This window comes from Pongo abelii, chromosome 16 (assembly GCF_028885655.2).
Source record: "Pongo abelii isolate AG06213 chromosome 16, NHGRI_mPonAbe1-v2.0_pri, whole genome shotgun sequence".
Taxonomy (NCBI): Eukaryota; Metazoa; Chordata; class Mammalia; order Primates; family Hominidae; genus Pongo; species Pongo abelii.
In genome coordinates, this window is record NC_072001.2 from 13,145,940 (window position 1) to 13,216,823 (window position 70,884).

At 40.6% G+C, this 70,884-nt stretch overlaps 2 long non-coding RNA genes across 2 annotated transcripts; one reads left to right on the top strand and one right to left on the bottom strand.

Moving 5' to 3' along the window:
• Positions 1 to 31,102: 31,102 nt before the first annotated feature.
• LOC129050065 (uncharacterized) lies at positions 31,103 to 56,463 on the top strand. The gene is made up of 11 exons (XR_008513495.2): positions 31,103 to 31,753; positions 37,343 to 37,471; positions 37,710 to 37,873; positions 38,612 to 38,769; positions 40,044 to 40,135; positions 42,327 to 42,443; positions 42,527 to 42,592; positions 49,861 to 50,013; positions 52,964 to 53,104; positions 54,005 to 54,092; positions 54,545 to 56,463. It is a non-coding gene; the product is annotated as an uncharacterized LOC129050065 (long non-coding RNA).
• Positions 56,464 to 64,218: 7,755 nt separating this feature from the next.
• LOC129050066 (uncharacterized) lies at positions 64,219 to 68,240 on the bottom strand. Its single transcript, XR_008513497.1, has 3 exons — positions 67,540 to 68,240; positions 66,279 to 66,488; positions 64,219 to 65,848 (listed from the first exon to the last, which is right to left on the bottom strand). It is a non-coding gene; the product is annotated as an uncharacterized LOC129050066 (long non-coding RNA).
• Between the last annotated feature and the right edge of the window lie 2,644 nt (positions 68,241 to 70,884).

A 70,884-nucleotide genomic window follows, 5' to 3' on the forward strand; every position in this document is an offset into this window, starting at 1 on the left:
TCCTCTGCCTCAGGTGCCTCACCTTCCCCTCATGAACCTTTTGTTCGCTTTGTGGTACCCCAAGCGGTCCCGAGGCGCACCCTGGGCTCGAACCAGGGTCGCCAGGTTCCACCGGGCCCAGCGTAGGGCCTGATGGGAAGGCACTTTCATCCGTGGGGGACCCAGGCCCCGCTTCTCTGAGGCGCGGTTCTGTATTTTTTTTTTTTTTTCCTGCCCCTGGTGTCTCACCTCTCCTCCCACAAACTTCAACTTCCCCTCATGGGCCTTCTGTCCGAGTTGGGGTACCCCTAGTGGCCCGAGGCGCACCCTGGGCGCGAACCAGGGATGCCAGGGTGCCTGGGGCCCAGCGCAAGGGCTGATGGGAAGACATTTTCGTCCCTGGATGACCCAGACACCGCTTAGCGGCGCTTTTCTTTTTTTTTTTTCTCTGCCCCAGGTGCCTCACCTTCCCCCTCATGGGCCTTCTGCCAGCTGTGGGGTCCCCCTTGCGGCACAAGGCTCACCCTGGTCTCAAACCAGGGATGCCAGGGTCCACAGGGCCAAGCGCAGGGCATGATGCGAAGCAATTTCGTCCGTGGGGGACCCAGGCCCCGCTTCTCCACGGCGCGTTTTTTTTTCTCTGCCCCAGGTGCCTCACCTTCCCCTCATGGGCTTTCTGCCCTCCTTGGGGGTACCCCCTATCAGGCCAGAGGCACACCCTGTGCTCGAACCAGTGTTGCCAGGGTCCACGGGGCCCAGCGCAAGGGCTGATGGGAAGGCATTTTCGTGCGTGGTGGACCCAGGGCCCCCTTCTCCGTGGCGCTTTTTTTTTTTTTTTTTTCCTGCCACAGGTGCCTCACCTATCCTCCCTCAAAACTCACCTTCCCTTCATGGGCCTTTTGTCCGCCTTGAGGTACCCCTAGCGGCCTGATGCGCACCCTGGGGTGGAACCAGGGATGCCAGGGTCCACTGGGCCCAGCGAAGGGGCTCATGGGAAGGCACTTTCGTCTGTGAGGGACCCAGGCCCCACTTCTCTGCACGCGCGTTTTGTTTTTTTTTTTCTCTGCCCCAGGTGCCTCACAAGCTACTTGGGAGGCTGAGTCAGGAGAATTGCTTGAGTCTGGGAAACCGAGGTTGCAGTAAGTCAAGCGATCACAGAACTGCACTCCAGCCTGGACAACAGAGTAAGAGTCCATCTTAAATAAAGAAAGAAACTAAAGACATAATAGGCATCACTGAAAAAGTTGGCATTAGTTAATACAGGGAAACATTAGGATGAATGATATAAAAGAACTAAAAATGAAAATAAGTATGCTGACTCCTCACACTTTCTTTGATCTCCATGATGAAATAAATACAATTTAAATACCAAGATATAATATACATATTAAATGAGTTTTGAGGAAGGTCAGTAAAAAGTAACCATGCATCTTGTATTAATGAACCAGATAACCTATTACATATGGTTTTAGCAGTAAGATTTGATAATATATGTATTTCATATTATTTCATAAGAAATATTTATACATGGATTTTTCTAATAAGATTTGATTATATGTATTTCATATTTCATAAGAAATATTTAAATTATACATGGATTTTTCTAGTGGCTACTTCATCTCCCACTTCTTTTCATAGTACTGACTAGATTTTAAATTACTGATCATAATGTGTCTTAGTTGACTGAGATGATAAATGGCAAAACATTTTGAATTTAAATAAAGGACAGAAATTTTAAGTTTGATTTTTCCACTAAGCTGAGCTACCTTCCAATTAGATTATTTAAGATCTCACAAACAAAATAGTATCACAGCAGGACATAACCTCAGGATTCCTTTTCACTTCAAAGTTTTTTACTTTCAAAACTCCAACCTTTACACTATATTGATATAAAAGGTGGCAAGACCCATAGACGGGAGGTAATGTTATAAATGTACGAATCTCTTATCTATATTTAGATTTATACTTTACATAAAGATGTTCCCAAAACAGAAATATTATTAGAAATGCTAAAATTGAATTTCATTAATAGCTAATTTAGATGATAATTATGAGAAAAAGCATGTATTACACTTCGTTGTACCTTAAATTTTTCCCATACCTTCATTCACTAGATTCACCATCAATTCAAAATTAGATAACCCATGAAGGAGCTCATGTATATGTATATATACTGATGAAGCACTACTATGTTACTTCTGGAATAAAAATTAATGCTTATCTATATAACTTTCCCATTAAAATCCCCAAGCATGGCAATGTGTATAGTCAAAATAGCTACTAGAATTTATTTTTAAATTCTTGTAGATATAATTCTAAGATATAACAGTAAATTAGAGTCTGGCACATAAGTTTTTTTTTAAATAAAAGAGAAACTATAAAAATGCACATGAAATTACACTCATTAGAAGAGATTTAATTTTTACATAAACTTGGATTTGCCACTAGTTAGAGTCCTCAAACATAAACTATATATAAATAAGGGTTAATGTCAATTAATATTATGCTAGACTTACGCCACGACAAAAGCATCATAAAATACCACTCTTTAAGATATAAATTATGTAATTGCTAATAAATATTATTCTTCTGAATAATTTTACCCTAGTAATTTTCTTCAACCTGACAGGGTTTCATGGACAATTTGAACCATGAGTATATGCAAATGTAAGGTCAGGATTCATATTTTCCCTCAACTACATATTATAATCACTATGCTATCTTTGTTAAGAATTTTCTATTTATTGTCACAAAAGGCATTCCTTTATGATATAACAACCTAAGTGTCAGGGTTTTTATTTATTGTATAAATATCTATCTGCATTAGTTCTAAAAATTTATTAGCACTTTAAGGGCAGAACCCAAATACTGTAATACATTTACACAGCATGAGTACATCACGCATAGTCTAAGTGTGTATAAAATACCAGCAATTGCACATGTAAAGAGAACTTACCAGACAGTTGTTTCCACTTGACTGTCATTGAGCTGCCGATTATCCAATTGGGGAAACAGTGGAAAAAGCACTTGAATCTGTCCAATTGAATGAATTGCACTATGAATTGAATGTGTTACTATCCCTTTCACATCCTATGTCTAAAACCAAAAATGTTTATTAAACTTCTATAGAATGATTTTCATCACTATTTCCTTGGTCCAAATACCTTTATAAGGGAATTAAATAACATAGTTGGACATTTTTTAAGCTTTCAATTATAATTTTTATACACATATAAGACAGAAAAGTGAATACCTTTGCTAATCACTTTTAAATTTCAAATATTAGGTTGAGACATTTTTACACTAAAAATATAAAGTTAAAATCAAATGTTATTTTAAAATCAGAAATACTGTTGATGGATTTAAAGACAAGTAATTTTAATGTTACAGAATATTAGTAATAGAATCTTAAAGCAAAGTATGTTTTTATATCTAACAACTAACTTATTCAGTTAATTGATTTAATTTGAAAGGCTGTATAATATATAAGATAATAGATATGACAGATTTCCTACTAAGGAAACAAGGCCAGGGTAGAGCATATTGCTACAGAAAAGATAGACATTCTTTAAAGTTTCACTTAAAAGATCTGCAAAAGCCAAAAAGAAACAAAAAGTCACAGATGTGTAGATGAGCAATGTTTGATATATAAAATAAAGATACTGTTAAATTCTAACAACATGAAAACAAAGCCACGATTCACCCACCTGAAGCATTAGAGCATGTGGGGAATGCACAAAAATCGATGCATCCCCTTTTGGTGATGATTCCAGGCAGAGTTGAGCATCAGTGGCCTTAGCATTATATGTAAAGGCAATGCTACTTGGAAGTTTCCCATCATATAAAACCTGTTTATGATGTTCTGCCAATTGAATATCACTCTCAGATTTAAACTTGAAGGTACTCTGAAAAAATAAAACTAAGGTAAACACTCTTTTTAAAAGCAACAATTAAAACGCAAAAGTTTTAAAGCAGAGAAACATTTGCAATAAGAAAGTACTTGTGTACCTTTCATGTGTCAGGGACTATTCAGTGGTGTTACTTACTTTGTTATTGTCACTTCAGTTCAATGAGAGTTAAGTTTTATTATGCCAATAAAGATACTCAGATCTTCATTTTCTAATTTAAAATTTTTGATTACTGGCAAAATCATTTCATAAAAAAAATCAAACCTGATATTATATATAATAGGATTTTACTTGACTACATCATAGCATAAGTTTAATTTTTCTTGTTAACACTTTAAAAAGTATTTATGTAAATAAACAGTGCCTGACACATGAATTACTTATAAAAATGACTATCGTTTGAGGCTACAAAAAGTTAATATACAAAAATATTCATATCTTTACTAAAAAGCAAATCAACCTATGAAATACCAATGCTACTCAACAATAATATCACAATATACATACTAAACTCAGAAGAGAAGTTTGTTAAAACATGTTATTACTTTTTATGAAAGACAACTAAACATATGCCATCTATAACAAGAAAGGTATTGTTAGATGTGGTTAAAATTGCTCTGAAGATATGAGTCTAATAATGATAAATGATATTTAACCTTTGCAATAATCACATATCAGTATTACTATTACTTTCAACTTACAACTATGATAGCTTAATGTTAAGAAATTAAGATGTAGAAGGGAAGGGGCCAGCATGTAATTCTAAGTCTTCTGATTTATAGTCCATATTCAATGTATCATTAGTGAAATCATCTTAAAATCCTGACTCTGCCACTAATTATCTTTTTCAAGCTTAGGAAGTCATTTAGCTGATGTGGCTCCAATTTTCTCACTCAGTGTTATAATAAGATTAAATCAAATGTCCCAAACTCAAGTTTTCACAGGAGGCACACAGATACACATGTAAGTGAATTGGGCCAGGTGGGGACTTCCTCAAACTAGAGAATGTTTGTCCTTTCTAAAAGTGGCCCCTACTGCTCAGCTCAAGTCAATTGTTCAATGTTGCTAATTCTTCCATATTTTTCAAGAGAAACATGAAATCCAAATTTTTATCTAAAAGCTCTATATTTTAAAATTTAATTCAAACATTTTAACACTGTGAAGACCAATCATGTCAGTTTTTACTTCTGGACTAGTGTGTAGAGACTAATACGAAACTGGATGCAAACTATTAATTATTAGGCATGTGTCAAGACAAGAGCAACAAGAATAATTAAAAATTTGTGTATGCTGTAGCCTGAAGTATTTCATTGATAATACTTTTTTTTTTGAATGAGGAGGGTAGTGTTATCACTAGAATGCTTAAGAACTCAGCATATCTGCATTCAAAAAAACAATGACTGAATTAAAACACACACAATATGTAGTTAAACACTGAAATCAGCTTTCCGTGACTGCATTTTACCACTGCTAAAACATTTGTACATTCCATTGTCTAGAACAAAACTCTTGCTTTCATTTTGTTCATACTGCTTACACTGGAATTAACAAGTTTTAATTAATATATTATCTTAAAAGATTTAAACTCATTTTGTGGAAATGTAAGATGTCTAATAAAACCTATTCTTATTTGGAAATACATTGGTCTTAGTTTTTCTGAGTCCATGATACATACCATACCTTATTTTGGTTTGTAGGAGGAAAACAAGTTTATGTAGTTAAATCTAACACTTTTAGGTTAAAAAAGTGTATAATGTAATTTAAATATAAACATAGAATCCATTAAATACAGATAATTTTCTTATCTTCCCTTATTCGTAGTATTAGGTTATTTCTATGTCTCTAAATTTATATATAAAGGTGGACATGTGCAATGGCTCACACCTGTGATCTTAGCACTTTGAGAGGCCAAGGTGGGAGGATCACTTGAGGCCAGGAGTTTGAGATCAACCTGAGCAACACAGAGAGAGACCCCATCTCTACCAAAAAATTAAAAATTAGCCGAGTGTGGTGTCACATGCCTGTAGTCCCAGCTCTTTAGGAGGCTGAGGTGGAAGGATCACTGGGCCCAGGATTTTGAGGCCACAGTGAGCCATGATCATACCACTGCACTCCACCCTGGGTGACAGAGTGAGACCCTGAATCTAAAAAAATTTAAAAAGAAAAAATTTTACATAAAAGTATAAGCCTTTATATAAATATCAATATTTATTGTATTATTTCTTTCAGAAGGATTTTCAGAGGAAGAATTCGTATATAAAACTGTATGAATAAGACACGGATGAAAATGAGGAGTGATTGCAAATAGGTAGGTAGGATCCTTCTGGGGTGATAAAAATGTTCTAAAATTAATTTGTAGTGATGTCTGCACAACTTTGTAAGTTTATAAAAAATAATTGACTTGTACACTTAACATTAATGAGTTGTATGGCATCTAAATTACACTTCAATAAAACTGTTATTATAAAAGAAGAAAAGAAGGTATGAATATATTTTGTACTAATTATACTCAAATAAGTAGAGTATGATGCATGCTTTTCAATATGGATCACTTCAGCATAACAAAGAAGGTGGGTAGAGCAAAGTTATACTGAGCTAAGGAAATGACTCCAAGTGGTAACTGAATCCACAGAAACAAATGAAGAGATTCAAAATGATAAATGAGAAGATCAATATAACAAAATCTACAAACATACACTGTATCTCCTTTCTTCTCTTAGCTTCTTTAAAAGACACAATTATGTGAAGTAATAATTATGTCATGTTGGGTTTGTAACATATACAGATATTACATGTATAACAATAATGTCACAAAAAAACAGAAAATGAATAGAGCTATATAGAAGTAACATTTATATAACTCACTAGGACAAAATTAGTATAAATCTGAGGCTGATTCCAGTGAGTTAAGATGTATATGGTAAGGCCTAGTGCAATCACTAAGGAAATGTTTTTGTAAATGAAAAAAATTATTTAAAAATTGAAAATGCTATATAAGAAAATAAGCACACAATCCAAAGAAAGCAGTAAAGAATAAATAAAGAAATAAAAAGAACATGAGACACATAGCTAACAAAAAGTAAAATGACAGGCGGAAACCTAACTATCAATAATCACATCAAAGATGAATGAAATAACCAATCAAAACAACAGGCAGAGATTGTCAGACTGGATAATAAAGTAAGATTCAATAGCATACTGTTTATAGAATAGTCAAAGATAAAAACATATTTAAAGTAAATAAAATGGGAAAAAATATCAATAAATCACAAGAAAGCTGGAATGGCTGTGCTAATATCAGACAAAATAGACTTTAAAACAAAATATATTACTAGATATTAAAAAGACATTGGATAATGATAAAAGGGCCAATCATGAGGAGGATATAGCAATTGTAAACATATGTGCACCTAACAGCAGAGTGTCAAAATACATGAAGAAACATCTGAAGAAATGAAGGGAGAAATACACAAGTTAACAGTAATAGTTGGGCACTTCAATACTCAACTTTCCATTCATAAGATCAAGAAAGAAACTGAAGATTTGAACAAAAACCAAACAGAACTAACAGACGACTCTAGAACACACCATCCCAAAACAGCAGAATACACATTCTTCTGAAGTACACATAGCTGGGCTCAGTGGCTTATGCCTGTAATCCCAACATTTTGGGAGGCTGAGGTAGGAGGATCACTTGAGGCCAGGAGTTCAAAACTAGCCTGAGCTGGCAAGACCCTGTCTGTATAAAAAACTGAAAAATTGGTCAGGCACAGTGGCTTGTGCCTATAGACCCAGCTACTCAGGAGGCTGAGGCAGGAGGATCGCTTGAGCCCAGAAGTCTAAGACCACTGTGCTAGGACTGCACCACTGCACTCCAGCTTAGGTGACAGAAGGAGAGACCCTGTTTCCCAAAAAAATGTACACACAAAACATTCTCCTGGATAGACCAAACTCAGGTCATGAAACAAACCTCAATAAATTCATGAAGACATACAAAGTATATTATCTGTCCAAACTGGAATGTTAGAAATCAATAAGCTGGAAACCATCATTCTCAGCAAACTATCGCAAGGACAAAAAACCAAACACTGCATGTTCTCACTCATAGGTGGGAACTGAACAATGAGAATACGTGGACACAGGAAGGGGAACATCACACACCGGGGCCTGTTGTGGGGTGGGGGAAGTGGGGAGGGATAGCATTAGGAGATATACCTAATGTAAATGACGAGTTAATAGGTGTAGCACACCAACATGGCACATGTGTACATATGTAACTAACCTGCATGTTGTGCACATGTACCCTAAAACTTAAAGTATAATAATAATAAAATTTAAAAAAGAAATCAATAATATAAGGGAATTTGAGGAATTCACAAATATGTGGAAATAAACACATTTGTAAATAACCGATGTGTCAAAGAAGAAATAATCAAAAGGGAAATTACAAAATATTTTGAGATGAATAAAGGCACAAATACCAAAATATAAGCAATTAAGGCACTTAGAAACTTGTATCTGTAAATGTTTGTATTTAAAAACAGGACTTCAAATCAACAACTAAACCTCCCACCTTACGACCCTGGAAGCAAAAAACCAAACTAAACATAAAACAAGCAGAAAGAAAAAAATAAAAAGAATTATAGAAGAACTTAATGAAATAGAGAATAAGAAAACAACTGTGAAAACAAAATAAAATCAAAAGCCAGTTCTTTGAAAAGATCAACACTACTAACAAGCCTGTACCTAGATTAACATATTAATATTATTATCTCAACAGATACACAAAACATATTTGACAGAATCTAACACTTTTTATAAGAAGCATTGAACAAACTAGCAGTAGAATGGAACTTTTAACTACCAAAAAAAGCATCTATAAAAAACCTACAGCCAACATAGTGCAATTTGTTGCAGGATGTCAGAGCATAAGAAGGGTAGCAAGCATAGGTAGGAGAGCTGCCCAGTTCATGATGTCAGAATTCTAAGAAAGTGATAAGGCATCTACCTGAAACAACAAGGAAGAAGCAAGTGGGTTGTGCCTTGACATAAAGTTTCTGAGTATGTGCAAGGTAAGGAAGCTTAGGTACACTAAGGGCTTCTCTGTGTAGAGAGTCAGAGCCTGAAAAGGATGAGAAGGCATCTGCCTGAGAGGAGACGGCAAACCACGGGAGGCAGCTGGGTCTAGAGTGGGGGTTGAAAATCATTCATTCAGTGTGTGGCTTGGCATGTTGGAGCTTGGGCAGGCAGAGGAGGGCATCCTCACAGGGGGGTGCCTGGCTCAGGTTGTTGTAGCCTGAGGAAGATGAGAAAATATGCACAAAGGGAAGCAACCAGGCAAGGGAAGGCACACCACCAGCAGGGCAGGGAGCACATTGCCTAAAGAAGTAAGCCAGAATGGGGTGTCAAGAATTCGAGAGAGAGGGTAGCATCTGAATAAGAGGGCTGCCCAGCAGGAGGTAAAGAAACCTGGGGCTCCAGAAGGATATAGGGAAGGCATCAGCTCAACAGCCGAGCTCAGTGTATTGTGCTAGAACTAAGGAAGGGTTAAGAGGGCATTCATGATGGAAGGTAATCAGAAAAGAAGCCAACCCCTGCCTCAGGTGAAGAGGGCATCCATATGGAAAATGAAGGAAAGACTGAGAAGCTGTTTGATGCATTATAATGTAAATGCAGTAAACTGGATCTTTATACTATAAAAGATATTATACAACAATTAGCAAAATTTTAATAGGGTCTGAGAATTAAATGGTAGTAACAAATCAATGCTAATCTCTCGATTTTATGTTACAGAATAATTATATGAAAGAATGTTCTTGTTTGTAGGAACATAACGTTCAGGAATGATGGAGCATCATGTCAGTAGTTACTCTCATGGTTCAGGAAGAAAACTGACTGGCATAGTGCTTGTAGCTTTTCTGTAATTTTTATTTTACTTTTAAATTTTAAAATGAGAGAGAAAGAAGGATATAAAGATTTCAGAGAAAGTGAAATAAAATAAGTGATTTAAGAGAAATGTTAAAGATAAGCAAAGTAAATAAACACACATAGTCAAGTCTCTGGAGAAGAAAACCACAGCAAGGAAATAGAAAAAATTCTAGAAGTATAGTGTAAGAACAATTTCTTAAAATATGAAAAGATGCAAACTACATATGAAAGTGCACACCACATACCTGAGAAATTAACTCAGAATGACCAACATCAAGACATATCTACCAAAATTACTAGATTTAAGGAAAAAGAAAAAAATCCTTTGAACATCTAACGAGACTAAGTGCCTTGTAATGGGGAAGATATTACATTGTCAACAGACTTTCAATACTAACACCTCATGCCAGAGAAAAATTAGTAGCAATTTAAGACATCCAAAGAAAGAAAAGTCAAGGATTTTATAGCCAGGCAAAATGACTTTCAAGTAAAAAGTATAAAACCCCTTACAAACTAGTATCAAAATGCATTTCTCAAGAAATACTGTTTCCATGAACTCTTCCTGAGGAATCTACTACAGAAAGAGCTAAAACACAGCCAAAACACATCAATATAAGGAAATAATATAAGCCTTAAACATACATGTACTTATAGGACTATGATTAAATAAGAGTTAAGAGAGAATGGTATGTAGTAACTGTGCGTGCTCACAATGTAGATAAGACCTTGTATTAGCTTGCTGGGTCTGCTATGACAAAGTGCCAGAGTCTAGATGGCTTAAATAAAAGAAGTTTATTTTCTCATAGTTCTGGAGGCTGTAAGTCTGACATATGGGTGTAAGCAGGGTATTCTTCTGAAGACTCTCTCCCTTGCTTTGAAGACAGCCTGACTATCTTTTCTTCCCTGTGTCTTCACATGGTCTTTCTTTTGCATGTGTCTGAGTCCTAATTTCCTCCTCTTTATATGGATAGCAGTTATATTGGATTAGGACCCAATAACCAAAATGACCTCACTTAATTACCTCTTTAAGACCCTGTCTCCAAAAACAGTCACATTTCAGGCTACTGAGGGTGAGAATTTTAATCAGTTTTAGGGGAACATAATTCACCTTGTAACATATGCCTCAACTATTCTAAAAATGGCAAGAGACAGAATGAAGAGAACACATGCAAAAACAAATTAACTGTACTTTCAGTAATTATAACAATTGGGCATTATCGGTATTATTATTCTGAGACTGTTCTTTATGTATAATTATGGGATTTTCTAATCTATTATCCTGTGTAATTGACAATCAGTATCCTCAATGAAGAAAGGAGATTTAACTTCAAGTAGGTCAAGCTGAAACGCCACTCTCTCCTGCTTTTTCTCCTTATTCCCTTGCTCTCCTCTTTCTCCTTTGCTGGTTCCTCTGCATCTCCTCAACCTACAAACACTGGCTTTCCCAAGGACTCATTTCTCAGGTATCTTTTTCTCTGAACTCACTTCATTGGTACCTAAATCCAGTCCTTTACCTTTAAATCCTGTCCATATCCTGCCAATGCCAAATTTCTGTCTCCAACCTAGATGTCACCTCTAAACTCCAGACTTACTTCATTTTTCCATTTAGATGTTTATCGGGCATCTCAAACAACTATGCCCATAACCTATGTCCATAACCTAATATTTGATCTTCTCTGCCAAAACTTATTTCTTCATAGTCCTCACATCTCAGTAAATGACAACTCCATCAGCTCAGTTCTTCGGGCTAAAATTCATGGGGTTACTTGCTCCTCTCAATCCTCACTTGCTCCCTTACCCCATGCTCACAGTGACAGAAAATCCTACTGGCACTACCTCCAAAGTACATCCAAAAGCTACCTTTTAGAGTCTTAGATATTTTAGATATGCTTTATCAAAAATCTCATCAAGTCTCAATACTTTCCAGAGCTCTTTCACTAAATAACTGCAACAGCCCCCTAACTAGTCTCCCTGTTTCCACATTTTCTCCCTATTTACCATAGTAACCAGAGTGATCCTTTTCAAATTGGTACAGGCCAGGACACTCAAAACTTTTCAATGGCTGTTCCTCTCATTCAAGAGCAAAAACAAAATCATAACAATCCTCTGAAAGCATATAGTTGTTCTCTGAATTAATCTTCTTTGACTCTCTCCCTTGTTCCTTCTGTGACAGTCACAGGAAAACATAGTCACAGTGTTCTTCAATCTGTGAAGTGAGCTTCGGCTAATGGCCTTCATTCTTGCTCTGGCATTTACCCTTAAAGCTCTTCCCCGGATATCCACTTGGCTAGCATCAACTTCCATCTTTTTTACCTGCTTTGTGTGTCTCATAGCTCTTATCACCATATAGACACTATATATTTTTATTTTGTTTTGTTATCTGTCTTCTCCCATGATACTGCACACCCTGCTCCTCCAAAATACAGGCATGGGGTTTTTGTTGGTTTTGTGTAATTTTTATATCCCTAGCATCTAGAACAGTGCTCAACTGTTTAATAAAAGAATGAATGGATGAATTAGTGAAGGCTAATTATTTGTATTTAGTTAGCATTGATTTATTTTGTTTTTCCTTTCAATTGGGCTTTTGTTATCTTTAATTTGAAAGAGGGGTCTACAGCATATGCTGTGGGTAAATGAAATACTGGATACATACTTACCTATCATTCAAGAAAAGACATGCAATTTTGACTTTGTTAACTTTGTTTTAGCCATTGAATTGTAGTCAACATCATTCTATCAAGACACGTTGCAAAATACAGTAATTTTTCAACGACATAGTTGCATTTATAGCCTCTCCCCCAATCTTTCTGTTAGTTATCATATGTATTACATGTATATACTCCTAATCATTTAGGTTTTCTTCTTCAGTCAGTAATGAGAGTCAAATAACAATGAATTTTTAAAATTTTCTTTCAAAAGACTTAAAGAATATTTTCACTGGATAAAAAATAACAGGTTGACAGATTTTTTTCTTCCTTTCAGAACTTTAAAGATTTTGTTCCACCTCTATGGCTTCCCTGCTTTCTGATGAGATGTGTACAGAAATTCAAATTATTGTTCCCTTATCAATGTCTAGTTTTCCTCTGTCTGCTTTCAAGATTTTCTCTTTATCTTTGGTTTTCCACACTTTGACTGTAATGTGCCTACTTTTGTTCTCTTTGCATTTTTGTTTGGAGTTTTCAGACTTTCTTCAATCTATAAATGTAAGTCTTTCACCAAATCTGAGAAGTTTTCTATCATCATTTATTCAAATATCTTTTCTGGCTCTTTCTCTTACACTGTGCCTATTAGACCTTTCAAAATTGTCCCATACATCTCGAGGGTTCTATTTTTTCACCCCAATCTTTTGCAACTCTCTTCAAAGTTTCTATCAACCTATATTCAAGTTCATTTACTTCTCTATAATATTAATTCTGCTAATAAGACCATACAGCTTATTTTTAATTCTGATATATTTTTCAGTTCTAGAATTGCCATCTGATTTTGTTTTCTTTCATGGCTGATACTCCCTATCTCTTAATTCATTGTAAGTAAATTTTTCTCTACCTCACTAGTTACAATAGACCTCATGTGATATTTCCAACATGTGGGTTATCTTAGAGTTGGTATATGATGATTTTCTCCTCCCTTGAGAACAAGTCACATTTTCCTGACCATTTTTAGAATAAGTACTTTTGGATTATATGCTAAATAGTGTGACTATTACTCTGTACAATATTGTAGAGAAGCTTTCTGGCCAGAAAGTTTCCTATAAAAGCAAAAAATAGGGATATCAGACCATGCAGACTGACTGTTCCATATTTTGACTACCCTCCAAAGCTCGCGTGCTTTTATTCAATCTCCACAACCCTCAGATAGATGTTATCTATATTATGTGCAGAGTTTACAAATGGTTATTTGTGAGAAGATCAGTTTGTTAGGAGCTCACCCCTCCATACAACTACTGGAAATCCTCTGAAGTGATTTTTAATTTTGGAGGTTGTGTTATACTTTTTTTCTTATCAGTTAGAACTTTTTTATGATATAGCAAATTATAAAAACCATTATACTATCATATTCATAAATAAGGGAGAGAACTCAACCTAAATTTTCAAATATCTGGCCATGAAGACTAACTGCCTGCCACACGGGATTAACAGAACAATGAGAAAATGTCTAGTAATAATTATAAAATATAAAAACTTTGTTGAAATCTGATTGGCAAGCTTATGTCAAAGGGCCACCTCGTACACAATCTTGAAGACATTGAATAACCCCAAATAGAGATCCACAGTAAACTTATCTGGTAGTTAAGTTTTACTATACTAGACAAATCTACAGTGAGATTTTCTGTATTTTAAATATTTTCTGTATTTCTGTATTTTCCAAAGTGAATAATTTATGTAGTTAATAACTGATACCCTAACTTATTTACTGTTTCCAGAAAATATCCAAGTACAGAATATTTACTGATAAGCTGCCATGCTCAAAACCAAATATCGACAGAAAAAGATTTACATAGCACTGCAGTGACCAAAAAGTCAAAATCATTTGTGACAGGCTCCATTGAATATATAGTTTGATGGCATTATTTGAAGGTAGAATTAACTTATTTTATTAATTTTGAAGCCCATATGTTGACATGCTATCTACACTAAGCTCAGAAATCATAAATATTGTCTGACCATTACAATGAAAGAAAGTTCCATGTAACTGAAGGCAATAAATATAAATACTATGTTATTATGCAACACTAAGTAATTTAAACTCCATTTGTGATTTATCCAAATGTCCATTAGTTATTATATTCTCTACACCTTAAAAATTCCACCGTAGCCCTCTACCCCTTTGCTCACAGTGACTTTAGCAAGATAATTGTGACTATAATGTGTGAACTACTCAGCTTTTCTTCTGTCAAAACACAATCAGATTGTGTTTTGCATTCCTCATTCGCATTCCTCCTTCTGAATTTCTAAAAAAAAAAAAGCTTTTTAATATAAAAAATTTTTGCTGATGCCTGTTATGATGCAATTGTACTTATAGTATTTACAAATTAAGAAAATGCATGTACCTGTGGATTTATCATCAACCCCCACTAACAACAAGGGGTGCAGTAAGCTGAGAACTTTCAAAACTTAGTAAAATACTATCTGATGTAATGCCCAAATTTACAGGTATATCTCTTAAAAGTTCTGACTTTAGGTACTCTACTGTTTGTTAGGATACTAAGGATACACTATGTCACATGAGCTGTGCACACATGATGACCGGGTTACTGCTCATTATCACTGTTGTTAAAAAGAATGACAAGAAAGACGTGTGAAAAGAATACTACAAACTACAGAGTTTGCAAAGCTGTTCAGGACAGTTTGCTTCTCTGTGAATAGAAGAATCACAAAATTGCTTATATTCAGCCCTTTTCCTTGATGTTTCCAGGAAGCTCCCATCAATTCTGAAATTTCACATTAGCAATCGTATTGGATTTGTACTTTCTTGATATTCTACCTTTTTATATTTCATTTGTTTGCTTGTCACTCTATTTAATATCATTCTATTACAGCTTAAAAAGACACTGCAAGTATTTTATGAAAAAACTCAAAGAAGTAGGAAAGAAAAGCAGGCAGCATATTAATAAAAAATGTGAACTACAAAAATATTTCTATACAAGAACAACAATGGCAGAACCATGATGCAAACCCAACAAAAAGACCCATGAAAGAAAAAGTAGCTGGACAAGCACAAATTCATTTCTAGAGATAGTAAGACAAAAACAAAAATGATATGGAAAATATATGATAGCAAGTATTGTTACCTTGACATAAAAATAATAGCATTATTATCCTTCAATATTATTATGGTTATTAAAGTCACTGAGAAAAAAATCTTTTAATATGAGTAAATTCAAACTTTCCTCTCTCTATATATATATGTATATATATGCATACATACATGTATATAACATATATACGTGTATATGTATATACACGTATATACGTATATACATATATACACACACATATGTACGTATATATGTGTATATATATGTATATATATACACATATATATATAGTGTGTGTGTATATGTGTATATATATATATGACAAAAATAAAAAGAGAAATACTAATGCAAAAGTACAAAGGCCAAAGAGGGAAATTTTTAATGTTTTTCCTTTCCATAGCACAATCTTCACATTAATTATTTAAATTGAGTTCAATAAAAAAACCACACTTCCATACAAGACTTCCATACTCCTTCAGAATTATAAACACTTTGACTATAATGTGAAATTCTCTTTCAGCTCCAAGTAGTTTGAGACTTCACAATTCCCAACATGATTTAAACACAACCCTTATATATTCCCCTAGCCACATTTAAAACTAACTCATATATGTGCATGCTGTGTCTTGCCTAGAGTATTTTTTCTTAAAGTTTAAAAAACAAAAAGAATATGATAAATTACATTACATAATTAGTTTTGCTAAATTAGTTTACTCACTACTGTACCTACTTCCTCGCTGCAATTAAAGCAAAAATATAAACTAAAATTAAATAATTTCAGGCCCATGAAATATATTATCTTAAATTCCTTCTAAATCTTTAACTTTTCTTTCCAAGTTACCAGTAATATTAAAAGTTCTTTACTATGTTCATTATGTAATATATATATTTCAGATTTTTGTATTTTAAATACTACATTAAGCAAAATAGTTTTATATGATTTATTATTTCAGAATTGTTAACAAAAGGCATGCTATCAATATTAGAAAATATTCTGAAGGATAAAAAAGTTTATAAAGAGAAAACAGTTGAGAAAAAAGCATCTTTGAACCGAAAAGAAACATATAATGAAAACTGACTACATTCCAAAAATAGAAATGACTCTTAAAACTATATTAAAGATTTTCACTAAAAATTATATTACATCACGTTACATCTAAAACGCTTCATAGAATTTACAAAATTACAGTTATTAGTACCTTCTATCTAGGTCCTAACTGATGAATTGCAAATATCTGTGCTGGGTCGAGTGCTTCACTGAACACATACACGGCACCAGGTTGAGCACAGAATACCCTATTTACATCAGCAGTTTCTGATGATCCAAGAAAGCACTTGTCATAGCTCTATTTTTAGAAGTCATTAAAAAATGCATTATTTTTAATGATGAAAAGGTTTAAATCCTTAAATCAGCCTTTATGAATATTTTAAAATATAACAATTATAACAGAAGAAAACATCAATTAAGACTTTATTATTTAAATAATAAATGCCAGTCAAGTTTTTTTGGGAAAAGTGACCAATTATATGTTTTACACTTAGGTTTAAGCAAACAAACAATAGCCACCTACTTAATCTTCTGACTTACCACTTTTCAAATACTATAGTTAAAGGCAAAAGAGCTTATAATTATTTATTTACAAACGTTAAAATAATTTAAAACTGTAACGATGTATAATGATCCATATAGAGATTGATCTGAATCAAGGGAATGACTATTCCAAAATGTAATCATGAACACATAGGGTCTAATTTTTTTATTCAACTTTATTTTTGAAATTATGAATCTATTCCTCTATTCCTCCATATTTAGTAAAAGACACAAGGAAAATAAATCCCCTCTCATGTATGAGTAGGAACTACACAGAATCAAATACACAGTAAAACTAAAATCTGCTGCTTAAAACAGATGGTACAGTGCTCTCCACATTGAGGAATTCAGCACTGAAGAAGCCAAAAGCTTAACAAGATCTTTCCAGCCTCTACATCTTACACCCCACCCACCCAAACCAGGGAAACCAGTCATGGCTCAGTTCCCTTCCCCTATCCCCAAAGGCTATTTCACACCTTAGAATGAATAAGCAAGAATTATATATGTAAGAAGTACTTTTGGTCCTTCAATAAAGTAACAAAAAAAATTGTGAATGCGTACAAAGGCAAAAAGTACTGTAGTAATTAAATACTGAATCTTTAATTAGAGGTATAGGAACTTAAACTTTAACTGCATAAAGTATGCATATACGTGTCATTATCTAGAATTCTCCACTTCTTAGGGCACTATTACAAATAACCAAAAAACTAAGTCCTTTCTTTCCAAGATACTCTCTTATCATTGAATGAGTCAAGAAGACCACTGGGATTTCTTCCACTCTATAATAAAAAGACTCTGGAGAGAAGATAAAAAGCAGAATTTCATCTGTGTATTCTAATTCTGAGAACAACATTCTATTAAATATTTATTGGTTGTGGCACAACCATGAGTTTCTACGGCAGGGAAAAGCAACTTTTTCTATAAAAGGACAGACAGAAAATATTTTAAACTTTGCTTGCCACACCTGGTTTCTGTCCCATTCTTCTTTGATTTTGTTTGTGTCTCAAGAAACAAACAAACAAACAAAAAACCTTTAAAAATTAAAAGCCAAGATTCTTAGGCCCCAGCTTACACAAAACCAGAGAAAGGAGGAGGGTCAGATTTGGCTTACAGGGTGTAGTCTGCCAAGACCCGATCTAGGGGACAAACTATGGACCATACACACAGTGCTAGTTAAAAGAATACAAGACAGGATAAGCAAATCCCTGCCCTTTGGGAAATTAATGCCTAGAGAGATGCAAACAAAACTGAGAAATGAATTGTGTTTAAGAGCTAAGTTCTTATAAAACCAGGTATGCTTGAAGGGTTGTGTATTATTGAGCTTGGAGGTACTTTCACCATTAAAACAAACCTTTTACTTTGGCTCGGAGAGGCTGGAATGTAGACAATGGAAAGCTGCAAGTAGAGAAACCGTAAGTACCCTTGAGGTTTTAATTCGAGTTGTTCTCTACCTAGAATCCAACTGTGTCATTTCTTCCACTGCTAACATACTGGTAGAAACTCATATAATCTGTTTGTTTTATTGCAATAAGCCATTTAAGTCATCTTCCTGCTTCTGTAATTTCCCTTCAAAATATTCTCAATACTGCAGGCAGACTGATGTGTTTAAAATATAAGCACACATCCCTTGTCTGCTGAAAACCTTCCAAGGATTTTTAAGCTGAGTAAGATGTGAAAGCCCAGGCCTTATGTTTGCTTATGAAGGCCAAAATGATTTCTGCCTAACCTCATCTCTTAATATTATTCTGCCTCTACCTCCCTCTGCTCCAGACAAACTGCCTTTTCCTTGAACTTTCCTATTCTGCCTCAAAGCCTTTGCACTCACTGTTCCCACTGAATAGAAGAAGTTCCCCACATACCTTGCTTGCTCAACTCTTCCTACTAAAATCATCTCTGGACCATCCGGCTCCTCCCTTCCCTACAACTACAACTTTCTGTATCCTCAATTTATTTTCTCCATAGCATTTATCACTATGTAATTAATAATAGTGACTATATGTTATACTTCCGTTTAGGGTCTTCTTTCTATATATAAATAAGGGTTAAACCACATTTTTTAGTGCTTGATGCTGGAATAAATGGAAAAATAGAATACAGGATTCATGTTTTTTATCTAAAAAACTTCAAACTTTGGCCAAATGTTCCTGTTTTTGTATCACTAATCATGTCTTTTAACAATTTTCTTATACTAAATTTAACAATGAAAGATTCGTTTAATAAAAAAATAAACTTTCAAAGTTTTAAGTTTCTACCAAACTATTTTATTATTCAATTCATATTGTAATGATAGATCATACTCTCAAATTAAAACACAGACAGAAAAATACTTACATCATTTGTGTTAACATGCCAAGCCATATCACCATAAGATACCAGTTGTCCATTAATGTAACACTGAATTTCATTGTTCCTCCATCGATTGTAAATGTGGACAATGCTGATCATGTACCACTTAAATAAAAAAATTAAATATATCAATATATAATGTTTGGTTATTACGGTCTAAAATGCAATTATAACATTCATAAAACCCTACAAGACTATGCTGACGGGACCATTAATGATCATCTAATACCACTTCCTCAAGCTCCCCCTCCCATCCCTCATTTCACAGATGGTAGAAGTGGCACATAAAGAATATTCATGGAGAAGACAAGAACTACAGCCCTTTGACCTCCAGAGTGATATTCTTTCCACTATACCAAGATTCAAAATTGTGGAAATACAATTTATTTGTGTTCATTCATTTAAAATTTACATTGTGCCAGGCACTGCAGATACCCAAGGCTGACCAGTTCTCCTAGAATTTATGAGCTATAAAAGAAATATGTATGACACAATTAAACAAATGTAGAATTATAAATCATGATGATTACAGTGGGGAGAAAAAGAACAGTATAAACTGAAAAAGAATAAACTAGGATTCTACTTTGGATTGCATGGTCAGGAAAGATCTGTCAAAGAAACAACATTTTAGCATTTATAATATGATTTAGATAGTTTCAATTTCACAATTAAGATTTAGTAAATCAGTGGTAATTATATATTTAATAACTTAATAATGTGTGTTTATTAAGAATCAATGAATGAGTTCATATTAAGTGCCCATTTTATAGTTACTGCTGTCAAATAGCATTTTAGGTATCTATTTTAATATGGATGGTTTGATTTCTGAAACAACCCTTAGTCTCTTGAGAGTTAATATCCTAAAATAGAGAATATAGAAATTTTTTTCTAAAGTATAGAAAAATACAAATGATTTATAAACATTTGAACAAGTATGCTTTCTGAAGTTAAGGGGAGAAAATTAGCTGGTTTCTCCCCTTAATGTGGATATTAAACCACAAGCAAGCTCCTTTCCCCCAGTCAGGTGGTCATGACTAGTGGGACAGAATTAGGCAGGCGCTGCAGGGAGGAGAAAAGTGACCCCTATGTCCCGATGGCAAGGACACAGATTTAAAAATTCAGCAGACCAGGCGCAGTAGTTCACGCCTATAATCCCAGCACTTTGGGAAGCCAAGGCAGGAGAACTACCTTGAGCTCAGGAGTTCGAGAAGAGCCTGGGCAACATGGCAAAACCCCATCTCTACCAAAAATATTTTTTAAAAAAGTAGCTGGGCATGGTGACAGATGCCCAGCTACTGCAGAAGCTATGGCTGGAGAATCCTTTGAGCCCAGAAAATGGAGGTTGCAGTGAGGCAAGATCTGCACTGCACTCCAGCATGGGCAATAGGCCCAGACCGTATCTCCAAAAAAATAAAAACAATTAAAAAATCAGCAAACCCTGGAGGTTGTTGGATCCTTCCCTTCCACCAGAAGCTTGGATGCAAAGCAGTCAAACTGGGGCCTGGTCCCAACACCCCACCTGCACTGGGGTTCCCCTTCCTCCCACAGCCAGAGCCTTCCTCTCTCTCCAACTACATGGGGAGTCTCCTTCAGAAAAAGTCCTAAAGCCTCCTACACTTTCCAACCTCAAAAGCCCTTGAGAAATGAGTACTACTATAAAATTAATGGTAAGATAGCAAGAAAAAAAAAAAAGAAAAGGAGTGAGAACCTAGCAGGAATACACAGAACATGCCAGAAAATGAAAGCTTCCATACTCACCATGAAGGAAAAATGCCCCAAAGAAGCCGGGCCACAGAGAGGCCACACTGCAGCTCTGTCCTCAGAGTCAGCCAGGACAGGAGGTGTTTCTTCCCCAGGATGCAGCCTCAAGTTATCCCGAAGCTGCCACAGCGCCCTGTAGCTCCTGAGAACACACGAGCTCTTCTGATTTAACATAGGCAAGTCAATATATATGTGATACACCACATAAACAAAATTAAAAGCAAAGTCACATTGTTGTCTCAATAGACACAGAAAAGGCATTTGACAAAATCTAGCCCCTTCATGATTAACACCCTCAACAAAATATGCATAGAAGGGACATGCCTTAATGTAATAAAAGCCATCTATGACAAACCCACAGCCAACATAATACTAAACGGGAAAGTTGAAAGCATTTCCTCTGAGAACTGAAACAAGACAAGGATGCCCACTCTCACCACTTCTATTCAACATAGCACTGACAGTCATAACCAGAGCAGTCAAAGAAGAGAAATAAATAAAGGGCATCCAGATCAGTAAACAGGAAGTCAAACCGTCACTGTTTGCTGATGAAATGATTGTATACCTAGAAAATCCTAAAGACTCCTCCAAAAAGCTCCTAAAACTGATAATTTCAGCAAATATTCAGGATACAAAATTAACATACCCAAATCAGTAGCTCTGCTATACCCCAACAACGTGCAAGCTGAGAATCAGATCAAGAATTCAACCCCTTTTACAATAGCTGCAAATAAAAAAATAAGTAAAATACTTAGGAATATACCTAACCAGGAGGTAAAAGAGCTCTACAAGGAAAACTACAAAACACTGCTGAAAGAAATCATAGATGACACAAACAAATGGAAACACATCTCATGCTCATGGATGGGTAAAATCAATATTGGAAAAATGATCATAATGCCAATAGCAATTTACAAATTCAGAGCAAATCCCATCAGTATATCACCATCATTCTTCACAGAACTAGAAAAGATAATTCAAAAATCCATATGGAACCAAAAAAGAGCCCGCATAGCCAAAGCAAGACTAAGCAGAAAGAACAAATCTGGAGGCATTATATTACCTGACTTCAATCTACACTACAAGTCAGCAAAACAGCATAGTACTGGTATAAAAGTAAGCACATAGACCAATGGAACAGAATAGAAAACCCAGAAATAAACCCAAATACTTACAGCCAACTTGCCTTTGACAAAGCAAACAAAAACATAAAGTGGGGAAAGGACACCCTATTCAACATATGGTGCTAGGATAATTGGCAAGCCACATGTAGAAAAATAAAACTTGATCCTCATCTTTTACCTTAAGCAAAATCAACTTAAACCTGAGACCTGAAACCATAAAAATTATAGAAGACAATGTTGGAAAAACCCTTCTAGACATTGGCTTAGGCAAGGACTTCATGACCAAGAACCCTAAAGCAAGTGCAACAACAAAATGAAGATCAACAGGTGATACTTAATTAAACCAAAAAGTTTCTGCACAGCAAAAGAAACAATTAGCAGAGTAAACAGACAACCCACAGAATGGGAGCATATCTTCACAATCTATACATCAGACAGAGGACTAATATCCAGAATCTACAAGGAACTCAGACAAATTAGCAGGAAAAAAAAAACCCAATCCATTCAAATAATGGTCTAAGGACTTGAATAGACAATTCTCAAAAGTAGATATAAAAAATGGCCAACAAACATATGAAAAAATGCTCAGCATCACTAATGATCAGAGATATGTTAATCGAAACCACAATGCTGGGCCAGGTGCAGTGGCTCACAACTCACGCCTAAAACCCCAACACTTTGGGAGGCCGAGATGGGTGGATCCCGAGGTCAAGAGATCGAGACCATCTTGGCCAACATGGTGAAAACACATCTCTACTAAAAATACAAAAATTATTCGAGTGTGGTGGTGGGCACCTCTAGTCCTAGCTACTTGAGAGGCTGAGGCAGGAGAATCACTTGAACTCAGGGGGTGGAGGTTGCACTCCAGCCTGGCAACAGACTGTCAAAAAAAAAAAAAAAAAAAAAGCCATGCCACCTTACTCCTGCAAAAATGGTCATAATCAAAACATCAAAAAATAATAAATATTGGTGGGCATGTGGTAAAAAGGGAACACTTTTACACTGCTGGTGGGAATGTAAACTAGTACAGCCACTATGGCAAACTGTGTGAAGATTTCTTAAAAAACAAAAGTAGAACTACCATTTAATCCAGCAATTCCATTACTGGGTATCTACCCAGAGGAAAAGAAGTCATTATATAAAAAAGGTACTTGCACAAGCATGTTTATAGCAGCACAATTCACAATTGCAAAAATATGTAACCAGCCCAAATGCCCATCAATAAGTAGATTAAGAAATTGTGATATAAATAAATATATAGAGATATATATATGTAGGAATACTATTCAGCCATAAAAGGAAAAAAAATCATGGGATTCACAGCAACCTGGATGGAATCAGAGACTAGTATTCTAAATGAAGTAACGTCAGAATGGAAAACTAAACATTGCATGCTCTCGCTCGTAAGTGGGAACTAAGCTATGAGGATGCAAAGGCACTAGAATACTACAATGGACTTTGGGGACTTAGGAGAAAGGGTGTGGGTTGTGAGGAATAAAAGACTACAAATTGGATAGTGTATACTGCACAGGTGTTGGGTGCACCAAAATCTCACTAATCACCTCTAAAGAACTTAATCATATAATCAAACACCACCTGTTCCCCAAAAACCTATGGAAATAAAATAAAATAAAATGAAGAAATTTTGTGTATGCATACCACATATTTTTAAACTTTTTTCACAGGTTCATTGAGATATAATTTATATATTAATTTGCTCATGGAAAGTATAAAATTCAATTTTTTTAGTGCATTAACTGGGTGGATAAGCAATCACCACAATATAATTTTAGAACATTTTTATGCTCCTTAAAAGAAACATTGCACCCATTAGCAGTCTTTCCCCATTTTTCCCACTCTTTCTTTAAACCCCTCCCAGCCCTAGGCAACCATCCTTCTACTTCCTAACTAAGGATTTGCCTATTCTGGAAGGATTTGCCTATCCTGGACATTTCATGTAAGCAGAATTATAATAATATATAGTTACGTGTGACTCACTACTTTCACTTATCATGTTTTCAATGTTCATCCTTTTTGTAGTATCTATTAATACCTTTTTCTTTTTCATGGCCAAGTAATACTATATTTTACGGACAGGCCACATTTCATTAATCTACTCACCAATTGATGGACATTTCTGTTGTTTCCTACTTTTTGTTGCTATAAATACTTGTATGCTACTTTTTGGGTAGGCATTTGTTTTAATTTCTTTTTGGTGTATACATAGGAGTGAATTTACTGAATCACGTGGTATTTCTATATTTAACCTTTTGAAGAACTGTTTCATTCTTCTGCATGTGGCTTGCCAATTATCCCAGCACCATATATTGAATAGGGTGTCCTTTCCCCACTTTATGTCTTGTTTGCTTTATCAAAGATCAGGTAGTCTGATGCCTCCAGGTTTGTTCTTTTTGCTCAAGATTGTTTTGTTTTTTTAGCATCTTCTGTGGTTCCGTACAGATTTTAGGACTAATTTTTCTGTTTCTGTGGGCATTGGATTTGATAGTGGTTCCATTTAATCTGTAGATTGTTCTGGATAGCATTGAAATTTTGACAATATTATTTTTTGAATTCATAAATATATTTTTCTATTTATGTCACTTTCAACTTCTTTCATCAATGTGCTATAATTTTCAGTATACACATCTTTCACACCCTTCATTAAAATTACTTAGTATTTTATTTACTTATATATTTGTTTTGATGCTATTATAAATGGAATTACTTTATTAATTTATTTTTCACATAGCTTGTCATGAGTATATAGAAACAAGAATACTATTTGTATGTTAATTTTGTAACTCTCAACTTTATGTGTTTATCAGCTTTAACAGGTTTTTTTTGGTGGAGTCTAAGATTTTATGTTAAGATTACATTTTCAGAAAACAGAGACAATCTCACCTCTTCCTTTCCTATTTGGATGCCTTTCATTTCTTTGCCTTGTATAATTACTCTGGCTAGCATATTACATATAATGTTTTCAGCATTTGTAATTTGACATCAAATCCATCTGTTGTAAATACACTGATGTTCACTTTTCAACTTGAAAACCTGGACATTTATCACTACTCTCCCTTTCTCTTGGTCTAGCCCTTATCAAAAAAAAAAAAACTATCAATGTAAACCAGTATAATTATTTTTCTATAAAACGATTTCAAAGGCATTTTAAAAATTTAACAATTTTTAAACTGTCTATGTCAATGATTTTAAACTGTGGTCTCTCAAAACAAATCCAATACCTTCAGTAGGAAAAATTATGTTAATCCCTATATTATCATTGGGTCTAGCCAAGAGTTGACCAAACGTGATATTAATAGATATGCTTATTTATTACCTTGTTCTAACAGTTGTAGTATAAGTCTCGAAAATCAAGTAAAAATGTGTAAAGATTATAATTGCACAAACTATCTCATGAATCACACTGTTAATCCAAAGTATTTTTTCTAACTTATCATAAAGCCAAAAAATAAATACAATGTAGTGTTTAAAAATAATCCTAATAAGTATATTATATAAATGAAACACTAATTGATACTATTTATTGAATATCTCATATTTATTTACATAGAAACAAAGGAATCAAAAGCATATTATGTAACATTTAAATGACTAAAAATACTTGAGATAGCATTGCTACATAAATGCTATGTAGATGCTGACAAAAGTAAAAATGCCATTCCCTACATTTGCTAAATATATTGTGAAACATTATAAGTATTTTAAAGATATATCACTAATGCTTGGGTCAAGTGGGCAAAAACGATTCTAAGTATTTAATTGTGAAAAAAATTAGTACGGGGATATTCATGTGATGGAAAAATTTTAAGTGGAACTCAGATTAGCAGCAGCAGGAAGTTTTAATAACATAGCAGGTGTAGTGTCTAGGATACAAGACAGAACTGTAGGTAAAGTCTGACTCTTTCCAGCATAGCTAGGTCCATGGCTAACTCTACCTGTCCCCAGGCCTTACCTAGAAATTGAACAGCTCCAAACCAGATAAACAAAACAATTTTCCAAAGCCAAAGAATCAATTTATGACATTAAAGCACTTATAAAATTTAGCCTCTGACTTAAATTAGACAAAATGAATAAATTTTGATGATTTTTTTACCAATGATTTTAACACTGTCTTTATTTCCCAAAGATTACTGAAGTCATGTGAAATAAAAGGCATTAGAGATTCTATTTTTCTGACAAAATATTTAAGAGCTTTCCTTTTCTTTTAAGCCAAGTAATTAGGCTCCTTTATATATACATCACATACACAACACTTCTAGACAGGAAAAGATCTAGCAGTTGTAAGTTTTTCTTTCTCATTTTATGAACCCTAACACAACTTCCACAGACACTCTATGACACAATTGAACTTTCTGACTTTTCCTGTATTTTCGTCTTTCATAGTTAGTCATTCTACTTTAGGACAAGAATTTGCCATACAAGATCCTCTCTCATATAACATTTCTTTCCTTCATAACTTTTCTTACCATAAATACATCTTCATATTCACAACTTTCTTTAGATCTCTCTCCCTAATTTCTGATGCTCACCCAAACCTAAAAGGTCAGATAACGCAAAGCAAAACAGAGGCGAGCCTTAGATTTTGAGAGAGACCTGTCTGCCTGAAGTTCTTGGGGTTCCATGAAGACAACAGAGGTTTCTCCTAAAATGGGGTTTGTAGCACCTTCTGTTTTTCCTTAAGGAGTCCCAGGCTGTCAGAAATTACCTTAGATCCTCTCATGTGGGCACTGAGTGGCAACAAGACAGACTAAGGAACAGTTGGCAACAAGACAGACAACTGAGCAGAAAAAGAAAAACTTACTACAGTCCCCACTGTAAAGATGGATAAACTGAGGCAACATGCAGTTTAAAAATTCATGTTTACATAGAGTTGGGCTCCACAGCTCACTCTCTTAACCATCCTGTAATTTTGCCAAACCTATGCCCAGTCACTGATGCACCTGTATGGTACCTCATGGCCCCCTTAGAGCTTAGAATCTGGGTTTCATTCCTGCTCTACAGCTATATAATTTAAAAATTTTCTTCTGAATTTGCTGGATTCTAACCCTATATTTCTAAAGTTTTATTAATATTACTGAATCTTAAAGGGAGCTGTGATGTCTTTAGTCTTAAGAAATATTAAACCTATAAACAAAGGACTATGTGAAGTTAAACTGTGTTCAAATTTCTACATGCTTTAAAACATTGAGGCAATGTATTAAGAAACACACCTAAGAAACTGCAACCAATCTACTCTGGACAAAAATTTAGATCCTATCTCTTCAAAATAAGCTATCTGGTCGTATTTATACATATTCTTCCATATATCAAGAGTGTCTTACATGCTCATATCCTTAAAAATAACTAAAAAGTGTCAGAATTATAGACCTTATACATTTCTGTTGGCTTGAAAAATGATACAAAATGCATAAACTTCTAATCAGTTTAAAAAAGAGTTCATACCAAAGGTAGTAATACTAGGAATCAAAGAGAGCTAAATACTGCAGGTTCTTAAAGGTGAAAGTTAATAAAACCTCATTTTTGGTTGTGAATCGTTGCCTTACAACATTATACACATAATTATCCCCCCTTCTTTTTCCTCTTGCAAAGATGTGGTGATGAACCAGGTTTGCTCATGCAGATGACAGTACTCTTGAAAATGGTGGCAGAGAAATAAAATAAAGGAAATATGGTTCACTTAATAATCTCATAAATTAAACTTATTACCCTCATGACTCTTGCATAGCTCCAGAAAACTATGTGAGAGAGACGAAATGGCTGTTTGCTACCAATATTTTATGTGATGCTTCATTTTTTGAAGCATCAAAAGTGTTATTCCTTGAATAACACTTACAACACATTAGCCCATTTATGCCAGACTGCAATTTGTTCAATTTTTGCATTAGTGAAAAATCAGACCTTGTCGATGTCATTTGGCAGTAGGATGTAAGTAACTCCCGCATGCTTAGCGTTCCAATAATGGAACACTAGGCATAAGTGGGTTAACATGATTATGAAAGCATAGCTATTCAAGTAACTAATTATACAACTGACATTTTTCCTCATCTCTAAAACATAGTAAGGGATCAGTTATTTTAAAAATACAACAGAGTGACAAGTATTTTATTTTTAACTCGGTTTTGGTTTGTTAAGGCCATTGTTCGGCATAAAAAAAAAAAAACAGAAGGTGAAACAAGAACACAAACATGAAATAGAAGCAGTAGCAAAAGAAAATGAAGAGGAACAAGAAAATGAGAAGAATAAAATACAGAATGGAAGAAAGGAAAAAGAACAGGTATGGGAATTAGAAGGCCTATTATGATACCTTTTCTCTCTTCCTCAATTCATAAAATTTAAGTAAGTCGAAGAGTATCTCAACAAAAAAGCAAAAGGATACACAAATAGTCACCCACTACATTTTGTTAAGAATGAGACAATGCCGCCACTCATGCTTGGCTCAGGCATCAGCAGAAGGAGGGCACTCTCCAGAGACTGCAGAAGAAGAGGGAGAACTCCTTGCCCTAGGTGTGCCTCCACCACTGCTACCAACGCCTGCGTTACAGCATCCACAGGTTCCTCCGCAGCCCAGAACGACATGGGCCCCCTGCAGTGCTCCTATTCCCCCTTCCCAGCCCCTAGACTTCCTACTGCTACCACCACTAGTGCCGATGCCAGTACAACCACTGTCACCCTCAATGTACCAGCCCACCCTACCAGGCTCCTATCACCTGGCCCCCGTGGGTGCCCTCCTACCGCTCCGGTTGAGCTGCGGTCTCCATCACCACCACCACCACCAACCGCATCAAGCAAGCTGCAGAGCCACGTCATCTGCAGACTGGACCGTACCACAGGTGACTCCTCCTTCTCCTCCTTCAGCCTGGCTTGGAGCAGCTGGACAGGCAAAGCCAGAAAAGCCCAAAACAGGATTCAGGGAGTGGAACCGTTAGAGCCTCACCTTCTCACACTGGTGATTTGGAGGCAGGGATCAGTTTAATTGAAGGCACTCACACCCACCTTCCAAATTCCAGCCTCTACTTCTGGCAAAAGCTGGCCAGGAACTGGGGTCTGGGGTGGGAGTGAGTGCCTTCACTGAAACTGGCCCCTGGCCAAGTCCAGCTGGCCAGGAATTGCTGGGCCCACCAGGGCTGCCCTCCTCGGGGAGCCCGAGTAGGAGAAATTCAGACCCAGCCAGCCCTCCCCACCCAAGGGCTGGTTCCCATTCCTGACGCCTCCTCCCAGTGCCCTGTCTCCCACTTCCCCCATGGTGCCTACGACTCCCTGCCCAGTAGTCCCAGGTGGTCTCCGCAACACAGCATGACAGCAGGCCGGGAAACCAAGGTGGGTGTTGGGGCCCTGCCGTACAATCTAGCATAAGCAGGGAAAGATCACCTTCTACAGTCTGGAGTCCGGGAAGAGCAGAACGATCCCTTACTTGGAGACCACCAGAAGGAGGAAGGAGGCCACTGCTGTCGCTGTCGCTGCCACCTCCTCAGCTCGCCAATGCTGCTGACAGTGTAGCCCCCCTAGCACCCCTAATCTGCCCCCTGCCACTAGCAGTGTAGCCCCCGGATAGCACATCCAACACACCCTACAGTTTAAGGCAATGTAACCCCAATACCCCCCCTCAAGCACTCTCCCCACACCGCAGGCAGTGTATCACCCAATAGTGCCCACAATCTGACCCAGCCACATGTGTTCCTGCACTAGACAGGGTCCCAAACCTGCCTCCCCCCACCCCACCACGGGCAGTTCAGCTCCTGATGGTGCACCCCCCAGTCAGCACCCAACAATGCCCCTAAACCGCCCCCCACTTCTAGTATTGTAGCTCCGGATAACTCCACCCAACCCACCCTCTGCCGCTGGCAGTGCAGCAGAAAATAGTGCCCCTAACCCTTTCCCAACCACCGGCAGTACACATTAGTGTACACAACCTGCCTCCCCCCACCACCCCTGCCACCGTGGGCACACTAGTGTAGCCCCAGATGGCCAGCCAACCTGCCCCACCACCAGCAATGCCACCCCGGAAAATGCCCCAAACCAGACCACTGCCACAGGCAGGGTAGCCTCTAGCAGTGAGCCCCAATAGGACACCCAACCCTTGCTCCCAGAAGCGTACAGGGCAGCCCCGGGAAACTCACCTACCCCATCACATTTCCACCACTGTGGCCGAGCTGCAGTCTCTGATGTCACCACCAACCACAGCGAGGTGAGCCACGGTTGCTCAGGCTCCAGCCTCCAGCATGTGGCAGTGCCTCTTCCTTCTCCTAGTTCTCTAGCCTGGCAGGATAAGCTCCCACTGCCGGCCGCCCTCCTAGTACTCTGTCGCCACCACCAACCGCAGCGAGATAGTGTCCCAGGCTCCAGGGCTCCAGGCTCCATCCATTCTCCAGCCAGCGGAACGTGGCGGTCCCTTCCAGTTCTCTAAGCCGGGCACAGAGTAGCTCCTCCGCCTGACACAGAAGAGCCCAAAATGATCTGACGCAACTTCTGCATATTTTATATACCGAGGTTATACAAGTACAGTTCCTGGACTACATGTTCTGATTGGAGGAGAGAAAAACCTCTAGGCCTACTCTGATTGGACTTTATTTTCATGCTGTGATTGGTTAAGACTTGCTATCATCCAATCAGAACATGATAATAAAGTCCAATCAGAGTAAGCCTGGAGGTTTTTTTCTCATCCAATCACAACATGCAGTCCAGGAACCGCCATGGGCATAACCGCAGTATATAAATGATGCTGACAACGGATCAGGATTTTTCAGGTTTCTGTGTCTCGCTGGTTTGCTCAGTGCCCGGGCTAGAGGATTAGGACTCGGGAGTCACTGGCCGTATGCTGGAGGCTGGAGCCAACGGGAGCGCGGCTCGCCTCGCTGCGGTTGTTGGCAGCGACTGAGATAGCAGCCGCCTGAAGCGGTAGGAGAAGGAAAACAGTTTTGGGGTAGATGGAGGGGGGTAAAGTGGATAGTTAGTGCCAAAGGGAAAAAAGGATAGCTAGCAGGAGAAAGCGTTGCAAAAAGATGGTGGGGAAAAAAGGTTTTGGGTAGATGGAGGTGGAAAAACGGTGGGGAGCGGGAGGGAGGGAAGGTTTTGCAGAAAGACGGCGGGTAAAAAGTTTATGGGTAGTTGGAGGGGGAAAGAGAGGGTAGGGATGCGGGAAAACGGGGGCGAGCAGTAGGGAGAGAAGGTTTTGTGAAAAGACGGTGGGGCGAAAATACAGTGGGGGGGGGAAGGTTTTGGGTAGAGGAGCAAAAGAGGGTACCAAGTGGGAGAAGGAAAAAGAGGGTAGCCAGCAGGAGGAAGACAAGGTTTTGCGAAAAGACAGTGGCAGAAGAGAAAGACGGTGGAGAAAGAAAACACGGTGGGTAAAAAGTGTTTCGATAGATGGAGAGGGGAAAGAGGGTGACGAGGGAGAGGAAAGAGGGTGGCGAGAGGGAGCAGGGATACACGGTTGGGAAAAAGACGGAAAAATAGTTTGGGGTAGATGGAGGGCAAAACAGGGTGGCAAGCAGGATAGGGGAAAGAAGAGTACGAGTGGTAAAGCGGGGAGACTGAAAAGATGGTGGGGAAAGTTTTGGGGGATACATGGAGGGGGGGAAAGAGGGTGGGGAGAAGGCTTTGTAAAAAAACGGGGGGAAATGTTTTTGAGTAGATGGAGAAGGGAAAGAGGGTGGCAAGGAGGAGTGGGGGAAAGACGATGAGGAAAACAGTTTTTGGGTAGATGAAGGTGGAAAAGAGGGTGGTGAGCAGCAGGAGTGGGGAGAAGTCTTTGGGAAAAGACGGGGGAAAATGTTTTTGCTTAGATGAAGGAGCAAAATAGCGTGATGAGAGCGGGAGGGGGAAAAGGTGGCGAGGGAGTAAGGGAAAAGATGGTGGGAGAAAACAGTGGGGAAAGGGTTTGGGTAGATGGATGGGGAAAGGGTGGTGAGCGGGAGAGCAGAGAAGGCTTTGCGAAATGACGGTGGAGAAAGAAAAATGGTGGTGAAAAAGTTTGGGAGTAGGTGGAGGAAGAAAAAGGGTAGCGAGAGGGAGTTGGGGCCAAGGCGGTCGGGAAAAGAAAGTGGGGAAATAATGGTGGGGGACAAAGGTTTTGGGTAAATGTTTTTTAAATAAGAGTATTTGTAATTTTGCTTTTGAGTAGTTTCAGTTCTTTATGTTCTGTGTATTAACCCGTTGCCTGATGCATAGTTTGCAAATACTTTCTTCCATTCTCTGGGTTTCTTCATTCTGATTGCTTCCTCTGCTGTGCAGAAGGGTTTAAGTTTAATTATATCGTTGCTTTTGTTGCTTGCTTTTGATGTCTATTTGAAAATTCCTTGTCTTAACCAATTTCATGAAGCGTTTATCTTATGTTTTCTTTAGTAGTTTCATAGTTTCATGTCCTACATTTAAATCTTTGAGTAGAGTTTTGTATATGGTAAGATAACAGCCTAGATATGTTCCTGTGCATGTGGGTGTTGGGTTTTCCTAGCACAGTTTATTGAAGAGTTTGTCCTTCCCAAATGTGTGTTCTTGGTGCCTTTGTTAAAAATGAGTTGACCATAAATGCGTGAATTTATTTCTGATTTCTCTGTTCTGTTTCACTTGTCTATGTCTGTCATTCATTCCTCTCTGTCTCTCCCTCACCCCTTTTGTTGATAGTACTATGCTGTTTTGATGGTACCATACTTACTATAGATTTGTAGTATATTTTGAAATCAGGTAGTGTGGTGTCTCCAGCTTTTCTTTTTATACCAGATTGTTTTGTTTATCTGAGGTATTTTGCATTTCCATGTGAATTTTAGGTTGGTTTTTACTATTTCTATGAACAATGTCTCTTGCATTGATTCTGTAGATCCCATTGGGTGATATAGATATTTTAACAATATTCATCTAGTGCGTGGACATGGGATATCTTTCCATTTACTTGAGTCTGCTTTAATATCTTTCATCTATGATTTATAGTTTTCATTGTGGGATCTTTTGCCTTTTGGGTTAAGATTATCTCTAGATATGATTTTTTTGGTAATGAAATATGATTTCTTTCTTAGATATTTCACTATTGGTGCATGGGCATGCTACTCATTTTTATATATTGATACTGTGTCTTGCAACTTGACTGAATTTATTATTTCTACTAGGTTTTTTATGGAATCTTTGGGGTTCTCTCTGTATAGATGTATGTTTATGTCACCTGCAAACAGACAATTTGACTTCCTTTCTTCCAATTTGGATGCCTTTTATTGCGTTCTCCTGTCCAGTTGCTCTAGCTAGGACTTCAGTACTATGATGATTAAAAGTGGTGTAAAAGTAGCCACACTTGTTCTAGATGTTAGAGGAAGCGCTTTTAACTTTTTCCCGTTGATAATGATGTTAGCTGGGGGTTTGTCATATATGGCCTTTATTGCACTGAGATAAGTACCTTCTGTGCTCATGTTGTTGAGTTTTTATCATGAAGGAATGTTGATTTTTTCAGCATCTACTTAAATGATTATATGGCTTTTGTTCTTGATTTGCTGAATGTGGTATCACACTTATTTGTGTTTATTGAATCATTTTAATATTCCTGGGATGAATCCCACTGGATCATGGCAGATGATCTTTTTATTGTGTTGTCAAATGCGATTTTCAAGTATTTTGTTGAGGATTTTTTGCATCTTTGTTCATCAGGGATATTTGGCTATGGTTTTCTTTTTGTGTTGTGTCCTGGTCTGGGTTTTGTACCAGGGTCATGCTGTCCTCATAGAACAAGTTTCAAAGCCTGCCTTCCTCTTCATTTTATGGGGAATATTTTGAGTAAAATTGGTATTAGCTCTTTTAAAAATGTTAGGTAGAATTTGACAGTAAAACCATGATTCTTCTGTTTTTCTTTGCCGGGAGACTATTACTGCTTTAATTGCATTACTCATTATTGGTTTGTTCAGGTTTGTTTTTTTTAAATCATTCTTTCTTGGGAATTCATTATGTGTCTAGAAATTTATTCACCTCTAGATTTTTCAGTTTGTTTGTATATAGATGTTTTTAATAATCTCTTCAAGCCTTCATATTTCTGTTATCAACTGTAATGTCTCCTTTCTCACTATGATTTTTTTTCTTATCCTTAGTCTAGTTAAAGCTTGTCAATTTTCATTTCTCTAAAACACCCCAGCACTTTGTTCCATTGACTTTTTGTATTTTTCGTTTCTATTTTTAAAATTTCTTCTCTTATCTTTATGATATTTTTTCTACTAATTCTAGCATTTGATTTTTCTTGTTCTCAGGACTGGAGCTGTGCTGTCAGGTTGGCTATTTGATATCTTTCTACGTTTCTGATTTGTAGGCAGTTATAGGTATGCACTTTTCAAACTTACAGCTGCCTTTGCTGAATCCCACAGGATTTGTTATGTTGTGTTTCTATTCTTATTTGTTTCAATAACTGTTTAATTTCCTTTTTATTTTTTCATTTATCGGTTGTTCATGAGCAGGTATTTTAATTTCCATATATTTGTTCAGTTTTTAAAGTTCCTCATTATTGATTTCTAATACTATTCCACTGGGGTCAGAAAAGATACTTGATATGAATTCAGTTTTTAAAAATGTGTTGTGACTTGTTTTTTGGCCTAACACATAGTCTGTCCTGGAGAATAATCCATGTGCTATTCAGTAGAATATCCATTGTGCAGTTGTGGAGTGGAAAGCTGTGTAAATGTTTGTTTGGTCCATTCGTATAGAGTAAAGTTTAACTGATATTTTGTTGTCTGTATGATCTGTTCATTGACGGTAGTGGGGTGTTGGTTATAGTGAAGTGTTGAGGTTCTCTACTGTTATATTGCAGTCCATCTGTCCTTTAAGGTCTGTTAATATTTGCTTCTGTATTTAGGTGCCTGAGTGTTGGTTGAATATGCACTTACAATTGTTAGGCTGCTGTTTACTTCTTTCTCATTACATAATTATCTTTATTTTTTGTTTTTTTTTTTGACTTAAAGTCTATTTTATCTAAGTATAGCTACTTCTGCTTTTTTGTTTCCATTTGTGTGGGATATCTTTCATCATCCCTTCACTTTCAGTCTATGTGTGTCTTTATAGGTGAACTGAGTTTCTTGTAGGCAGTATATAATTGGGTCTTCTCTTTTAATCCATTCAGCCAGTCTTTCTTAATTTAATTTAATTCACATATTCAGGGTTATTACTAACAGGTAAAAACATACTACTGCCGTTTTTTACTTGTTTTCTTGTTTTGCTACTCTTTTTTGTTCTTTCTCCCTTCCTCTTTCTCTTCTCTCTGATCTCTTTTTCTTTCTTCCTTTCTTTTCTTTCCTCCTCGCCTTCCTTCCTGTCTTTATTTGTAGTGAAGTAATATTTTCTGGTAGTGTGTTTTAATTCCTTGCTTTTTATGTTTAGGATGTCTGTTATTGATTTTTGTTTTCTGGTTACCATGAGGCTAAAAAACATATAATTATAATAAGTTACTTCAAACTGAAGAAAACTTAACTTCGGTTGGTCTTAGCTACTCAGGAGGCTCAGGTGGGGAGGATTGCTTGAGCCTGCCAGGCCGAGGTTGCAGCCAGCTGAGATCGCGCCACTGCACTCTCCAGCCTGGGTGACAGAGTAAGACTACGTCTCACTAAATAAATAAATAAATACATAAATAAAAATACAGTAGCTTATAATGAATTCTGATTATAAATTTTGAGATGATGATATTTTAAGGTATAAAGAAGAAAGTGAAAATCATTCATTATCTCATTACCCAAAGATAACTATTTCTAATGTTTTGGTACATATGCTTCCTAATTCATAACCCCTTCTCTCTCTCTGTCACACACACACACACACACACACACACACACACACACACACAAATGTACACATAAGATAGATATATTTTACACACAGATATAATTTTATTGTAACTTTTCAGAAACAGTTTTGTAATTTTTAAAAAAAAAATTGAGAATAAGTTTTGTGAATAATATTCATAGAAAATATTATACAGCTTAATTTTAAGATTTTGTTTTATGCTCTTTGGGGTGGCAGGTTCACTTCTTGCTAAAATGAATCATCTCAGTGTCTTTGATTTTCCTTCTCTCCGCTACACTGTTGCTTTTGGAAGGGGGGGGGCCTGTATCTCCCTCCTGTTTGCTTGGGGGCAAACACATAGTATCATGGGGTTATGAAGACATGTTGCCTGTGCCAGATAGCAATACTGGCTGTAGTTCTGAAAATAAAGGTAACGTAAGAGTTTTTGTCCTGTGATTAATATAAGATGTAAATAAAGTGGTTTTAATCATAGCAAATGATTTAGATAAAACTACATTTTAGATCATTGTAGCCAATGATTTAGATATAATTCTGTGTGTACCTTTTAATTAAGAGTTCAAGATTTCTATACAGTATGTTCATTGTCCGCTTTATCTGTAAAGCATAAAAGCTGATACTGGGTGAGGTAAGAAAATGGATACGTTTTACTATCACAAGGAAAAGGTGGTATCCATAGTCTTGCCAAGGAGGCATGGACTACTTAAGTTGGCTTCTGGATATTTCAGTTTGGGTATGATAGCCTTAATATGAATTTTTTGGTTACTGCTTGATAATACTTAGTAACTGATTGTGTGTGTTTAGTAATGATTGAGTATTGTAATTGATTGATTAGTAATTGATTGAGTTAATGAACCTTCCCGTCCTAAAGGCAAAAATGAAGAGGTTCAAGGGAGCATGAATTGTTAACATCCCCTTTAAACAAATAGGCTAGGTTAGAAATTTTTTTACAGAGCTTTACAGTATTACATGTCAGTTTATTACAGTATAACATGTCAAGAAAAATGGCAGAAGCTCTCTTAACTGACTTGCCAGATGGATTAGATCTCTCCATTCACTCAGTAAAATGTCCAGGATTTCATATTATACTTTCAATTAAAGAGGAGTTTTAGACTTTTATGTTGCTCCAATTTATGGATACCTACTCTCTTGTACTTTATATCCAAATTTATAGATCTATTTGAAGAATTCAAAGAATCTATGGAAGATGGCTCAGCTTGCTGTGAAGCAAAGAAACCAGGGACCTTCTCCAGAACCTCTGAAGTTGATGTTAGGTCCAGCTAATATTTGTCCTCTAAAAAGAGTAAGTATCTAAAGCCTGAACAACTTGCATGGCTTTCTTTTGTTAAATCCAAATAATAACCATTCAGATCTTAGAGGAGATTATAAATATTTAAATACATGTCAGTTACCCAGGAAGGATTCTATGTAAACCATATTCAGATTCCTTTAATTGAAACACCTTAATAGCTGCTTTTATATTTGTGGAGCGTAAGTCTGTTTAGTCCAACAATAGATTGTTTTATTACCTTTTTTTTTAGAAGTGGAATTCTCTCTCAGTTATACTAGTGCTCGATTCTAGTAGCTACCCTAAAGAATGTGGAGAAAAAGAGATGAGTCTTTCTGATTGAATAGAAGTGGATCATTTCCATTAGAACAGCTTCAAAGCTTCCCCCAACTTTTACAGAACATCCATTTCTTAGAGGTATGTGACTGGACCATATGCTTGTTTGCATTTTTCTATTTGAACTTCCTTCATGGCCTTTTGTTTTTCGTTTTTTTTTTTTTTTTTTTTTTTTTTGAGACAGAGTCTTAACTCTGTCACCCAGGCCGTGGCACATTCATAGCTCACTGCTGCCATGAACTCCTGGGCTTATGTGATCCTTCCACCACAGCCTTCCAAGTAGCTGGGACTATAGATGTGCACCACCACGCCTGGCTAATTTTTTAAAAAATTTGTATCAGGCTGGGCATGGTGGCTCACACTGATAAATCCTAACTGGGAGGCCAAGGCAGGTGGATCACTTGAGATCAGAAGTTTGAGACCAGCCTGGTCAACATGGTGAAATCACATCTCTACCCAAAAATACAAAAATTAGCTGGGCATGGTTGTGCACGCCTGTAGTCCCAGCTACTCAGAGGCTGAGGCACAAGAATTGCCCAAACCTGGGAGGCAGAGGTTGTGATGAGCCAAGATCTCACCACTGCTCTCCAGCCTGGTTGACAGAGTGAGACTGTCTAAAAAAAAAAAAAATATATATATATATATATATATATATATATATATTAAAAATAGTTGCCCAGGCTGGTCTCAAACTCCTGGGCTTAAGTGATCCTCCTGCCTCAGCCTCCCAAAGTGTTGTAATGATAGGCATGAGCCACCATACCCAGCCTATTTTTGTTATATATTTTCTGTATGATGATTTCCTTATTCACTTTTCAGATACTTAACTGCTGATCAGTTGTTCTGTCATTGGCAGCTGCCTTCTCAGATGGGCTCAGTGCTAAACAACTCTCTGCTGCTTCACTACATTAACTGTGTAACAGATGAGCCAGTCTTGCTGAGGTCTTACTAGTGGTTGAGTCAAACATTACAAGAAGGTAAGAGTTGCGTGAGGATGGGACAAGATAGTTTACAAATGGGTTTCTTTTGTAAGGGTGCTAAATTCTAGACAAGAAGAGCCTTCCTATGCTGTAATTATGTCTGTGGTAATCATATATTTAGAGCATGAATGTTTCTGTTGTAATTTCAAGGCAGTAAGAAAAGAGATGGATTTTGTTAAGGAAGCACTGCTGGATGCCACCAAGACTCACTGGGTGCCTCTACTTTGATGACTATCTATCTGTCTGTGGTAATCATATATTTAGAGCATGAATGTTTCTGTTGTAATTTCAAGGCAGTAGGAAGGGAGAGGGATTTTGTTCAGGAAACACTGCTGGATGGGTGACCACCAAGACTCACTGGGTGCCGTTCAGGAAACACTGCTGGATGGATGCCACCAAGACTCACTGGGTGCCTCTACTTTGATGACTGTCGCAATCCAAGGATTCTTCATCTTTGTATGTCCAGAAACTTAATGTGAGGCCCCCAGAGTCATCCCGTTAATGGTAATGAAACTCAGAGGAGACTAATGTAAGCCAGATTGTCAGCTAATTATTAAGTTAATTATTTCTGTTAAGCAAAATGCTCACATCTGCCGACTAGAATATCTCCTGTCTGCTATCAGCATATATGGGAACCAAATTTGTCATTGGAAAGTTTCTTAATTATAGAATTAAAGGAAAGGGCAGTGAGAAGCCTTTCATCCAGGCCATAGTAAAGCCTAAGCATTTCATTCCTCCACTGGTGGGGGGTGGCGGGGAAATGATATTTCTTTGGACCAAACTGAGTGTTTCATTACTGGATAAGCTACTCCTGATTTTTCTAGTGGTTAAAGTTGCTTTTAGTTGGTTCCAGGCCAATTCTCCTCCTCCTACTCTGAATCTTTTAAACAGAATATGATAGTTAATTAGATTTCCACTTACTAAATTTCTATCATTTTTACATTATACCCAGCCTACCCTAATTGAAGTTTAGGGTATTCTCAAACTTTCAATTCAGATGTTTATACTTTCTTGGAGTACTATGTGATATAAAGCTTACCTTATTCATTATATGTGAATTTTCTCCATTTATGTTTTCACTGTAAGCTTTTCCCTATATTACCAAGTTGTTGAACGTATCTGTTGTAGTCTACCTCATGAGTTAGCTAGGATGTGTAAGACTAATGGCTTTTTTACTTTGTCACTTATTTGTCACTTTAGTGATAATTATGTTCTGTGCACTTTTTTATTGTGGTACAGCTAGATGCTTATATTTACTGTTTCTGCTCTAGAATGTATTTGGTACAAGGTGAATAATTATGAACATGGAAAACAATTTACCAACTTCCTGGATACTATCACCAGGGCAGAGTCCTTCTTACAAGTAAGATTTCACTTACTGCTTCCACACTCCACCACTCTTTACTAACATTTATTTAGATACCCATTGAAAACCTTTTTCTTGGCCAGGTGTGGTAGTTCACACCTGTAATCTCAGCACTTCGGAGGCCAAGGCGGGTGGATCACTTGAGCCCAGGAGTTCAAGACTAGCTTGGGCAACATAGCAAAACCCCATATCTACAAGGAATGCAAAAATTAACCATGCATGGTGGCATGCATCTGTAGTCCCAGCTACTCAGGAGGATGAGGTAGGAGGATCACTTGAGCTCAGGAGGTCGAGGGTGCAGTGACCTGTAATTGTGCCACGGCACTGCAGCCTGGGTGACAGAGTGAGATCCTGTCTCAAAAACAAAAATAAAAAACCTTTCTTAAATACCTGACACCTTTTGTAAATAATATTTGTTGAATTTGAAACTCATTATAAATAGAGCTGAGTTGGACTTTAATCTTTGCACTGTTGGATTTGAAGAAAGAATATGTTACATTATGCAAATAAAAGGGAAAAGCCTGTAATTTAAGAGAACAAACTGAAGATGTAATTAAATATATTCAGTTAATTGGATTAGCCAGTAATGTAAATTTCATAGGGTCACTAATATTCTTATAATCAACAAACATTTTTTGTGTGTCAAATATATTCCAGCCAATGGACTGATTGGTCTGGGTAACCCTGAGTTGTATTTTAAGCTGCGACTCAGGTATCAGCACCATCAAGAAGCCTTCAGTTACTGCCCAGTGTGGGTTAGCTCCTTGTTCTATGTGCTCCCATGGCTCCCTGTGCTTACCTCTATCGTGACACTTTCAGCATCCATTTTTCCACACATGATGAGCTCTCAGCAGGCAGAAACCATATCTAACTCTTCTTCATGTTTAGATGTTCAGCTTGATTGATAAATGTTTGTGGAATAATTCTTTGGGGGTTTTTTTGGGGTTTTTTTTTTTTTTTGAGACAAGGTCTCACTCTGTTACCCAGGCTGGAGTGCACTGGCACAATCATGGCTTACTGCAGCCCTGACCTCCTGGGCTCAATCATTCCTCCCCCCTCAATCTAGTAGCTAGGACTACAGGTGTGCACCACCACTCCTGGCTAGTCTTTTTGTTTTTTGTAGGGTTTTTTTGTTTTTTTTTTATGTTTTTTGTTTTGATTTTTGTTGTTTAGTTTTTTGTTTTTGTTTTGTTTTTTGTAAAAATGGGGGTTTACCATGTTGCCCAGGCTGGTCTCATACTCCTGGGCTTAAGCATTCCTTCTGCCTTGGCTTCCAAAAGTGCCAAGATTACAGGCGTGAGCCACCACACCCAGCCCAAGTTTTAGGGATTTGGTGAGAAACCATTTAATTGGAAGCTGGGTGCAGACGATGGTAGTGAGGATAGCAATTTAGGTTGACATTTATGTTTCCTACTTGGGAAGATGGATGGCATTCATTGAGAAAAGAAATACAGGAGGAGCAGGCTTGGAAGGAAAGATGTTTCACTTAAGAGATGCCTATGGGACATCAAAGCGGTCATATCCAGTACCCAGTGAAATAATGAGTCTAAAGCTCAGGACTGAGATTTGGGCTAGAGATACAGATTTAGGACCCCTCATGTTAAAAGCGATGGTTTTAGCTATGATGTGGATGAGACTGTCCAGAGGATTCATGTCATGAAAGCAGGTCTTAGGACAGAGTCCTGGTGCATGTCACTATATAAGGCTTGGGTGAGAAAGGAAAAAAGGGAAGCCCCAGGTCCTCACTCTGGTGGAAATATAAGCAGCCTAGACATTTGAGCCTCTAAAGATGGAGCTGCTCAGAGTTGGGATTTGGCCTATGGCCTCTAATGAAATTCTAGCTGTATTACATAACATTGTACGCATTTTCACTGTTGACATTACTGCATGTACCCCAAGATAATAAATTTTATTTTAAAAATTCTGTAACTTTTAGCTTTCTTTCCAATTGATGAAGTTTTTTGGTATTTGAGAACTATATTGATAAAGATGGCAATGCATTCTAATACTAATCATCTTATCCTTTTTCTGAGGAAGTCTGGCATCTAACCTAAGGCTGTTTATATTGATGACAAAAAACTAGTCTAAGAGTGAAGCAACTATAGAGCACAAAATAAACTGGTTTTTTAGAGCATAATTTTTGACTGAAGAGTTCCATATAAGAATTTACCGTTCACTTGTGTTACAGGAGGGGTTTCATTCCTGTGAAGCATTCCTGTTTAAGAGCCTTCCTTCTGGGATGGCCTCTATTGTTGGTCACAGATCCTTCAGCTTGTGAGCTGGATTCTTTTAAGTAGCTTCTCTGGTATGTATCATGAAAATTTGCAGTCATTTAATTCAATGTACTATGATTGAAAGGATTTTGATATATATTTTTTTAATTCCCAGAGGTGAAACCACTTCTTTTTGATCGCCTAGCACAGCTCTTCTTTTACATCAATGATTTATTTCAAGGTAACAAAAACTTGCCTTGCTTAGATTTAACAGGATATATTATTATATTGCTAGTGGTACACAATTCCAAACTGACATGACAGCAATGGTTTTGTAACAGGATTGTCTTGGACCTGGGCTTTGAGGTGCTGCATCACTCAACTCAAAGTTAATGCATAAAATGTTCCTTTTTTTAAGGCTGTGTTGCATACATTTTTCCCTGTTTCCACTTGTAGCAAATGACATAGTGAATGAACAAGTGGCAAATGCGTATTAATAAATAATACACTGACAAATAGTTTGATTATTGTGGTTTATGTTTTTGTGGATACATTTATTCACATCACAAATATTTTTTGAACGTGTACTATATAGTCTTCTTGACACTGGGAATACAGTAGTGACCAAAGCAAACTAAACTCCCCATGACATTCAATTTTATAGTATAATAATAGTCATTTTCTGCTAACAAACTGGCCACACAGAGAGTAAACCATTGGGGTGCCCGGGGAAGTGGGGAGACAGGTTGGGAGGCTGGTCCAATCATCTGTCTTGAGATGATATGACTTGGACCAGAGTGGTTGGCAGGAAGGAAGCCCCTTGTGATGAGACTCTGGGCTGCTTCTGACTCCTCCCAGCTCTTCCTCTCCTTCCTGAATCAGCGGCTTCTTTCCCTGAAGAGGATCTTTGCTGAAGTAGGGATTCCCAGCAGATTTACCAGTTTGGAGCAAACCTCAGCCCTACTTATGTCACACAGGTGCTTTATCAGTTTTTGTTTGCAGTCTTTTCAAAGTACGCAATTACAATAATACAGCATTGTGTTTGACTTTAAGGTGTCCATTGATTTTCTCAGAGGACTGGATTAGATAATGCTTCTGAATGCCAAGCTTAAAGTGATTGATTTTTATCTTGGATGCCTTTAAAGGGGTATATTTAGAATTGTCCGACATAAATGGAGCTGTACTTGCTAAAGGTTAACCTAGCAGGAGGGTTGAGGTAAGACAAGTAAGAGGGGGACGTGTTGAGTTTTAGGTGACAGAAGGCTGTTCAAGTAGAAATGTTGGTGGGTAGGGTGAGGCATAGTTAGAAAAGTGGGACTAGCTCTTAGCAGCAAAGATGGGTCAGTAAATAGAAATGTGGGAGTCGCCATAGAGAGGCGGAGTTGGATTTGAGGAAGGGCCCTGATCTGTGTATTCAGCAAGCCATCAAGTATTCATTGAATACCTCCTAAGTGCTGGGAATGTTATGGCGAAGAAGGCAGGCGGATCCCTGTTCTCAGGGAGTTGGCATTCAGTCAGGCATGGGGAGGTAGAAGGGCAAACAATCATGACCTCATGAGTAAAATACTTTCAGAGAGTGGTAAGTGCTGTTCAGATAATAAAAGTCTGATGTACTCTGGCTTGTGGGTGCTGGGGAAGATTCTTTCTTAGATTGGCAACCAGGGAAGGCCTCTTTGAGTAGGTGATGCTGAAATGAGACCTGAATGCTAGGAAAGATCCCACCTCTCGAAGATGTAGGGATAGAGTGTTGCAGGTAGAAGTCTTGGACAACAGAAGCTAAGTCTAACGTTGGGCAAGGTCTCATTTAAGCAAGTGAAGATGTTGAGCAGCAAAGAGAGAGACAGGAAGAAGGGCAGGGACCTTGCTGGCTTCACCCACCAGCACAATAAGCACTTTACACAGAGGTAAGTGTTCATGTTAAAAAGAACCAAGGCTGGGCACAGTGACTCATGCCTGTAATGCCAGCATTATGAGAGGCCAAGGCAGGCAGATTGCTTGAGCCCAGAAGTTCAAGATCATCCTGTGCAACATGGCAAAACCCTGTCTCTACAGAAAATACTAATACAAAAATTACCGGGGCATAGTGGTGCGTGCCTGTGGTCCCAGCTACTTGGGAGGCTGAGGTGAGAAGATCATCTAAGCCTGGGGAAGTTGAGGCTGCAGCAAGCGGTGATCATGCCACTACACTCTAGCCTTGGTGGGAGAGGAAGACTCTGTCTAAAAAAAGAAACAAATGAGGATTGTGTTCTGCCACCAAGACTGAAGAATCAGAATCCCAAGAAGGATGGCAGTGATGGTGTGACCTGCAAGGAAGTCAAGGAAAGGGTCACTGGTTTTGATCTTAGTTACTGGTGGACCATTAAGATTGTGCACTCATTAGAGGGTGCTGAATTCAGGGACCACCAAATGCAAGGGGTTAAGCAGGGGATGAGGAAATACTAATGGCATTTTTGGACTCTAACAAATCTTTTCCTTTAACATTTGTGAATATGCCATAAAAGACTCCCCCACTATGTGCACCCTCACCTTTGGAAATCTTTCCTGGCTGTGCTCCTGAATTTACTCACCTTCTCTTGCCCCTTCTCCGTGGGCTCCTCCTTTACTTTCTCTTTGCTGCTGAAGACTTGTCACTTTGCATTCCATTCTCTCTTAATCTCCAGACACCCCATAGCTGCAGGCCAGTCCTGCCTGTCGTCGCTGGTGGGAACCTGGTTCCTGGATCTAGAAAGTGGCCATGAGATGTGACAAAAGGGATGATATCTTAATGGGCCACCAAGGTGTTGTTTAAGACTTGTGAATGTTTGAAAACAGAAGGAAATTAATAGAGAGGGAGACACTAATGATGAAGGGCAGAAGAGAGCACAGGATTTGAGGCAGAAGTGGAAGGGCTAATCTTAATATAAGGTGAAATCCTTCTTTTTCTGAATTAAGAGGAAGGAAAGACTAAATGAGGCTGAGTTCCAAGATTCTAGAGTTGGAAGAGACGTGAGTGGGAGAAGCTTATGGTAAGTGGTCTGGATCTTTGTAGCAATACAGAAAGCCAGGTGAAAAAACAGAAAGCCAGGTGGTCTGCTGAAAGTTAAGCTAAAAATTGTTGCAGGAATTTTGGAGTTACCACTCCAAAGATTTTTCTGGGGCCTAACCAAGTGAAGAATGAAGAAACTGCCAAGCACCAGCAAAGATCCAGTTGAAGTTGACATGTATTTTTAGCAAACTCTGCCTTTGTCCAGGCTTGCTCTGCCAGGGCCCAAGCTGGTGCTAGTGTTACTGCTGTTTATAGAGAGTTTGGATTTTAGTCACTGATGATATTTTGAGAAGACATCATTCCCATATTTGTCCTTAACAGGAAATCAAAGACTGATTTGTTTTCCTCGCATTTCACTTTGACCTGTCAGGGGCATGTAATTAGTAAGCACTGCCTGTGGAATCCAGTATAAGGAATTGTAATTAACAATTTTTCATAGACCTATTAAATGTGGCTCATTACATTTAGAATCTGAGCTATTAGGAAAAATGAAAGCTCTCAAACTTAGCAATAATCTCATTTGTTTGTAGTAGTTTCTATAGCACATTGTAGTTTTAAGGTGTATGTCTACTCAGGTGTAGTTTTTTGAAATATTTTTGAGCAGCTACTAACAATAATATCCTCAAGTAGAAATTTGCTAACTAAATGGAAACAGATAAATCATTTTGGGATCTCCCTTTTTTGTATATTAGGTTGAAAACGGTGTATTTGTAGCCAACCCAGTTCAGAACGTTCAATACTAATGAGAAAAGAGGGCAAGTCTGCAGAAAATATTAATGAGATGCTTCTAAGTAGACTTTCTTGATATAGAGCCTCCCTATCAGCAACGCTAACTGCCTGGACTGGTTCCACCATCTCCAAAACTCTGAAACAGTAACAAGCAGCTATGTTGCTCTGAGTTTCCCAGACCTGTTCCTCTGTATAGCTCTGTTCATCCATGTTTAATTGAGCACTTACTCTGTGCTTTACAAAGCCCTTACCTATGCATACTTGACCTTATTTTTTTTCCAGTCATTGTCCAGATTTTTATTCCAGCCAATACATGTTGTAGGCTATGGACATAAATTTGCATGAACCTGTAAGAATGCAGAACAGCCCCATCTTTAACTGTAAACACTTTATCATCATCACTGTTAGTATAAATTAGTTGATTTCATGTTTTTCATATGCTTTGTGAATGTGAAAACCTGATATTTAGCATCGTCTTTGCTAAATACAGTCTTGACAAGCAAGTAAAAGCTTTCTATAGTACATATTTTTTTAGAATTTACCATTGTTTTTCAATTTAATGTTCTAAAATAGCTGTACAGAGTTTTAAAGTCAAAACAGTGTACAAAGGTATATGCAGGGAAGTGTTATTCCCACCATGTTGATGAATTCTATATTCTACCCCCACCATATCCCCCAGAAGTAACCATATTTACTAGTTTTCACTTATTCTTCCAGGGTTTCTTTATGCAAATATAATTACATTATATATGTTCATAATTTCTACCTTAATAAAAGGTAGTATAGTATGTATGCTGTTCTGTCCTTTTTTTTTTTTTTTTTTTTGAGATAGAGCCTGGCCCTGTCACCCAGGCTGGAGTGCAATGGTGTGATCTCGGCTCACTGCAACTTCTGCCTCCCAGGTTCAAGCAATTCTCCCGCCTAAACTTCCAGAGTAGCTGGGATTACAGGCGCTCACCACCATGCCTGGCTAATTTGGTGTTATCTTAGGAGATACGGGGTTTCACCATGTTGGCCAGGCTGGTCTCAAATTCCTGAACTGGTGACCCGCCTGCCTCGGCCTCCCAAAGTGCTGGGATTACAGGCGTGAGCCACTGTGCCCGGCCCACTGTACTTTTAAAGTAGGAGGAGTTCTTAACCAGCATAAACCTTTAAGGGGTTATTAAACATACTCCCTCAAAGTTTCAAATACCATTTTATCTGTATCTGGTCATAACTTTCATGAGATTTTCAAAGCCATCTGTGATTCCCCAAAAGATTAAAAATCATCGTTCCATAAGAGTTTACAGATAACATACCAAATATCTGGATTTGTAACAAACCATAAGCTGTAGTAAAAAGGTAAGGCTAGAAAAAGATGCCATATGTAGAAAAATGCATCTGAGTTAATATGCATTTAATGAATTCAGTGTAATTTTATGCTTTAATTTCATAGTTGGAAATGCTAGAAAGTGAAAATATGATTAATTCGTTGTGCGACTACCAAGTTAAATACTCACACCAAATGAAATACTTATTAGTCCACACTAGAATTTAAGGACAGTATTTTATTTTCATAGGCCTCTATTGTATCAAATAGAAATGATAAAATTGTTAATAGTTGTTATAACTTGTGTAAGTGGATAATTTGAGCTTTTTAGAGGACAATTTATTTGTTTGTTTTACCTGAATAAACGTTGTCATGACAAGTTTGAAGGCTTGATCTGGGCTTGTCCCGTGGGAGAAAATTAAATCTTACCCTAAACAATGGAAATACTGAAGGAATGCTTGTTGAAAATGTGTGCAGTATTAAAAAAAAGCCATCAGAAGGCAAAGGTACATTTATAACTTGGTAGAAGTTGGTTTGAATATTTTAAACATGTGATTTCAGTGTTTTGTTTTGTTTTTTTTTTTTTTGAGAGACAAGGTCTTGCTATGTTACCCAGGCTGGTCCCGAACTGCAGGGCCCAAGTAAGGATTGTACTTTTATATGCATTCTCTGTGTATTCATTTAACATGATGTCACTACATTGAAATTCACCAGTTATGAACTGAGTAAAGTTTTGAAAATTAGGTGAACATTCAGGAGGTCTATAAGTTTTTATTCCATTATAAATTACTACCTATGACCATGTTAATAAGAGTGTATCTGTTAAAAACATCTTGGTGAAAATGTTATGCTAACAAAGTTCCTAATTTTTCAGTTATTCCCTTTTTTGGGTTTGTTACCAGTGGAAATTTATCCTCTTGGATTTATGTTCCTGAATGAAGAATATACTTCTTGGGGCTTGCAGTTTAATGAAAATGAAGGTTTTTAGAAGCACAGGCATTCAAAACAAATACCAGACAGATTGATTTTTACTTTTCTAATCTAAACCATTTAAAAATGAATTTTCATCTATCTAGGCTACTTTTTTTTTCTTCTCAAGATGGAATCTCATTCTGTCACTCAGGCTGGAGTGCAGTGGCATGATGTTGATTTCGGCTCACTGCAACCTCCGCCTTCTGGGTTCAGGTGATTCTCCTGCCTCAGCCTCCCGAATAGCTGGGATTACAGGCATACACTGCCACAGCTGGCTAATTTTTGTGTTTTTAGTAGAGATGGGGTTTCACCATGTTGGCCAGGCTGGTCTTGAACTCCTGACCTCGTGATCTGCCCACCTTGGCTTCCCAAAGTGCTGGGATTATAGGCATGAGCCACCGTGCCCTGCCATTAAGTTATATTTTATAGCCTGACAGCTTTCTAAGTGAACCACTCTGATTTTCTGTTGACATCATCAGTTCTCACTGGGCTTGTATATGGAAAATCCATAAACTCCATGTTTCAGATATGCCAGTAAGGGAGATTAAAGTACATTTTGCATCTCCTCACTAGAAACAATAATTATTTTCCTAATGATAGTTTATGTCATTGACTCTTTATAAAAGGAAAAATAAAATACATATAAAGGGTTACAATAAGTTACGCAGGTATAAAATTGTTTTGTAATATTTGAAAGCTTTTATTAGGGTGAAATTTTTGGCTGATTTTATGTTGGAAGTTGTTTGTTATGAGTGTAGTATCACAAACCTGTCAAGAATTTATGCTGTATAAAATGGAAAATAAAAGCCCAAGATCTTGATTGGAATACAGGTGGTTCATCCCAAATCTAAAAATCCAAAGTGCTCTGAAATCTGAAACTTTTTGAATGCTGATGTGATGCTCAAAGGAAATAATCTCACTAATCTCAGGTGTAATAAGTAAAAATAAAAATAAAGGAAATGTTCATTGGAGTATTGTGGATTTTTGATTTTTCAATTAGGAATGCTCAACTCTTAAGTGTAATGCAAATATTTCAAAATCTGAAAAAATCTGAAATCCAAACACTTCTGGTCCCAAGCATTTCAGATAAGTGTATTCAACTATATCAGTTTTTTTAGGGGAAACACGAATAGGATTTCTTCTCTTATTTTGAGATTTAGTCCACGTGAGAAATTTTTTTGGAATAATTTGTAGAGGCATGAGGCCATATTGAGGATTGGGAACACCCTCAAGAAATGTCAGACCCTATCATAGGAGGCCTTATAATAATAGAGCGCATAACTGGGGTCAGGTTGTGGAGTCAGAAGATAAGTATTTTTTTTTCCTTAGCTATTACTTCTTGCTCTGTTTTCATAATTGGGATTTATCTTAGTTTCAGTTTGGGGCTCCCTCATTTATACCCTAATCTGTTTTGGTAATCAAATGAATTTCTGTGTCAAATATTTAGACTTAGTATTTTCATTCCTTTCTCCAGCAAATACTAGCTGTGGGCTGCCTCTAAAAATACTGCAGAAGACACATACCTGTGGCACCAGCTTGGTGATACTGGTGTCTTCTCCAGGGGGATCAAGCAGCTCTACCACTCGCTCTCCTTTTGGTGGAACAAATGGTTTGTGATCTTTGAAAAGTAAGTGATTTTTACTTGTGGCTCATTCCTTGATTTATCTCAAATTCTGAAATTTAAGGCTTACCTATTATTTTAAACTTACTTTGTTAAACAGTTGTTTGTGGCCAGGTGTGGTGGTGCATGCCTGTAGTCCCAGCATTTTGGAAGGCCAAGGTGGGTGAACCACCTGACGTCAGAAGTTCAAGACCAGCCTGGCCAACATGGTGAAACCTCATCTCTACAAAAATAGAAAAATTACCTGGGTGCCTGTAATACCAGCTACTCGGGAGGCTGAGGCAGGAGAAGCACTTGAATCCAGGAAGCAGAGGTTGCAGTGGGTTGAGATCGCTCTATTGCACTCCAGCCTAGGTGACAAAGAGAGACTATCTAAAAAAAAAAATGTTTGCAATAATTCTCTGACAACCAAAAACACCAATTATCAATATAGGGTAGGAAGATTTAAAAATACAATTTTTGTGATTGACATAATAGTATAGTTTTGCAAAGTATCATCCTGTAAAAGTAGTCGAGACACTAATCAGTTCAACAAAGTTTTAGAAAACAGTATTTTCCCATGTTATTTACCGATGACAGCAAGAACTCTACTCACTATGATAGACTTTCAAAGCTATTAAAATAAGCATGTAAAACACCTCATTTTAGGACACACATACAAAATACTAAGCATACAATACAGAAAAAATGTATAGAAACAATATTTTTAAATGTACATATATTTTTATAAGGAGGCATACTATAGTAATTAAAGCAGTGTATTTTTGGCTTCAGAGTGGGTACACAGTTAAATGGAATAATGTATAGAATCAAAAAATGTTCCTCACGCCGGGCATGGTGGCTCACTTGTGTAATCCCAGCACTTTGGGAGGCCAAGGTGGATGGATCACCTAAGGTCAAGAGTTAGATACCAGCCTGGTCAACATGGCAAAACCATCTCTATTAAAAATACAAAAATTAGCCAGGCATGGTGGCACACCAGCAGTCCCAGCTACTTGAGAGAAACAAACTCAAGAGACACAGCACTAAAGTTTTGTTTGAAAGTGGTGAAGAAAATAAAATCAATGATCATGATTAGTGTATGTGTGTGTGTGTATATATACACACACACATATATACATACACTATACACACACACACATATATATACACACACTATATATATATACACACACACACACATATATATATGCTGGTGTGGATCCTTGACATATTTAACTCATTTACTCTTCACAATAACTGTATAAGGTAGGTATGTAGTTTTATTATTTCCACTCTACAATGAGGTAACAGATATTCCATGACTTTGCCACGGCCACCCAAAAGTGTTAGAGCTGGAATTCAACCTCTGAATCCTAAAGTCCATGCTGTCACTGCACTGTCCTGTGGTAAGGGAAAAGGCCAAGGTGTCTCCAGGTTTTAGAGCTAGTATTTGGAAGGATTGCAGCTGAGCTATGTTTGGGTGTACACCAAACTGTATTGAGCACTAACTACAAAGTGTTTCCTGTAAACATTTTTACCTTGCATTGTTAATGATCGTAACCCCTCTTAAGTTATCCTTTTGATAATTAATGTATATCGGGAAAAGCCTTCATGCAAAAGTTGCCATTTTAGAAACACTTTGCAAATTCTGGTTCGGTATTAAATTTAGGAAGATGTGTGGTGACAGTTTTCTTTCTGTGGTCTTACGTGTTTATTTTCCATCTCTTTACCACTAATTGCCACCAATACACAACAATGACAAAAGGGTGTGATTGTTAAAAAGTCTTGTTAAGAGCCTAAAACTTAAAAACTTTGAAAATAATCTCCAGGCTCATGAAACAGCTTAATGTTTGTTTCCAACGTCCTAGCCTCTGGCTTGGTGTATCATATTTTGGGTGATCAGTTTACAAGTCGTGCAGACCTCATTGCTCCTGGGAGCTCACTGGGCTGTAGTGCTCTTGTACCAGGATTGAATAACAAATAAACGCATTTCTTTGGAAAATTTAAAATTTTAGCAAATTTTCCCTGAAGTATCTTGCCAATTCTCTATGGCATTCTAGTTTCCTTGAAAAGAAAGAAGTTTTGTTTAAGACAGAATCTCTTCTGTCACCTAGGCTGGAGAGAAGTGGCATGATCTTGGCTCACAGCAGCCTCCACCTCCAGGGCTCCCACCTCAGCCACCTGAGTAGTTGGAACTATAGGCACACACCAACATGCCCAGTTAATTTTACATTTTGTAGAGCCAAGGTCTCACTATGCCCCCCAGCCTCGTCTCAAAGCCCTGGGTTCAAGCAGTCCTCTCGCCTTGGCCTCCCAGAGTGCTGAGACCACAGGCAGGAGCCATCGCACACCGCCAGGAAGAATCTTTTGTGCTATTTAAATTTGGGAATCAGTATGAGAAATTTCTATATGCAAAATAATTCTGAATAAACTGCAATTGAAGATACTGTTCATTAGGTTGTGTGATGATGCCTATAACAAATTATCAAGGTTAATGCTATAGAAATGTTTATTTCCTGTGAGGAACTGGTACACTTGTTATTGTGAGAAAGGGAACATTATGTAATACATTGGATTTTCTATTTTCCCTGGCTGGTGGGAAGCTTGTATCTAAGTGTTGGGCTCAGTTACTAGGGCTTTTTATTGTGTATTAATGTTAATTGGTCCCCTTTTACCTGGATTTTTAATGTAAGCCACTTAAATCCCTTTTGGAATTAGGCCACACATAAATCAGTTACTGTTTATTCTGTGAGACTTATTCCTTCTCACACAGGAGGTAAGCAAAAATTTAAAAATCTTGGCTTCTTGCCAAGTCCCAACCTAGTGTTCTGCCATGTAAATATATGGGAGTAAGGATTTGGGTTTCAACATTAGAGAGCACCCTTGCCCTTGTATTTTTGAGCAGTGCTTGTGTGGAATGTGTGTACAGGTAGCTGGTGGCATGATAGTTAAATAAAGTATGCTGTTTTTACAGGCACGTGCTAGGACTCTGTGAACAACATGTTAGGGACGTGCTCAAATGATTATATCGATCAGTGGTGTAACCCTGGGAATCAAGCCTTCCGTTATGTCTGCGAGAGACTTGGAGTCCGTCAAATCATCACTGAGCCCAAAGGTGAGGTCATCCCACCACCTCAAGGCTATTGCAGGGAGGCCAGGCAGGGAAGAGACCCCTCCTACTGGGAAGAAGGCAGGCCATGAACAGACCAGGGCAGCCAGTCCCCAGGAGCCACAGGCCAGGCCTTCCTAACAGGTACACACCTGTTCCTGTCTTGCCCTGTGTGAATGTGGGGGCAGCGTGTGCTGCAATCAAGGGGGCTCCAGCTTAACTGACGCACGTGGCTCTCTGTCCTTGCGGAGCAGCAGTGTGACGAAAAACCTTTCCCAGGATTCCATCTCTTAGTACAGAATTGTTGGTAAATGTGTTTTTAAAGATATCGATTACATTTATGTGGTCCTTCTCTTCTCCTACCCAGCTAGAAGTTGTTGAAGTTGGGACTTGTCTGTTTGATCCCTCATATGAAACCTGCATTGTCCCACACAGGGACAGACCATTGCCTTGGGAGGGACTGAGTGATGACTTCATGTGGCCCCTTCATTTTACAGAGGAGGAATCTGGGTCCTACCATGCTGGCAGAGTTGGTGCAGGCCACTCAGAGAGCGGGAACTAGGAACTAGAGGCCAGCTGCTGCCCAGTAGTGTAACACGTACTTCCTTCAACTTGAATGGGTTGTGAGCCATCCCTAGGGGCTAGTCCCCCACTGCCTCATGCCAGGGGTTTTTCTTTGCTCCGTGGTGACCATCTTTCCTGTCCCTTCTTTCTCATCACCCTGCTCACTTTCTCCCTGACTCAGCGGCCTGTCATTGCTCTCTATTGAGTGCACCTTCCTTCTTGCCTCTCCTGGACCTCAGCCAGGCTGGCGTGCTGGGGACAGCACCACTGCAAGGCCTGTTGCCCAAGGTCCCACAGCATTGGACTCAGTGGTGTGTGCAAACCTCTCCTTTTGTGTTTCAGCGAGGATGCCATGATGAAAGCTGACGTGACGCATAGTAAATCCAGCAGGGATATGGAGAGCCATGTGTTCCTGAAGGCCAAGTCCTGGGTAAGGCCCTAGTGAGTGAGCCCCTCTGGCAGAGAGGCTAGGAAAGGACAGTGTCACAGACTCTGGAACCCCTCTGTGGGGGATCCTAGGGAGTCGGGGTGTCATGGTTGCTCATTGATTGATCACAGGGAGTCTGGGAGGAGTGGTTTATTGATCACAGGGAGTCGGGGTGGGGTGCTTGCTCATTGATTGATCACAGGTAGTCATGGTGGGGTACTTGCTCATTGATCACAGGCACAGTTGGCTTTGCCTGCAGCACTCGGGGTCCTCCTGTGTGTCCACGGTATAAGGAGGACACGGGATGCAGGCCCAGCCTCTGGCCCCAGAGCTCACTGCCAGCACCTTCCATCTGTGGTCAGCCCCCGTGAATCCTACAGAGAGCTCAGTTAGACCCCAGCTGCTCCTGTGGAAGGGATCAGTGCCATAAGCAAGAATCTGGTTTGTCCTTATAGTCTCTCCTAGGTGTCTTTACCTAAGCCCCACAGAGCCCTGAGGCGTGGGCCAGAAGCATCCCTGTCCCGTTTTGCGAAATGAAGAAGGTGATGCTTATCTAGAAGAATTCATCCCGGTGGAGTAGAGGAGAAGGGTTTCCACCACATGAGCTCTCTCCCTGGGCCAGCACCACACTGAGAGCCTCATGTGACCACCACCTTTCATCTGTGAGTGCCCCTGGGACAGAACTGTTTTACTAGAAATGAACAAAACACACATGCACTTATGTGCACGTGTGTGTGTGAGACAGAGCTGCAAGAGCACAGGGGCTGAGGTGGGTGGAGTAGGCTCTGTCTATGCATGCATGTGATAAGCTTTTTCTGTAAGAGCTTTATCCAATTCACCCTTTCAGGTTTACATGTCAGTAGTCTCTATGATATTCACAGAGTTGTGCAGCCATCACCAAAATCTAAGTTTTGAACTTTCATTAATAAATAAATGAATAAACAGGTGCACCTTCACTGTGTTGCCCAGGCTGGTCTCAAACTGCTGGCCTCATGCAATCCTCTTGCCTAGGCCTCCCAAAGTGCTGGGGTCACAGGTGTGAGCCACCAAGCCCGGCCTAATTTTAGAACTTATTTTGTTTTTTGAGACAGTGTCTCTGTCACCCAGGGTGGAGTGCAGTGGCATGAACCCAGGCCACTGCAGCCTCAACCTCCTGGGCTTAAGTGATCCTCCTTCCTCAGCCTTCTGAGTAGCTGGGACTACTGGTGTGTGCCACCACACCGGGCTATTTTTTTATTTTTTATAGGTACAGAGTCCCACTGTGTCACCCTGGTTGGTCTTAAATTTCTAATCTCAAGCTACCCTCCTGCCTCCCAAAGTGCTGAGATTACAAGTGTGAGCCACCGTGCCCAGTTTGCTTTTTTTTTTTTTAACTGAGTCTTGCTCTGTTGCCCAGGCTGGAGTGCAGTGGCACCATCTTGGCTCACTGCAGCCTCTGCCTCCCAGGTTCAAGCAGTTGTCCTGCCTCAGCCTCCTGGGTAGCTGGGATTACAGGTGCACTCCACCACATCCGGCTAATTTTTGTATTTTTAGTGAAGATAGGGTTTTACCATGTTGGCCAGGCTGGTCTCAAACTCCTGACCTCAGGTGATCTGCCCACCTGAGCCTCCCAAAGTGTTGGGATTACAGGCATGAGCCACCACACCCGGCCCAGTCTGCATTTTTTAAAGGAACTTTATACCTGTTGGCAGTCACACGCTCTTCTTTCCTTCAACCCTCAGCCACCAGTTATACTTTGCACTGCCGTGGATTTGCCTATTCTGAATTTTCCATATAAATACAATTGTACAATACATGTTTTATTTTGCAGCTGGCTTATTTCACTTAGCATAATATTTTTAAAGTTTAAGGTCCATGAACAGTGTTTGGTATGTACTTCATTCCTTTTTATTGTTAAATAATCCATGTATAAATGGCTATATCACATTTTTCATAGCCGTTCATTAGTTGGTGGATATATGGATTGTTTCTACTTCTTGGTTATCATGAATAGGTAAAACAATATTTGATGGGGGCTGTGTTTTCACTTCTCTTGGGTATATACCTAGCGGTAGCGTTGCCCGGTCATATGGTACCTCTGTATTTAACCTTTTGAGGAATTGTCAGATGTTTCCCAAAGCAACTGCACTATTTTAAATTCTCCCCAGCAGCTTAAATGACATTCCAGTTTCCCCTCATCCTTTCCGGTACTTGTCACTGTTTAACTATAGCCTTTGAATTCGTGTCTCATTGCTTAGATTTGCATTTGACTAGTGACTAGCCATGTGGAGCATCTGTTCCTGTGCTTTTTGGCCATTTGCGTATTTTCTTTGAAGCATGTCTATTCAGATCCTCTGTTCATTTTTAAATTGTGTTGTTAGTCTTTTTATTGTTGGATTGTAATAGTTCTTTATGCATTTGGATGTAAGTCTCTTATGAGATACACAATTTGCAAATATTTGGGGGAATGTTTTCTTTAATGAGACAGAGTAGCTTTGTTGCCCAGGCTGGAGTTCAGTGGTGTGATCTCAGTTTACTGCAACCTCTGTCTCCCAGGTTCAAGCGATTCTCCTGCCTCAGCCTCCCGGATGGCTGGGATTACAGGCCTGCAGCACCACATCTGGGTAATTTTTGTATTTTTAGTAGAGATGGGGTTTTGCCATGTTGGCCAGGCTGGTTTTGACCACCTGGCTCAAACAACCCACCCTCTTTGACCTCCCCAAGTGCTGGGATTACAGGTGTGAGTCACTGCACCCAGCCTATTTTGGGGGATTTCTAATTTAAAAATTTGTCAATTTTTGGCCAGGCACAGTGGCTGACGCCTGTAATCCCAGAACTTTAGGAGGCCAAGGCTGGTGGATTGCTTGAGCCTATGAGTTCAAGACCAGTCTGGGCAACACAGTGAGACACCCTGACTCTGTTTTTTTTTTTGTTGTTTGTTTGTTTGTTTGTTTGTTTTTTGAGACGGAGTCTCGCTCTGATACCTAGGCTGGAGGGCAGTGGTGGGATCTCTGCTCACTGCAACCTCCACCTCCCAGGTTCAAGCAATTATCCTGCCTCAGCCTCTCAAGTAGCTGGGACTACAGGTGCCTGCCACCACACTCGGCTAATTTTTGTATTATTAGTAAAGACGAGGTTTCACCATGTTGGCCAGGCTGATCTGGAACTCCTGACTTCAGTTGATCCACCTGCCTTGACCTCCCAAAGTACTGGGATTACTGGCTTGAGCCACCATGCCCGACCAAGCCTGATTCTGTCTTTTAAAAACTTTTTGTTTTTGTTAGTTTGTAGTTTCTTAAAATTAAATGAGCTTTTATAAGGGCTTATTAAACTATCTCAGATTGAAAGGCAGACTTACTCGTTCAGCGTTATTAGTTCATAACAAACCACCCCACAACTTAGGGGCTAAAGCAGCAAGTTACTATTTCTCCTGCATCTGTAGGTCAGGAGTTGGGGCAGCTGGAATTGCCTGGCTGGTCCGTTCTCCCAGTCTCACTTGTGACTTCTCATGTGGCTGCTTTCTCCCCGCAGCCCAGCCAGGCTGGAGGGCCATAAAGGCTTCACTCTGGTGGCTGCACATCAGCTTTCCTGACTTGGCCTCCACCGTGGTATCTTTAGCAGCATAGCTGGACTTCCCTACATTATGGCAGCTGGCTTCCAAGAGGAGGAAGAAGTGGCAGCTGCCAGTCCTCACAGCCCCTAGAACATCACTTGAAAACAATAAGTCCGAAGGCCAGTGCAGATTCAGGGGAGGGTAAATCACCTCCACCATTTGATAAGAGCAGCAGCCTATAGGTAGGCAGACCGTTGATTATTTTGGGAGCATCATGGAGACTAGCTACCACAGACACCTTCCCACTGCCTGAGGATTAAGCTTTCCCTCCCAAAGGAGGCATCCAGCAGAACACCTGCCCCTCCGGAAGGAGGCGTCCAGCAGAACACCTGCCCCTTCCGAAGGAGGCGTCCAGAAGAACACCTGCCCCTCGTGAAGGAGGCATCAAGCAGAACACCTGCCCCTCCCCATGACAGCTTGTTCTGCCTTGAACCCTGAATTACTGCAGCCCACACACTGTGCCTTAATGATTGTAGTCTATTTCCTTTTATCAAGCTGGTTCTAAATTCCTAACTCCAAGAAGAAGCTTTAGTTGGAAGACAAATATGTATAAGAATTTTGTTGGAAATTTTCTCTGCATTATTTTTAAAGAGACAGACATCTTTACTTGGATATTATTGCCTAGTGGCCATCTTTATACTTAGTGCTCAAGCTCCACATGGAGGCAATGCCAGCTAGTGCTGTGAGGGCTGTCTCAGCAGGTAGACTGTGGTAGGACTCCAGGTCAGATGCAGCCCAGGCACACTTGTTACCTGTCCCTGCTGCCTGAGACCCTATTGGAGCAACCGTGAAGGAATGTAAAACATGGGACCCATGAGCAGGGAACAGGATAGGAAGGAGTAATTTCTCTGTGTTTCCAGACCCCAAGAAAGTCTGGGAGGCTGTGGGGACATGGAGGAGGAGGATGACCCTCCATTGCAATCCTGGCAGGCTTCCGAGTCCAAAGGTGCCCATCCCAAAAGAAATTTAAAAAAAAAGCCTTAGGTGCCCCACTAATGGGCACCTAAGGCTATCAAGTGTATACCCCAGGGCAAGGAAAGCCTTGCATGTACTTGTCTAAAGAATTCACCAAATGATCTGGGATGAGCTCATGCCTTCAGTGTGGGTGTCAGCACCCCAAGTTAAAGCCCTCCGTATCCTGTCATTGCCTGGCTCTGGGTCTCACAGCCGGACCCCATTTGTGCACTCTACAGTGATGTCTGCCTGCAAGGCCCTGTTCTGCATGCTTCATGCGTGTGCGAACTCATTTGATCCCTACTCGGCTACAGTACCACTCATTCCAGTTTATGGCCAAGGAAAAACCGAAGCATGATACTAATTGTTATGCTCAGGATGTCACTTGGCTGATGTCAGAGCCCACACTATTACTGACATCTCTTGCTGACTCCCATCTGTCAAAGCAAAAGTTACCCAACACTCACTTTAATTTCTTAACACCTTAATTTCTACAGGTGGGACTACTCTGTCTACGGGAGGCTGAGGGATACAAAAATAGCTATGCCTGGGAGTGGTAGGTGATAGTGAGGATGGCATCTCCAAACACTCCAGCCAGCCTCCTGAAGGAAAGTTCAGGAAGATTTCGCACCCACTGAATGAGAAGACGGGTACTGGCACCTCTGTGTCAGCACCTACAGGGGCAGTGTGGAGAAACGTTTACTGGAATTGGATGTATTTCTGGACATTTGCTTACTTAGCCATTAGAAGCTAAATACCTGCCACCTATTTTGCACTCAACATAGTATTATGGAAAACTACTGCGTGTTTCTAGTTTGCAGTTTAGAAACTGCTGGTCCAGAGCTGAGCCCTGACTAGGGAGCTATGGTGAAACTCAGGGACTAGGGAAGCTGAGAGGGCATCAGAACTGGGGAGCCACTTTGGGATTCATCAGAGAGGAGGGCCTGGGCTGAGCAACCAACCAGCTAGAATCAAGGGGCAAAACAGATAGTCAGGCCCAACTGCGTTCCCCAGGTTAGCAAGAGAGGACAAAGATGCCCACATGCCTCTGATGAATGGAGATGCTTTGCTACCTTCAGCTTTGTGTGTGTGTGTGGTTAGGGTGTTGTTCTATTGCCTGGGCTGGAGTGCAGTGGTGTGATCATAGCTCACTGCAGCCTCAAACTTCTGGATTCAAGTGATCTTTCCACCCCGGCCTCCTGAGTAGCTAGGACTATAGGTGCACACCACAAAGCCTGGCTAATTATTTTTAACTTTTGTATTTTTTTTCATAAAATTAACTCAAAGTGGGTCAAAAATAAAATTTATAAACTGAAACTAAATATGTTAGAAGAAAGTAGAGGCATACATCTTCATGACTTTGGATTAGGCAACAACAGTTTTTTTAGATAAGATGCCAAAAAGGCACAAGCAACAAAAAACATAGATGACTTTGACTTCATCAAAATTAAAAACTTGTACATCATAGGACATTGTCAAAAGAGGGAAAAAGAAGAACGTATTTGCAAATTACATATCAGGTAAGAGTTTAAAATCAAGAATACATGAAGGATTCCTACGACTCAACAACACCAAAAAATGTGCAACTCAAAAATGGGCAAAGTACTGGAATTAACATCTCCAAAGAAGAGATAGAGATGGCCAAGAAGCACATGAAAAGATGCTCAGCATCACTAGTCATTAGGGGATTGCAAATAACCACAATGAGATGCCACTTCATACCTATCATAACGGCTGTGATTTAAAAAAAAAGACAGACAAAAATAAGTGTTGACAAAGATGTAGAGAAATTGGAATTCTTTTTTTTTCTTGCGATGGAGCCTCTCTCTGTTGCCCAAGCTGGAGTGCGGTGGCCCAATCTTGGCTCACTGCAGCCTCCACCTCCCAGCTTCAAGTGATTCCCCTGCCTCAGCCTCCTGAGTAGCTAGGACTACAGACACACAGCACCACAGCTGGCTAATTTTGTATTTTTCATAGAGACCAGGGTCTCATGTTGGCCAGGCTGGTCTGGAACTCCTGACCTCGGGTGATCCAAAGTGTTGGGAGTACAGGTGTGAACAACCACACCTAGCAGAGAACCTGGAATTCTCATACATTGGTGGAGAGAATGTGAAATGGTACAGCTGCTTTAGAAAACAGTATGACAATCCTTCAAATAATTAAATGTAGAGTTAACCATATGACCCAGAAGTTCCACTCTTAGGTATATACTCAAGAGAAAAGAAAACACGTCCACACGAAAACATATACACAGATGGTTGTAGCATCATAACATCATTTGTAATAGCCAAAAGTAGAAACAACCCACATGTCTAACAGCTGACGAATGGATGAACTGAACATGGAATATGCTATGGAATATCATATGGCCACATGAAGGAATGAAGAGGTGGTAAATGCTACAACATGGATGAAACTTAAAAACGTTAAATGAAATGAAGCAGTCACAAAAGACTACATATTGCCTTTTTATAAAATGTCCAAAGAGGCCGGGTGCAGTGGCTCACACCTGTAATCCCAGCACTTTGGGAGGCTGAGGTGGGCAGATCACGAGGTCAGGAGTTTGAGACCAGACTGGCCAATATGGTGAAACCCTAAAAATAACAAAAATTAGCCCAGCATGGTGGTACACGGCTGTAGTCCCAGCTACTCGGGACGCTGAGGCAAAATAACACTTGAACTCAGGAGGCAGAGGTTGCAGTGAGCCGAGATGACACCACTGCACTCCAGCCTGGAAACAGAGCAAGGCTCTAAAAAACTCCAAAGAATAGGTAGATCTGTAGAGAGAGTATATTAGTTTCCCATGGCTGCACATAACAAGATATCATAAAGTTGGAGGCTCCATCTCTGTGTCTATGACTTTGGCTTCTGATCCCATGGCTCTGCCCTCATGCTTATCTTTGCTTTTCTTAAAGGGTAGCACATGTTTGAGGTTGAGTAGTTTTATCAGCCTGTTTCCCGCCTCTAAAATTTTGAGAGTTATTTGATTTTATCTAGTCCCTAAACTTTCTAGTCCAAGCTGGCAGTGTTTATGCTGGTAGAACATTCTAAAATCTTTGTGGAATTTCTGCATATATGATGGAATTCATGGCATTAGATGAGGTTTTTCCACAGATCTTTCTTAGATAATTTCATCTCTTTCTCACTTCCATGAGGTGATTGAGGGGATTCATGAGTCCCATGTGTAATCTCTTTGGCACTAGGGAAATTTGCAAGACATGCCACACCCTTGGCATTCTCAACAGAGCACGATTTCCTAACAGTGAACCTCCTAGTTTTAGCTTTTTGGTTTTTTCCAATCTAAATAGCCTGAGAATTCCCCAAATCATCAAGTCTAGGTTCCTTTTGGCATAACAATTCTTCCCTCAGTTTATCTATTTTTTTGTACTTTTAAATTATTTATATTTTTTATTATTCCCTCAATTTATCTCTTTCCTCTTGCATTTACTATAAGCAGGAAAAAAGCCAAGCTGAGTCTTGAATTCTTTGATTGGAAGTCTGCTCAGCTAAATGTGCAAGCTCATTGCTTATGATTCTGCCTTCCAAATAGCTACAGGACACAATCCAACTAAATTTTTGCCATTATATAACAAAGATCATCTTCAGTCTAGTTTCCAGTAACATGTTCCTTGTGCCCTTAGCATTACCTTTACTATTCATGTGTCTACCAACATTCTGTTTATGATAGTGTATGTATTCTTGAAGATAACACAGACTTTGTGTATCAAGTTCCTCATTTCCTTTAAGGCAGAGTCTTGGTGACAGAGTCTTGAACATCCACATTTCTACTTGTTGAAGGCAACCTAGGCCTTTTCTATCATGCTTCTCACAATTCTACCATTGACCTCATTATCCAATTCCAAAGCCACTGCCACATTTTTAGGCACCCCACTCCTGGTAATGAAATTCATGTTTCCTGTGGCTGCTATAACAAGTTACAACAAACTTGGTGGCTTAAAAGAGCAGAAATTTAATTTCTCACAATTCTCAAGACCAGAAGTTCAAAGTCAGTACCACGGGCAAAAATCACAGTGGCAGCAGGGAGGCTATAGGAGAGGAACCTGTTCCTCACATCTTTCAGCTTCTGGTCACTGCTGGTCCTCCTTGGCTTGTGGCTGTATCACTCCAGTCTTCAAGGCCAACATCACAGAGTAAATAAATTCTCTTTATGTTCCATCTTCACATCACCTTCTCCTGTGTGTGTGTGAATTTCTGCCTCCCTCTTATGAGGATACATGCAATTGCACTTAGGGCCCACCTGTATAACCCAGGATTAACCTCCATCTCAAGATCTGTAACTTCATCACATCTGCAAAGAACCTTTTCCCAAATAAGGTAACATTTACAGGTTTCAGGGAATAGGACCTGATGTCTTTATGGACTGTTATTTAGCCTACTGCAGATAAAAAGTTGATAAGTGATTGTCAAGGGTCAAGGATGCTGTGTGGGAAACGGAGTTTTAATTTGGAGTGACAAAAATGTCCTGAAATTGGTCTGTGCACAGTGGCTCAACGTCTGTAATCCCAGCACTTTGGGAGGCTTTGACAGGTGGATTGCTTGAGGTCAGGAGTTTGAGACCAGTCTGGCCAATATAGTGAAATATCCCACCTCTTCCAAAAATACAAAAATTAGGCAGGTGTCATGGTGCACATCTGTAGTCCCAGCTACTCAGGAGGCTGAGGCAGGAGAATCACTTGAACCTGGGAGGCAGAGGTCGCAGTGACCTGAGATCGTGCCACTGCACTCTAGCCTGGGTGACAGAGGGAGACTCTATCTCAGAAAAAAAGAAAATGTTCTAAAATTGATTTTGATAATACTGCACAATTCAGAATGTGATACCAAAAACCACTGAATGTAATGCTTTAAATGGGTGAATTGTATCTCAGCCAACCTATTAGATAATGTATTTTTAATGGAACAAGTAAAAGTGATGGATGACGGGTCTGTCCTTGATGATCAGGTCAGGACAGCATGATTTCCTTGGGTAGCGGGCACTGCTGGGGCTGCCTAGTCCCTGATTAATGAAATCCCACACTTGGACAGAACCGGAACAGAGGCAGTGGAGCAGGTTGTCTATGAGGCATTGGCCGCCATCTTAGAGGAGGTCCTCCATGTGACTTCCTCCAGGAATCCAGATCCTTGGGCTGCCTTTTTTTTTTAAGTTGCAATATTTAATAGAGTGAAAACAGCTCCCATACAAAGGGAGGGGACCCAAAGGGGGTTGCCACTCCCTGCTCGAATGTCTGGGTTTATATCCCGATCATTGTCCCTTCCACTGCGCTTTCAGGTGGTATATGATTTGACTATTTCTTTACCTCCTGCTTTAGCTTAATTTGTATTTTAGTGAGCCCTCTACTACCTGATTGGTTGGGTGTGAGCTGAGTTACAAGCCCCATGTTTAAAGGTGGATGCAGTCACCTTCCACAGCTAGGCTTAGGAATTCTTAGTCAGGATCCTTGGGCTCCTCTTGCTGCAGCCTGTCCATGGTCCGAGTCCATCTCAGCTATGTGAGGGTGCACTCAGGGTGTTGTTAGAGTGTCTTGTGTGTGCTCGACACACCCCTACTCACTTCTATAGGACAACACAGGACACATGTGATTCTTTGGTCACAGTTTTGGGTTCAGGCTGAGCTGCTTTGGACAAGTGGGGCACACTCCTGGAGAAGCCCCAGTCTAGGACACAGGCTGTCCTTCAGAGGGAGGGCTGGCTTGGGGGTGCTGCCAGCTTCCCACCACCAACTGGGCCTCAGCCCTCACAACATTCCTGCTGAGCACTGTGGGGCACCCAGGGCGCAGGGCTGTCAAGGATCCTACTGCAGGCACACCTGTGCTGCTCGCATGAGGACCATGTCCTCACTGTGAAGGATGAAGAGCAAGGCCCTCGGACCTGCGTCCTCAAAATACCATGCACTGCACCACTGAGAGGGGGCCTGGCGGCTGGCGGGGCCATGCAGTGAGCGCCTCCCTGTGCTGCCTGCCACTCTGGGCAACAGCCTGCAGCCCTCTGGTGATAAGGGATCACCCCTTTTTTATGTGCACTACCCCATCATTTGTGATTGTTATGATAAATTCATTATTCCTGTGTTCATCAGGAGTTGTCACTGTGTACCCTTCTCCATGAACCTGGGCCCATTGTCCTGTCAGGATGCTGTCAGCCTTGGGGCTGGCACTGTCCAGTCTGGCCCTGGTCAGCTCTGACCTTAGCTCTCCTTTTCTGACATACTGTCCCATTCCTTGGCCTGGCTCATCCTCCAGCTTCCTGGCAAAGTTCCTGCTCCCTGAAGCAGGAAGAGGCTGACATTAATGCCAAGGAAATGGGGCTGTGGGCCTCGGAGGACTGTGCTGCCGGGTGAGGGTGGCACTGAGCTAGCTGGCCACTCCCAGACAATGGACACAGCTGTGCTGTGGTGGGAGGGGTGGTGCAGGTGTGACCACAGCACTCTGGAGACAGTCTTCTGAGGCCTGTCAGTTGTATTGTGTCAGGGCAGGAGAGGACAGCATCTTGTCCCCAGGAAGTGCAGTCTGGGCAGGAGACCCAGAGTGGTCATGTGTTTGGAAGGCAGCTCCAGCCCAGCTAGGGGACCAGAAAAGCCCTCCCACCTCCAGGGAGGTGTGTGCAGCTCTGCCAGGGCAGTGCCAGGTCCTGGGATGAACAAGACTCCTTGGCAGCCCAGAAAGGTCCCTGAAGGCAACAGGGACTGGGAAGAAATGCCTGATAGCCAGTGAGGACAAGGCACACGACTTGGAAAGAAACAGCTTTATTTTCAGTCTTCAACAGGTAGGACAGTACTTAACTTCATCATGTGCTTTTGTGTGAATATCAAATAGCAAAATACTAGAACACAAACAGCTTATCAGATTGGAAATCAAGTACTTTTTCTATCTTGAGTGTCATCTATCTTGGAATTTAGCTGGGTTGAAAAGTAGTGGAATTGGCTGGGGGTGGTGGCTCACACCTGTAATCCCAGCACTTTGGGAGGCAGAGGCAGGTGGATCACAAGGTCAGGAGATCGAGACTATCCTGGGTAACACAGTGAAACCCCGTCTCTACTGAAAATACAAAAAAAATGAGCCGGGCGTGGTGGCGGGCGCCTATAGTCCCAGCTACTTGGGAGGCTGCAGCAGGAGAATGGCTTGAACCCGGGAGGCAGAGCTTGCAGAGAGCCGAGATTGTACCACTGCACTCCAGCCTGGGCAACAGAGTGAGACTCCATCTGAAAAAAAAAAAAAAAAAAAAAAGTGGAATTATCAGGAAATGGTGTAGTGAGTCAGTCTCCAGCTGCAGGTAGGTATGCCTGGCACTGACCAGCTGCGGGCATAGATCCAGGTGGCTCAAAGCACTGAGCGGGGCAGGTGCCAGTTCTGCAGTGCCTGTAGCCTCTTCTGCCACTTGGCAAAGTTGTTCTTCATGGTCTGCTTCAGTGCAGGCAGAGTGGCACGTGCTGCCACAGGAGTGGGGCTCATAAGCAGGCTGGGGGCGGGTAGAGGGACTGTCCCCTTAAGAATCCCCAGGAGTGGAGTGTGCATCAGGACCCAGTGAGGCCACAGCCTCCTCTTCTTCTGCACTGCTACCCCTCCTTCCCCACTCCCTCTCTGGGGCCCAGGCTGCAGGGCTGCCCCTATCCGCATGCCAGTGGGACTCACCATTTCTTGGAGAGGCTCTTGGTGGAGAACTTGGGGAACTGCATGGTTTCCTGGTCCCTGGGTGAAGGAAGAGTCAGCAGTGAGCCCCAAACAGGCCCCAGGGATGGGGCGGGAGTGACCAGGCACTCACCTGGGAGAGCTAGACCCAGCCTCCTCTGGGGCTGCCTGAGGCCTCTGGCCCTTTTCCAGGAGGGACTTGAGGTACTGCAGCTGAAAGACAGGGACATCAGCATGGTGGGGCCCACAGCAGTGCCAGGCTGCCCAGGGCCACCCGCACCACCCAGGGCCTCACTTCTTGGGCCTGCAGGAGGTTGACATTCCACAACTGGCAGATGAACACGCTGCCAAAGTGTGGTGGGCTTTCACAGGTGCGGGGGCAGGGTCATTGGGGGGTGTGCTCTCATCACCTCCCAAGCACAAGGGTGGGGCTGTGTGGCAAATCCCCCCAGCCTGCTGTGAAGACAGCAGCCAACACAGTCAGGGCTGCTGCAGCTTCCCCATTCAGTCAGCGGCCTCACAGCTGAGGCATAAGAGGACATAGCCCAGGGCAAGCAGCAGTGCCAGGGAGGGACCAACTCAGAACAGAGAGGCCTCAAAGAAGGCCAGCAGCAGCCAAAGCAGAATCTGGTAGCTACCCAGGAAGCACAGGCTGAGACTGGGGCCATGGGCGTGGCCGGCTGTCTGCCTCTGCCCATGGGGCTTAGCAGGTGCCTGCTGGCCAGCACAGGCTCATGACATGGTAAAGAGACGGAAACTGCCCAGGAAGTCATCCCAGGAACACACAGCTGCCTGCCATCTGTCCTGCAAAGTGATGCACAGCGGCAGGGGGGCATGGGGTGGTGTAACCGCAGGCCTCAGGACAGCAGTGCCCCACCCCCACAGGCCACCCCAGGACTGCACCCTGCACAGGGGCATCCAGAGCCCTCTCTGAAGAGGCCAGGCTGGCCCTCCTGCCCACTCTGCGGTGGGTGGCAGACGACCACCAGAAGAGCACACAGACCAAGCTGGCAATTTGTAGCTCTAAATGGGCTGCAGCTCTGGGTCCCCCTGGTACTCAATGTCAAACCTTCACAGCCCATTGATGGTCTATAAACCCAGGCCACAGGGACAGGTCAGAAAACAACGGCCCACACACAACTCTGAGGAGTGGAGCTGCATCTGTTCATGGGGGAGGAGGGAGCTGGGGACAGGTCAGGGCCCAGCCCATGCACCTCTCACCTGGTACAGACCTCCAGGGGCATGAGGATGAGTCCATCCTTACCCATGATGCAGTTGAGGAGCTGCTGCTTTCCATTCTTATCCTGGGTGGTGCCCAAGGCGAGTGTGAACTGCTTGAGCTGTGTTTCACTGGGTTGCCAGAGAGAAGTGCCTCTTCTCTCAGTATGAAAGTGAAGGGTGGGGACTGGTCTTCACCCCACCGGCCTCTTAGAAGTGGCAACAAGGAGACACAGACATGACGTTCAGGGTGTGGGCCTGCCTCCCACAGTACTGGCTTCATCTGAGTGGGGCCTGAGACTGGTACTTGGCTGACCACAGGCTGAGGGGGAGTGGATCCTTTGAGGAAAGGGACCCTGATGGCAGTGAGGAAGGCCCCATAGTTCATACAGGGAGTATCTGGAGCGAATACTCCAGGACCCCCTTCAGGTACTTGCCTGTCTTCCAGACACTGTCCTGCCCCATCTTGTCCGTATCGTTGGCTGGGTAGGAGCCATTGGTGTTCGTGGGGCCAAAGCCCAGCCACGACAGGAAGGAGCAGCCGGCGGGCTCTCTACGCACTGGTCCGAGATGGACTTGGCCACGTGCTTGGCCTGCGTGATGAGCTGAGCAAGGTGCGGGACCTGTGAGGGAGGCATGGGCAGGTCACTGGCAGGACGGGCCTGTGCTGCCACCCAGGCAGGCCAGCCAGGGGCCCCAAGAGCAATGCACAGCCAGACGGTTGAGCACCAGAAGGAGCAGCGTCTGCCGGAGTGCTTTTAAAGAGTAAAGGATGATCTTGTAAATGTGAAATTTCCCAACTAACACTGCCTTTGTTATCAGAAAAAAATCAGACTTTACTGAAACGGGAAGATGTGGCCTAAACGCTATGCCAGCCTCCCTCCTTCCTGCTGGAACACAGCACTCCCCAGGCTCTGCTCAGCCCCACGGCTCCGGGGACCCTGAGGATGGGTGCCGGTGACCCACTCACCAGGATGCGGGCCTCTGCCCCCGAACATTCGAGTGTGCTTACAGTCCTGGTTCTCCAGGCTGTAGACGTGGTCTTCACCTTGAAGGACGCATCAGTGACTGCTGGCGGCCACTGTGACAGGAAGCTGCTGGTGAATGTGGGGACCTTGAAGAGCCAGTGCTTGTTGCGGGGGCGGTGACAAGCTCTGGCTGCAGGAACAGCTGCTCACTTGGAAGTCAGGAGATGTACCTGGTGCCCACTTCCAGGGGTAGAGTATCCGGCTACTGCCTGTGAAATTCTGGGGTGCTTCTGAGGTGTCTGGGGAGCCATGACCGAAGGGTGTCCTCCTAAGGCCCTGTCTGGCCGCATCTCCCGTGCAATAGGTGGTTGACATGGGGAGGGTGGGCAGGGCAGCTGGTGGTTCACAAAGAGCCCCCCAGCAGTGTTTGCAGGAGGCAAACACCAGGAGGAGTGACAGAAGCCAACGCCCAACCCAGCCAGGACAAACAGCAGAGACCAGGATTGCCTCCTGAGACAGCCACCAGGAATCACCAGGGAGAAACGGGGCTGCAGTACTGCAGCCCCCCTCTGTGGGCACATCTGCAGACCCTCACTCAGTGCCTGGTGGCTGCAGGGCAGGCGGGGTCCAGCCGGTCTCACACTTCACCTTGCAGATGTGTCCCAGGAGTCTCCACAGCACCCTTTGCCAGGGCCCACTTTGAGCACATGAGCCTCTGTTGCAGAGCTGCCACCCACCAGCAAAGGCCCTGGCCCCGGTCTGGCTGGGTCAGGATCTGCCAGGCTTGCCCAGGCTGAGGACTTACCTTTTTGGATCATCTTGGCCAGGTTGGGCTGGGCAAAGACTTTGGCCACTCAGAACATGATGAGTGCATGCTTGGGGCTGACCAAGTCTGTGGGGAGCTCATGGTTCAGGAACCCCACAAAGAGCTTGGTGTACGTCAGGTTCTTCTGGACAAAGGGCGCCCTGGGGAATGAGGTGGCAGGTCGGGGCCAGTCCTCCCCCTGGGGGAGGGACTGCACTAGTCCATGCCTCTAAGACCCCTGCTTGTCCCTGGGCTTCCAAACTCTCCCTGGCCGAGGCGATAGGGTGTCAGATGATAGCTCGTGGGGCCGCGGGTGGGCAGAAAGGGCAGGTCAGAGGCAGGTGAGACCCAGGCCCTCTGAGGACAGTGCATCCTTAGCAAGGCTGAGGTCCCTTTCCAAGAGGACTGAGGCCACCATTGGCAGAGGCCAGCTCAGAGCCAGAGGGGGGTGAGGGAGGATCCCCCAGAGGATTCAAAGGGAAAGGGCACAAGGGAAGAGGTCGATGGCCAGGCCAGGTGCCACAGAAGCCTGGGGGTCTGCCATAAGGATCACACAGGAGATGAGGGGAAAGTGGCCACTGCTTTGCTCTGTGCTGCTGGGGGTCATTGAACATTTGTCTGGGCCAGAAGGTGGAGGGGACAGGGCAGGATGGGACACCCACTGCTTCCATGAGAAACCAATTCTAGGGCCTGGGAAAGTTGAGTCTAGGAAGGGCTGGTCTGCTCCACAAAGCAGGGCCTGGGAGAGGGGCCCAGGAGGCCAGGGGTCAGGGCCAGGCTGACCCCAGCACAGGCCGCTGGCTTGGCCTCCACCCATTGCAGCAACGTCCATCCTGGGGAGCCAGTGGCATGGCTGTGAGGGGAGGAGCTGAGGCTCACCGTTTCTTCAACACACACTGGGAATGGGAGTCACTGCCTGGAGCCTGCTTGTTAGGCGCATACCACCATGGCTGCAGGTAGCTCAGCCACATTTCTAGGATCTGTGGGAGGGGGTGTGAGCTGAGAGCCCAGTGGCTGGGGGCCAAATCCTCCATTGGCCTGGAGTCCAGGTCCCAGGCAGCAGCTGGGTGGGACTGATTCTCCCCACTTCCCCCAGAGGGCACAGGAGACTCACACAGCCCTGTGAGGTTTGGCTCTCTTGCTGGCCCTTCAGAAGCCAGGGCCATGGGTGCGCTTTTCCCAGCCCAGGGTCCAGTGCTCCCTGGCTGGGTAAGGGTAGGAACCTGCTTGGCAGCAGACAGGTGGGACAGGGCAGGGCTTTCCTGTACCTGAGGGTTGGCTTTGGAAACTGAAACAGAACCATGTAGCCCTCCAAGAGCCCCCTCCTCTTCAAGGCCTCGTGACAACACTTGTTCTCCTCATCCACCCCAGGGGACCTCCCTCGTTAGGGTACACAGCGGACACAGGCACACGTGTGACAGGGCTGATACTCACAGCTCTGAACAATGCGTCCAGGGGTCAGTGGCCAAAGCAATGCTGCAAGAAGGAGTTTCTGCCAGATGAACCTCAGGATGGTGGCCCTGCAGAGAATAGGGAGGGTCACCTGCTGCTTGCCTGGTAAGGAGGCCTTGCTCATAGATGAGCCCAGGGCTCAGCAACAAGGGTTGGATCTGCTGGG